General features: G+C 40.7%; 1 protein-coding gene and 1 long non-coding RNA gene across 3 annotated transcripts; one reads left to right on the top strand and one right to left on the bottom strand.

Annotated features, from left to right (window-relative positions):
• Positions 1-13,262: 13,262 nt before the first annotated feature.
• FST (follistatin) lies at positions 13,263-19,994 on the bottom strand. The gene is made up of 6 exons (XM_063180630.1): positions 19,761-19,994; positions 17,564-17,755; positions 16,940-17,158; positions 16,370-16,594; positions 15,100-15,330; positions 13,263-14,379 (listed from the first exon to the last, which is right to left on the bottom strand). The coding sequence occupies exons 1-6, from the start codon at positions 19,840-19,842 to the stop codon at positions 14,297-14,299; spliced, it is 1,032 nt and encodes a 343-aa protein (XP_063036700.1). The 5' UTR covers positions 19,843-19,994; the 3' UTR covers positions 13,263-14,296.
• A 1,122-nt stretch (positions 19,995-21,116) lies between these two features.
• Positions 21,117-42,827, top strand: LOC134432191 (uncharacterized). 2 transcript variants are annotated; one of them, XR_010031252.1, is made up of 4 exons: positions 21,117-21,320; positions 32,671-32,787; positions 41,505-41,727; positions 42,552-42,827. It is a non-coding gene; the product is annotated as an uncharacterized LOC134432191 (long non-coding RNA). The 2 variants fall into 2 exon arrangements; XR_010031251.1 differs by having other exon boundaries at positions 41,505-42,827.
• The last annotated feature ends 29,262 nt before the right edge of the window (positions 42,828-72,089 follow it).

The following is a 72,089-nucleotide window of genomic DNA, read 5'->3' as shown; positions in this document are numbered from 1 at the left end:
CTCTCAAACAGTTCTACCCAAGACAGAATATTCTTCCAAGAGAAAAATTAGAGAGCTTATCTTAGTGCAAGAGAATGGATTTTCAGTAGAACACCAGGCTTTGTGCACACAAAGGGACTACATCTTTCACAAGTGGAGGACTAATACTGCACAGAGTTCCTGGGCTGACCCAGATGCTCAAATCAGGTGCAGATTTCTTCAGCTGGCATTGAAGTGAAGACTCCAAAGCTGTAGCTTCACTAATTTCTGTTTTGTTTGGGTTCTTTCTACCTCAGTGAATCAACTACTTCCTGCTAACTAAGCCTGCAAAATCCTAATGAAGACAATGCAATTATCATACTGCTCTGAAGTAGCAAGGCAGTAGCTTTGACTCTGCTTAGCTACTTGTGTAAAACTAGAGTGCTTTTTTTTCCACAAGGATGCTCCATGCAGGTAGCTTTTAATCAATTCTGTGCTGGAAAACCACCTTTATGGAATTAAGGAAAAAAAAAGGCAGGCACATAAGCATCTGTGATTTAGCTCCTTTTATTTTTTTCCTAGGACTAGTAGTCCATCTATTTTAGCATTATCCAAAGCTATTTTAATTCACTTTGTCATGCATTCTTCCTTTTTTTTTTTCTTTCTTTTTCTATTTTGATATTTGCTTTAACCTTGACAAAATTTCTGTAATCTTTTCTAAAATAGAGCTTCATGATTTATTTTTGCTCAGGAAGTTGGATAACCTGTTTTCATGCAGACAGATCAGTGACACACAAGAAAGGAAATGTGAATTATCTGCCCACATCCCATAGTGTAGATAGCATCTCAGACTGAACTATGCACCTGGAATATTCCTAGTAATATCAAGAACCCATGAGGTGTGTCCAATAGCACTTCATTCCTTCTCATTCCTTGCTTCAGTCTGTCTAGCTATGTTTGTGCAGACAGCAGCTCTTTAATTTAAGATTGAAAGAAATTATTCTAAGCAATTTTTTACTGAAAGTGCTTTGCTCTTGAAGTAACATGTTGATTCCACGTACCATTGAGACTGTTCATTACTCAGAATATCAAGACAGAATTGCCTAATAAGAGGAGCATAAGACATGATGATTTACATAGCTCAGTTGAACTTCAGAGTTTGCATTTCTGAGCAGGAGAAAACGCCAAGATTCCATAAGGCAACTACTTATTCCAAATCTGGCATTTCTCCTATTCAGAAACACAGATTGTGAAGTTCACTGAAGTTACTGAAATCAATCAATTTTGACTATTTTAATAACAAGCACATTTTCTGTTTATTAGTGTTTTGCTTGTATACTGTTTGCATATTAGGATATTAATTGAATATATTCACTTAACTGCTGTCTCTTTCCTGATTCTCCAAGAGAAATCCCTGTGGTACATTTAAAGGAGTAAGGAACATATTCAGGTTGGTACACGCTTGCCTTTGCTGGAAAATTAAGATGAATATCATGCACAGCTCATTTGTGGCTTTGTCTCATGTCATTCCATCAGTTGCAAGTTATACAAGTAATTTCTAGAACCATATAAATGAGGTGTTTCACACAGACAGTGTGTAAACCTGACCTGAACGCTGTATGTCTGTGAATAAATAAAATGGGCTCTTCTTTGAAGCCAAAGTCTGTGTCTATTTGGCTTTTCCTCCTGACTGTATTAACTGTATTCTTATTGGGGATGATCCTTGGCCTGTGCAGATCCTGGAAATGCAATTTTGGATTGTGGAAGAGAGGTGGTTGGCCTGAGCCAAAAGTAAGCCAGGATCCTTGATAAATTCACGGTACACTCTCACATCTATGCTGTGACCCTGCTGAGCTTATCAATACAGTATTAATAGGTTCTGTTGTATCCCTGCCTGCCTTAGGATACTATCCAGGGTGCCTTTCTGGCTCTTAAGCCCCAGTACAGCTCTTTGTACTGAACTCAGTGGCTTAGGGATATGTGCCTTCACATAAGTGGTGGAAGGGCAAAACCCACCTCCTTCCTCTGCCTAGATTTACTTAGCGGCAGCAGTGCTGCTTTGCAACCTGGGGAGGGGAAAAAATAAATGTAATGGTGGATCTGTCAGACCTTCCTCATGAGCAGCAGTTGTTACACGCCCTCTACTTTGTTGAGCCACTTGTTCTCCCGTTGGAGGCTTTAAACAAAGATCTCAGCTGTGATTTGCAGGGTTTGTGAAACCCACAGAACCTTTGAGGATTCAGTGCACAATCTGCCTGAGACAAGACAGCACAGCAAGTGATTGTTTGTGCAAATAATGACATTCATTTGGTTTCAATATCCAGATAGTTTGTGCAAGCATTTTTCTATGAGTTACTGAAAAACTGATTTTAAATAATTTAATTTCATTAGAAAAGATGAAGATTTCACAGTGACAGACATATTCAGCTCTCCTTCTGGGGATCACATATGTCAAAATATTGTGGTGTTTGGGGTTTTTTTTGTTATTAGCATCATCAGAATAAAGAGTGAGAACATAGGTTTTGGGCTTGAAACATGCTGTTGAATATTTTACAAGACTGTAATAAAAATTATTTGGTATGTTCTTATATGATTTGCTACTGCAGTGAAAAACAGCTATTAAAACTGTTTATAAGCAGCTGTGGCTACTTGTCCCTGCAAAAAGCAAATCCTAAATAACAATTTGGTTTCTGTGGTACTTCCAAAAATGGTGTGTTCCAGTCTGGTCTATACAGATAGACAGATTTTACTGACATTACTGTATTTCCTAGGAATGGAACTTAATGGTTTTTTTGGTCATGAGTACAGTCCTTTACATTACCTTTCCAAAGATGCAGGTATGCTGACATTCTTGATGAAGATACGACTCTTGCTTCACTGCCAAAACCAGGATATACCTTTAAAACACGTTTAAGCTAGAATTACCATTTCTAGGTGAGGATGATGATTTGCCCTATGTGGGACTAATTAAAAGAGGTATTCTTAAACGCAGATAAGACTTTGGTTTCGTAGGACATAGTTCTGAATAAATAAAATCCTCTCTGCTTGGCAGCAGCCTTGTTGACTCTTAATGACTTTATCATGTTTTCCAATGTTTGTTTTTGTTTTGTTTCTTAAAATCCCCAAGTTCTTGCATAACATGATTGCTTCATAGAAGCTTATATTTCTAGTGTCTGTAGTTGTGGAGAAAAAGCTTGAAAATATAATATTATTATACAATCTCCACTTCTAGTGAAGGAAATGGAAGGATCTGAAATGTGCAGTTTTTTAAAAATATGGTAAGCTTTAAATGAAGTTCCTTTTTTTTTGAAATCTACCATTTTTAGTTTTAATTAGAATGGCTTCTATAAATTTTATTTGCCTCAGTTAATTTCAGATGTTTGGATCTCAGTTGCCAAAATGTTCAGACAAAACTTAAAAATGTAATTTTTAATAGGGTTGCATACATTAGAAGAGTATGATTTTCAGATTTGGAGACTTTTGCTCAATATTGTAGCTGTTTTCTCTTTGGAAACTGATTTCATAAGTGTACTTGTCTTTCTAAGATGTGCTTTGGGAAACTAAAAAAACTAAAACTTGGGAGTTGAATTTTGTGCAGATACTGATTATTAACATTTCAAGAAGTGTAGATTTGGAATAAATTTCACAAGCACAAGATACCCCACCATTCTATGAAAATAAACAGTGTCCATGAGCCTCCTCAGATGTAGTATTAAGAAGGGTCTTTCTGCCTCTCTGTGACTGTACACATCTGTTAATTCAGAGATTTAAATGTGAAATCCAGCACTCAGGGACCAGCACCAGGTGGATATCTGATAGTCTCTGAGGAGTTTGTGGGAATTTGTGCTTCATAAACAATTCTATGGATTATTCACAGCCATGCCTTTTTCCCTGCTCATGACATAAAAAATATGGATGAAATATTTGTATCAATAATTAATCCTGGTATAAATCAACACAAGTAACTAATGAATAAGAAAGAGAGACATGTTGCTGCCAAAAATAATCTGTTAATGCCTCTTCACTTACTGAAATGGCATGGTGCATATTGCAATTGTTCTGTAGTATTCTGAAGTATTCTACAGAATCCTTCTCTAGGTGAAAGTCAGAAATATTACCCAGCTCCACAGTGAAAGCTGCATTCCTGGCACAGTATAATTTTAGATTGAAATAAATGTGCATAGAGCATGAGAAATAAGAAGATGCGACTCATTATGCCTACTTTCCATGACTCTTCAAAAGTACTTACATGACTTAAAAGCCTAAGGGCTCAATTCCCTTGTCCACACATAGGAATATTCTTCTATTCAAAACTCATTGTTGTATCAAAGCTCCCTTGTGGGGTGTCAGAAATTACACTGGAGCTATTTGGGCTGGATTCAATCTTAGGATGCTCTTGAAGAAGATAACTGTGCCACTTCTTCTAAGGAATGTCAGACTTCAGGCTGGTTATCCCTTTCTATTGAGTATTTTTCTTAATATAGTAACTCTTTTCTTAGCCAACATACTTGTTCCTTGCCCAAAGATTAAATAAGTGGTGAGAGACATGTTCCCTGGTAACAAAGCAAAGTTCAACAAAACCCAAAGACTTTAGTGCATGCCACAATGATGACCTGGTGGTGTAATCATACTTCTGAAAAATGGCAAAAGTGAGAGTGATTTCTTCTGGCCAAGGATTGTGAGAGAAGGGCTCTAGTATGTAGGTTGTAGCTACTAATGGATATTTCAAAGAAAATGGTGGATGTCTTTACTGTGTTATGGGCCTTTTCTTTTCAACATGTAATACTCAAAATTCTGAATGTAATTCTAAAATCTCTCTTCATGTACCTGAGACATTTACTTGAATCTGGCAATAAATCAGTCAGAAATGAGACTCAACTCTGAAAAATATAGGCCCTGGTAAAACCTTGGTCCATCAGCAGTGATTGAACATACCGTCCATGTAGGGGTCTCACCTAGTAGCACAACATCAGTGCTTCCCAAAGTTTTCCCTTAGCAACCCTATTTCCAGGGTCACAACCCCGCTTTCATTTTCACTTCCAGACTTGTGGGCCCCAAGTGGGATCATGACCCTAACTTGGGAACTGCTCTATAACACATTGGAAAAATTAACATACCAGCCAGTAAATACATCAGCAAAACAAGCCCATCCAGTCTGCCCAAGACCCTGCTTGTCTGCCATCCCTAGGGGCCTTACCTATTAAACCTGGAGTTTCAAAACCATGTATCTCCTTGTGAGCTCAGATACTGCTTTGTGTATGTGTTACCATTGTCTTGTAGTCTTCCTTAGTGCTATTTAGTTAAGCATGGTGTTGACAAATATGTGCTAACACTTCTGAAAATATGATCTCCTTTTTCTTGCTCATTCATATGTTGGAGGTGCTGCTTAGATTTATTATTTGCACATAATAGAGTTCACAGTTATTGTGTGTCAGAAACAAGATCTGGAGAGTCTACTGTTCCCACAGCTGGAGCAACACATACACATCTGGTAAAACTGCCTCTTAAATTGTATTGTCCTTAGCAATTAATCACTTATACTGTATTCTATTGATTCCTCCTCCTTAACTCCTACTGGTCTTTACCTTCTTCTCTTTTCTTTTTCCTCATCTGTCTTCTGCTCTCTGTTTCTTAGGAGTCTCACATTTCATTTTTTAGCATCTTCTTCAGAAGCGCTGGGTTTGGATGTGGACATGCAAAATTTTCTCCTTGTCTTGCAGAACATTCAACCACTACATTTCAAAGAGCTTTGCACTGGTTGTGAAAACACACAGGTTAATTAAAATCTCAATATCTGCCTTTTACAGCAGAGAGATTACAACACAAGGTCCATTACCCACAGTCACCAAAAAGTCAGTGGCAGAGAAAAACATGGATCTCCCATTCCATGTGGAATCCCATGGTGGACTCCAAGCAACATGGTTAGGACAAGATATACCAGTAGATGGCACTTCAGCGTTCATAGCGTTGCTCATGCATCTGAGGGTCTACTACAACTGGACTTCACATGCAACTTTTAGCACAATTTTATTTCTTTTTGCTTTTGTGGTCTTTTTCCTTGTAGCTTTGCTCTGCCATCATATATTTTTTTTTCATTTACCTTGCTGTGACACTTACCTGTTACTTCTTCATTTCTCTCAATTTTTTTATATTTGCTATGTCTGATTCAAAAAAGAATAAAAAACCCACCTCCCACCAAAAAAAAAAAAAACCAAAACAAAACAAACAAATTAAAAACCACCACAAAAATTCCCAAAATAACCCACCAAAAAACCACCAAAGAAACACCAAAGAAAGAAAATCAAATCTAAGAAAAGAAATATGACTCACTGGTTTTCAGTTTTTTGGTTTTTTTTCAGAAAGAGATATCTAGTTCCTGACTATTTCATTACTAAGGAGAATTGGGTGGTGGTGAGTGGAAGCAGTAAGGTTAGCTCTCAGATGTTCTGATGACTCAGCATGTATTTTTTTACCATGTGAGGTGAAGACCTCTCTGCTAACTTGCAGTGTTATCTGCGAAGCACACTACATGTACTCAACTCTGCATGTTAGACTACCCTTGCTGCACACCAGCTGCGGCTACACACTTCAGGTTCTGGCTTTTTTTTCCAGATAGAAAATGAGGATTTTGTTTGGGCTCCTGTTGTGGGCTGTGGCTGGGTTTTGCCCCATCAGCTCATGTGGTGCTGCTTGCCACGTTGCTGACAGTGGCAAGTGCCTCTCAATTAAAGCTGAAGTTCCATCAGAGCCTGTAAGTAGGGAGTGCTGGGGAGATTAATAAATGAATTGTCACAGCTTCCAGGCATGCTGGGTTGAGAAGTACACAAACTCTAGAGCTTGTGCGCTGTGTAAATTTGGAGCTCCAGCCCTGTATATTTATGGGGATGGGCTCAATCCCTTTTTCTTTCTCATAAAAAGAATGAAAATTAGTTTCTTTAAGGTTGAAGTCCAAATGTGAAAATACTCATTATTTGTATATCTTGAATGTCATACATTTTAGGCTTTTTGCAGTTTGGGTGGAGTCACCATTTGAAACAAGGATTTGAATTGATCTGACTAAACCACTGTAGGTGGGAAAAGTTTATGGAAAACTTCCCTGAAGAGTTTTATTTACTTGCTCCAGCTGATATTATCTATTATATTTCCAAGTGTCTTGTCTTGGGCTTGGCTTTTCTTTGGCTTTCCTTGCTGTCTTGACCAATCTAGCTCATACTAGTTATTGTTTTTTTGAGAATTATTGTCACTACTAAAAAAAATAAATTGTAAATCTGAACAATAGCATAATTTTAAACTGCATGTTAACTGTTTCTCTTGTTTGACAACTGCTTCCTAGATATGTGGTGATATGGTTGCACCTTCAAGGTTTCTTGAGGGAATTATTTCTTTTCAACTGGATATTCCTTTCTGATTTTGGAGTCTGCATGACTTGGATGTTGGTAGGCATGTCTTTTCATACTATGGTAGGATAATCCAACTTGGAAGGGTTGTCAGGAGATCATCTGCTGGATTGTACTAATGTGGAAAAAAGTTTTTCCTTAAACCCTGCATGAACTTCTCCTATTCAAGGTTATGCACACCTTGTCCTGCTGCATGTGCTGCTACAGCAAGGCTGGCTCTGACCACACCATGACCTGACTGTAGGTGGAAAAGGCTGATCTGAGGTGCTTCCTTTGTGCAGACAGAAGCAGCTCCATTGCTCAGACTGCGCTAGCAGGGCCAGTGCCCCAGTCCCTGGGACACTGCAGAGCTCACTTCTCATCAGTGCAACCTCTGTCTCCATTATCCAATGAGTTGCATAAACACCTATCTCTCTTATCTATGTGGTTTGCCCTGTGACCTTTTTTAGCAATGCTTCTAGCTCAAAAATAAGATGGAAGCACATTTTGGTACCTTTGGTGGCCACCCACCAACATCAGCCTTGTAGTTCCGGGTGCCTCTTAAAATATGAAGGTAATTTGAAATTAATATAAGTGCATTTCATGAAGCTCAGCAGAAGTTTATAGAAACACTGTTACCTGAGTAAGAATACTTCACATTGCTAAGGGATCTTGGAAAATTTATTAAAACTGTTCTTCTTATGTAAAACATTTTGCATATAACCATGATACATTGGGTAATAATGATTTTTTAAAAAATATTGCTCTTGCTGTGGATCTCTAAAATGCAATTAAATATACCACTTAATTGCTAATTCATTTTAAAATAGTCCAACATTTTGAAATATTAAATTTTCTATATTTAATAGTTCAAAAATATTTTAAAACTGAAGGCTAAAATTTGGATCTGGAATATGCATGGGAAGGAAGGAAGTGTCGGAAGGAAGGAAGTGTCGGAAGGAAGTGTCGGAAGGAAGGAAGGAAGTGTCAGAAGGAAGGAAGTGTCGGAAGGAAGGAAGGAAGTGTCGGAAGGAAGTGTCGGAAGGAAGTGTTGGAAGGAAGGAAGTGTCGGAAGGAAGTGTCGGAAGGAAGTGTCGGAAGGAAGTGTCGGAAGGAAGTGTCGGAAGGAAGTGTCGGAAGGAAGGAAGGAAGGAAGGAAGTGTCGGAAGGAAGGAAGGAAGTGTCGGAAGGAAGGAAGTGTCGGAAGGAAGGAAGTGTCGGAAGGAAGGAAGTGTCGGAAGGAAGGAAGGAAGGAAGTGTCGGAAGGAAGGAAGGAAGTGTCGGAAGGAAGTGTCGGAAGGAAGGAAGGAAGGAAGGAAGGAAGGAAGGAAGGAAGGAAGGAAGGAAGGAAGGAAGGAAGGAAGGAAGGAAGGAAGGAAGGAAGGAAGGAAGGAAGGAAGGAAGGAAGGAAGGAAGGAAGGAAGGAAGGAAGGAAGGAAGGAAGGAAGGAAGGAAGGAAGGAAGGAAGGAAGGAAGGAAGGAAGGAAGGAAGGAAGGAAGGAAGGAAGGAAGGAAGTGTCGGAAGGAAGTGTCGGAAGGAAGGAAGGAAGTGTCGGAAGGAAGTGTCGGAAGGAAGTGTCGGAAGGAAGTGTCGGAAGGAAGTGTCGGAAGGAAGTGTCGGAAGGAAGTGTCGGAAGGAAGGAAGGAAGGAAGGAAGGAAGGAAGGAAGGAAGGAAGGAAGGAAGGAAGGAAGGAAGGAAGGAAGGAAGGAAGGAAGGAAGGAAGGAAGGAAGGAAGGAAGGAAGGAAGGAAGGAAGGAAGGAAGGAAGGAAGGAAGGAAGGAAGGAAGGAAGGAAGGAAGGAAGGAAGGAAGGAAGTGTCGGAAGGAAGGAAGGAAGTGTCGGAAGGAAGTGTCGGAAGGAAGGAAGGAAGTGTCGGAAGGAAGTGTCGGAAGGAAGTGTCGGAAGGAAGTGTCGGAAGGAAGGAAGGAAGGAAGGAAGGAAGGAAGGAAGGAAGGAAGGAAGGAAGGAAGGAAGGAAGGAAGGAAGGAAGGAAGGAAGGAAGGAAGGAAGGAAGGAAGGAAGGAAGGAAGGAAGGAAGGAAGGAAGGAAGGAAGGAAGGAAGTGTCGGAAGGAAGTGTCGGAAGGAAGTGTCGGAAGGAAGTGTCGGAAGGAAGGAAGGAAGGAAGGAAGGAAGGAAGGAAGGAAGGAAGGAAGGAAGGAAGGAAGGAAGGAAGGAAGTGTCGGAAGGAAGGAAGGAAGGAAGGAAGGAAGGAAGGAAGGAAGGAAGGAAGGAAGGAAGGAAGGAAGGAAGGAAGGAAGGAAGGAAGTGTCGGAAGGAAGTGTCGGAAGGAAGTGTCGGAAGGAAGTGTCGGAAGGAAGGAAGGAAGGAAGGAAGGAAGGAAGGAAGGAAGGAAGGAAGGAAGGAAATTAAAGAAATAGCAGCTGTTTAAAATTTGTAGAGAGGCTTGGAAGGTAGCCTTATTTGATGTGTATTGCAGGGAGAAGGAAGCAAAGACGTAAAGGTGCAAAAGAGGTCTATAATACTGTCCTTAAGTCCCTCATAAGAATGCAGCTATCAGAAATGCATTTGAGTGTGACCAAAATTGAGTACACTCTTTTGCCTGTGTTGCACAGACCAATACATTTGGGATCCAGGGCTTTAGAGGCAATATTTGTATTGTTCAAATTCCTCAAGCTGAGTATCTTACAATTAAGGTGATTTTACTTTAGTGCCAGAATGTGGGGTTCTGTTTTCAAACACATGCACTCTGCTCCAAATTACTTTGCTTGCATTTGTGAATGGAGTTCACAGACCTGAGATTCAGTACAAAAGTATACTCCATGGTGATCCAGGAGTTTCAGAAGTGTCATTTACAGCAAGGGGAATATGTATGCCAGACAATAAAAGAATACTGAAGAGAAAGATGTTTCTGAAAATTTATTTCTCTTCTGGTTTTAGGAACTTGTCCTCATGGCTTCACAACTTCCTATGCCTTTCTGTACTTAAACATCCATTTTTTTTCTTCATTTAAACAACAGCCAGGGTACGCTGTGCATTAAGAGAAGAAGCAAAATAAAACATACCAAGACAAATACACACACATGCATGCACACACACAACCGCCCCTTCTGAGGAAATAAAAATCACATTTCCATTTCCCAAAAACTTCCCCATGTACAAGCCTTGAAGAGAAGAAGAAAAAAGTAAAGCCTCTCACTCCTACTGTAACTATGACTCAATGTTGAAAAATATTTGAGATTTGTAATCTTGATTTGAGATTTTTAATCTTTAAGCAGAGAGTTAAACATGATTTCATAGCTCAAGGATGGAGACACATACCTGCTGGGGGAAGGAGGAAGGGACGCAACCTGGATTCTGGCTCCTGCTTCAAGCACTATTTATGCATGTTACTCAATTACAAATGCAAAATGTGTAGGCAGCCCCTGGGGCAATAACCCAGGACTTCCTCTTGAAAAGGAGCACTCTTAGGGTTGCAAATTATCCTCTCTCAATGGATCTTGCTTCCTGTCCAATACAGAAGTATGGCTTCGGCAGGCGTGACAGACAGTTCTTCGGCCTGAGCTTCACCTTGAGTTGCTGCTGGATGCACTCTTGGGAGATGTGGGAAAGATTTCAGAAAGAGACTGGCAGTGAACCTGCATCTCCCAATTCAAGAACAAGTGCCTTATCTACAAGTATGATATTATGTAAAATATTGGCTATGGTGCTTCCACAACCTCTGGACGTGTTTCTGGGAGAAAGTCTCTGGGGCTGTTGTGATTCATGACAAGGCTGGTCTATGGTAGGCATGCTCAGAAGATGCTTACTTCAGAAGCCTCTCAGGATATGCCACACCTGTACATGACAATCAGGCTTTGGTGCAAAGTAGGTTTCAAGATTTTTCAGCTGTACAGAAATAGCAGTAGCAATGAGAGATGCAGTTTCAGAACTTTTAAATAATTTGATCAGCAAAAACCTGAGGTAGTATTTTGTGGCCATTTAGCATACATGTACTTGTATAAATATTTCTTGGAATTTTTGTTTCTTTTTTTAATTTGTCCATTGGTGGTGTTCTCCAAGGTATTTTGTGAACCATCAGCAGGACATAAAACTAGAACCCAGAAATCCTGCTCTGCTACAGTCTCTCTATAAGATATGTAAATATATTTACAATTAAAACCAGTATTTTAATGTTGTTGTTTTGTTGGAAATGAAGTAGCTGGCACCTAACTGAATATAGAAAAAATCTTCTCTCATAGTCACTCTGTCTATTAAACAGGTTGTTTCTCTGTCATTGACATGTTCCTTGAGTGGCTTTCCAATAGATTCTTTTCCCATATCTTTGTTCTCCTGGCCCCTGTTCTCTTTTATTTTGGGTTCTATTCCCTCAGGAGACCAAAATCCTGCTCCCTTTACTCTACTCACCATGTTCTTCCTTCCAAAGAGACTATTTGTCTAAATGAGGTAACAGGAGGTAACATGAGGTAACAGAAGGGCAAATATTTTTGCTGTTACTGTGAATACAATATTATAAATTCATGCTTGTAATTTTTATATATTTAGAGATGAATAAATTATGTTTGCTTTGGATAATGATAAACAATTAATTACAAACTAGAATCTTATATACAGTAGAAAATATGCAGAAGACTATAGCAGGAAATTCTTCAAATATTTGTATTTAAGCTAAAAGGGTAAATCAGACCTCAGTTTAGAAAAGTACTTAAAATACTGTTGAATAAGATGCATAAATAATTTTTTATGTTTTATGTAATAGGATAGAGAAATTTTTTAAGTAGGGCCTTACTTGTGATAACAACATGACCAGGTGCCACTAAATAGGATTTTGGTTCCTGCTGTACTTATGCAGGTTACCTTTCCTCAATTCACTGCAGTAGTAGCCAATCTCAAGTGTCCAGTCTTAATATAGGTTGACCAAAAAGAATTTCTGAATTAAATTTCCTCTTGGGAGAAAAATAATTTCCAAGTGATAGAGCGCTCTCAGATTGTTTGTTAGCTTTCTTTTTACTTCCTTTGCTATTTATTACACATCTTGAATTTGAGCAAGTAAATCCTGCTTTGCTTTTTAATATTGGTCGTCTAAATGGATAGATGACCAAATCTATCCATTTAGATGACCAATAGATAAAAATGATAGATGACCAATAGATAAAAATCCAAACACATATTTGAATACTCCTAGAAATATGGAAGTAAAAGATGTCTAAAAAAGTGTGGGACAGCAAAAGGAAGGGATGTCATCCACAGGGGCCTGGACAGGCTTGAGAGGTGGGACTCTGCAAACCTCAGGGAGCTCAGCAAGGCCAAGGGCAAGGTCCTGCACCTGCCTGGGGCAATCCCAGGCACACCCACAGGCTGGGCAGAGAAGTGATCCAGAGCAGCCCTGAGGGGAGGGACTTGGCGGTGGTGGCTGATGAAAAACTCACCATGAGCCAGCAGTGAGTGCTCCCAGCCCAGAAAGCCAAGGGAATCCTGGGCTGCATCCAAAGCAGCATTGGCCAGCAGATGAGAGAGGAGTTCTACCCCTAACTAGGTGTTAGGAACAAATTCTTTGAGGGTGGTGGAATACTGGAACAGCTGCCCAAAGAAGCCGTGGATGCCCTATCCCTGGCAGTGTTCAAGGCCAGATTGGACGGGGCACTGAGCAACCTGGTCTAGTGAAAGATGTCCCTGCACATGGTAGGGGAGTTGAAACCAGACAGTCTTAGGTCTGTTCTAACCCAAAACATTTTGTGATTCTATGAAATTACAGACTTCCTGTTAAGAGGATTGAGAGTGGAAAAAAAAGGACCAATCTCTTCTATCACTGTGCTTAAGCAGTAATGAACTGGGGACATTGTTCACATCTGAAAAGAGGGTTTCTTATATCAATGTGGGCTGAGAGCTTTGGCCTTAAGTGGTGTCGCATGGTGCAAAAGAATCCAGAGGACCAAAACCATTCAGAATGAAAGACTGAGGACTGCCTCTAGGGAAAATTCCACTTTTTATTTTTTTTTCACTCATCATTTATTTACAAATACACATTATAACTTTTATATACATTGCACATTTACATGGTAGAAAAGTACAAAACTATATATTTAAATGAATTTATATTTAACTCGCCATGTTTGAAAATATAAAATTGCATCAGAAAAAAAGTATTATGAAAAGCAAGAAACTTGAACTGATAAAGCTTTGATATAACTTTTAGCAACACATCGATTGGGAAAGAGAATTTTGAAAGTGGTACTGCAAGACCATCTTAAAGGAAACACCTGATAAAAGACTTATGTATGTGACAAAAAATTAAAACAATAAAAATAAAATAAAACCTTTATTCTTATTACAGTTAGGCCTGTAGATGTTATCCAACTTCACAATCCAATTTCTTTGGGTTCAAAATTTGTATAGTACAGTATAAACTCTCAGAACACTGACATCATTTCAGTACACAATGTCATGAGAAGTAGAGAAGATGAAGTGTAAGAAGTTTCCTTAAAGATTGCCTCACTGCACCTTGACAGTATACTTTAGTCAGTTACAATGCCTTTTGGTCAGTCAAGATTCCTTGTAAACAAAAACACAGGGATCTTTTATGTACAGAACCGGCAAAAAGAAAATCCAATAAATAAGTGTAACAGAAACTGACATGCAAGTTTGTTAAAGTGGAAAAGAGTTAACATCACTGAAACCAAGAGATGAGATCATGTGGGTAGGCTCTAAGGAATGGACTTTTATAGTTTGCAAGAAAACAGAAAAGCTTTACAAGCAAGAGACCTCACAATAAATAACACTGCTCTTCCCGTAACGAATAAATTTCTTCAAAAAACAAGGTGTACGGTCAACCAGACATTTTATGTATAAATTATAAAACATGACACAGTATAAATAAATGTCTACGAGACTCAACTATATGTATACTTTTTTTTTTCTCCCCAAAATAAATAAGCATACACTTATTTACAGTACGGACATTGATTTTGTGCCCAATGGCTGTTTCAATAGTGATGGAGGTTTTACCACTCTAGAATGGAAGATATAGGAAAGCTGTAGTCCTGGTCTTCATCTTCCTCTTCATCCTCTGGGTCTTCATTAATTGCTATATGGGGGAATACAGGGGAGCTGTTGTTTAAATAAGGACAACAACAGCGCAGAAGCAGCTCAGTGCATGTTTTGAAAGCCCTCTGAACAGCCACAATACAGCGTTGCATTTTATGCGACTTGTTGTGAGATGCTCTTTGGCATCTGCTGTTATGCAATAAGGTTTTTTTTACACATAATCTATGAAGTCATAACTGCAGAAAGTTCTGAAGAATCAATGGCTCAGGTTTTATTGGCAGATTCCTGAAATCAAATAAAAAGCGCTCTGGTGTTTTAGTTTAATTGCTTTGTGTTCTTCATTCAGAGTTAGTAGAGGCAACTGTGCTAAACCAGGTGCCACGTACTACCTTTAGGCTTGTTCTTTTGGACCGAGTTAAGAGTTTATCCAGGTGTTAATAAAGCAATCAGCAAAGCACACGAGAGCAGACAAAGTACAAAAAAGTCACTAGAATTACACTCCTCGGGCAACCCCTTTCTGATAGAATGGCTTGTCCTTGGAACATCCCCAAAAAACTCCAACTTGAAGGCCAGCTCGTTGTTGGAGATCTATTGCATTTTATCAGCAACCAAAGTGTGTGCGTGAAAGATAGATACTTATATTCTACTGTACCTTGAATCAATAAATCAATCTTTCTTATGTTTAAAGGTGTAAGTCTTCATTACCTAGGTATCGCCTTCAGAAGCCTTAAGTGTCTGCAGAGTTAAAAATCTCACTTACAGTTGCAAGATCCAGAATGCTTAACTTCTAGAAGCACACCCATGGAGCAAGCTGCCTCTTTCATGGCACACTCGCTTGGGTAAGTTGTGTTATCGCTGGCACACACTGCTTCTTCTGACTTGCTTTCAGGGCACAGCTCATCACAGAGGGCGCACCGACCTCTGCCAACCTTAAAATCCCACAAGCATTTCTTCCCAGCACTGCATTGAATGTCTTCACAGGATTTGGCTTCTAAAAATACACACAGAATACTAGAGGTAAGTGAAAAGACAAAGCAAAAAGCAAAGCAAAGACAAGCAACCCCCAAAACCTCCCTTTCCCTTGTGAACTGTGAAGAAAGAAAGCTCAGATATAGTAGATGTGATCTTACTTGCTGATTTTGCTCAAGCAAGTATTCCCTTGGACAACAGTGCCTGTCTATATGTGGGGGAGGAAAGACAGCTGTGCCAGCAAAGCTTGGCCCTGGGAATACAGAATTACATTTGCCTATTGTACATGACTTTCCCGCTCCATTTCATGTCAGGGGAAATTTGGCTCCCCAAATTAAGGGTAAATGCTGGAGTTGTCAACAGGTCCAGCATTTCTAAATCTATTCTTTTTAAGCTAACCCACAGACAGCAGTTGGACAACTACAAGATTTGAAAGGGAATTCACCTCAACCTATGCAAACTTAAAGCAACCTGAGACTCCCCCAAATTCCCCCAGCAGTTTTGGGGAGCAGAGGCTGCCCTGCAGGTGCTTCTTCATAATACACTGTGCTATCAATCCTTTCTGGAATCACTTCTAACACAGATTGTCAGGTTGCACAGAAATTATTTGCCTATCTTCACCCACCCACTGTCTCCAAAGCCCACAATTATTTCTAAAGAGTAAAAAGTGATCAGATGTTTTCAATTAAGTTAACGTAGTCTTTGCCAAGACCACTAGAAGACAATTGTTTCCAGGAATACAGACCCATTGAATACGGTGACCTTATTACATCGTAACCATCTCATCATCTATTTCAGGGAGGCTATTTCTCCATTGGATACTAATGTCAGCACTCACAGCCATAGCAGGATCAGGCCCTCTTCTTCCTCACGCCTACTGCAATCTTTTCCAGGACTAAGTTCACCCCAGGCTCTCCTCTTCTGGGAGGGGAGCACTGGCCCAAGCTGCTGACGTCTCCTTCCCCAGCACTAACTACATCCCTCCAGTTACACACACTGGGTACTCTGAAAGAGGTGATTGAGGAAGCCCTCCATACTCGGTCTCCTCCAAAGATACTTACTGACGCATTTTCCTTCGTAGGCTAATCCAATGGATCTTCCCAGGAGGCAGGTAGCTTTCCTCAGGTGGCAGGCACTGGCGTAAGTTATGCCATCATTCCCGCAGAGATACTGTTCAGGGGAGGTAGGCTCTGGACAGATGCGGTTACATGTCACGCAGTAGGCGTTGTTGGTTTGGTCAACCACACATGTGGAGCTGCCTGGGCATAAGACATCCCTGCAGGTCTCTGAAATACAGACAGAAACACACAGGTTAGTAGAAGATACCAGGATCCCAGTGAGGAGCATATAGGTGACAACAAGAACAAATGACCACATAAAAGCCTTCAGCAGCTCTCCTCGTTTAAGGGCTGCTGGAGGATGCCTTCATATCTCAGGGGAGCTGTGTGAGCACAAGTGCTGCCAGACTATGGGGAACTCTCAGTTCAGCTACATCCTTGTCTACTGAGCATGGTCTAGTTACTCTCCCCCAGCCTGGTTCGTGTGAGGAAGTACATCCAACAACTCCTCCCTACTCTTAGACAGACACCCTTTGGCATTTGAGGGAGATTGGATTAGATTTGCAAACCTACTTTTGCATTTGCCCTGATACTGGACTTCAAGTTCGGGCTGTTCTTTACATCTGGCTTTGAGAAGGGCGCACTCGTTCCTGTAGGTTTTCCCATCTAAGCCACACACGGGGCCCTTCCAAGTGATATTAGAGCAATCCGGAGCACAAACACACCGAGGTTTGTTCTTCTTGTTCATTTTACATTTCTTCCCGGGTCCACAGTCCACATTCTCGCATGTTTCTGATGGAAGGAAAGAGGCACCACTTTAGTACCAAGCGTGCAGAAGAGACCTGGTGTCAAAACTGCTTAAAGAAAAAAAGATACCGTGAACCCAGAGCACAGAGCAACAGCACCGTTCCCTCCCGTTCCAGGACACGCCGCTCGGGGTAAATTCCCTCCGCCAGTGAAGGCAGTGGGCAGAGAGGGTGTCTCCCCGCCTCCTCCTGATGTGCAAGGCGGCGGGCAGAAATGGGGGTCCCCCCCGCAATCCCGGGGCTGGGACGAGACGCCCCTCAAAACCCCGACGAGGAAGGAGCGGGAGGACAGCGCTGCCCCCCTGCAACTCCCGCCCCGCTCCTCCTCCCGCCGCCCAGGCCCTGCCGGAGCCGCTCCTCGGCGGGGAGCAGCTCGCCAGCACCCCCTCACCTTTGCACGGGATGCAGTTTGGGGCTCCCCCATTAAAAATCATCCACTTGAAAAGCGTGTTGTCGTTGACGTCCTCCGCCGTCCAGGACGTGGTCAGGCGGCCGCTCTTGCAGCACTCCTCCTTGCTGAGGTCGGTTTTGTAGAGGACCTGGCAGCGCCCGTTCCGCGCCTGCCGGAGCCAGCAGTTCCCAGCTGTGGGGCGGGGGGCGGGGGGGACACCCAGACGGATCAGTGGCGGCCACCAGTGACCCAGACACAGCACGTGCGCCTTGCCGTGACTTTTACTAGACTGTTTCCTTTTATTTGTCCCGTTTCATAACCCGCAGCTACTACGGCCCATTTGGAAGCGCAGTTTAAAAAACAAACAAACCCTCCCCCCCCCCCCCCCCCCCCACCAAACAAAAAAATCCTCCCCAAAACCACAAAAGAACTAAAAAACCGAAACCAAGAAAACAAAACAAAATCCAAAACAACACAAAACAAAACAAAATGAACGAAAGAGAAGACCCAACCAAAACAGAGCGAGAGTTTTTTGGGAGGTATTTATTCCATATGTAGAGCAGAAGGAGCACTGCCGGCACGTGACAGAGGCTTGAAAAGGATGTGCATTTAAAAGGGAATAAAAAGAAAATCGCGCTTGCAAATTCCTTCCTCCTCCCCCTGCCCTCTCCTCCTCACCGCGGCTGCACAGCAGCATTGTTTTAGTGCCGCACAGTTTCACTCCCAGCCCATTTTGCAATCTGCACGAATTGGGAACATTTGCTGTTAGCGAAGTCTTTCGAAATCGCCACATTTTGCTGTTTCTATTAACAAATGTCTCCTTCAGTAAAATAGTTCAGCAGAGTTCCAAAAAAAAGTGAGTAAAATACATAAAATACAGGGGCACTTATAGTAGGGGGTCCCTATAGAGTTTTAAAAATCGATCAAGCTGGAAAAGTTATAGGTGCCATCTCTCCTGCAAACATTTCAGAGGAAAGTACACTATCCTTACACCGGATAGAGTGGGTTTTCTTGGGGTTATTTTTTGCCTTTTTTTCTCCCTCTAGTATCCCTGTTATTTGTGGAGTCAAGCCAAGAACATTAGTCCAAGCAACTCCCCCTTTTTTAGCTGAAGCATTTTAGTTGAGATGAGTCTCTCGTGAATAACCAATGTGACTTCTCCAGCAACTCAATACCAATTGATTCTACTGCTAATCCAGCCGGGGCTCGATCCTGCCTCCTTACTCCGATGGCAATGTACCGCAGCGAGGGGCCGGGATCGGCCAGCGGAGATGTTGCTGGGCGCGGGGCAAGACCCCCCTCGCCCCCTCCCAAAAAAAAAAAAAATCATTGAACACACAATTCCTTTATTTAAAAAAAAAAAAAAAGTTTTGTGTCTTACAGTTGCCTACGTTAGATTGACTTATATCTATATCGGTACTGGGGAAGGGAAAAAGAAAAGAAAAAATTATAAAAGAAGCAATGGCAAGACGTCCAGGTTGTGGCTGGAACATGGTCAAGAAAAGGGGAAAAACCCCCCAAACTAAAGATCAATATTCCCTTGTGTCGAAAGAGGGCTCTTAAGAGTTGTCAATATCAGGTTCGGGTTTGTTTTGTTCGCAGGAAAAAGAAAAAAACCCAACCACCAACTTATTTAAGCATACTCTTCAGTGCAGGAGAATTTACAACTCTAATATTTACTCAGACACACTCCCCCCCCCCCAAAAAAAAAAAAAAAAAAAAGCGCAGGGAGGAGGAGGAGGATATCCCAATATTAAAGTCAGTAAAATAACCACTTATTGGTTTCTAAAAATGTCAGTTGTAATCGTGGGGTTCTCCATCACCACCTTTCCTTCAGTCAGTCAGGGGAGATAAAAATCGGAACTAAATTACCAACAAACTTTGTGCATTCATTCGGCAGCCGAGACTGGGAAAGTTCCCTCACGATGCTGCTCTTCATTCATGCTGCATAATAACAATAAAAAACAAGAAACATCCTATCTGTTTTCTCTGCTTTGCAGAGCAGTGCGAAGATCCGATCAAAAAGGGATCTAAATGACACCTCTGCACCTCGCTACAAAGCCCACAGTTAACTTCTGTTCTCCTGGACCTTGGAGAGAGGCGTTTAACACCGCAAGCAAACTAAACCGTGCCCGAAAGACAGAAAACATTAGAAATAATATAGAAACGTATCTGCGAATAAACAGTCTGGTCTTACCCTGCACAGTGTGATCTTCCATGAAGTGGCACAGAAACATCAGGATTAAGAGCATGCCCGGGTGGATTCTCTGATTTAACATCCTCAGTATAGCAGGGAGTGAGAGAGACGCAGAGACAGCGTGAGGGGGAGTAGGGAGAGGGAGCGAGCACTAGCCAGCCTGCTTATGATCGCTCTATTGAATGAACGTCAGGCTCTGAATGCAGTCTCTCTTTAAATCTATACGGGGGTCCTAGCTGTCTGCGGTGGGCGGTCTCCTAATGTGTGTGTGTGTCTGCTCGGGGGTGGGGAGATTTAAAAAGTTCAGTGTGAATCAGGTGACATTTTCCACCTTCTGGAAACCCTCTCCAATTATCCGCTCTAGGTGCACGCACACACAGGCGCGCACCCGCGCACCCCTGAGCGGCGGCGCCGCCGGCGGGGGCAGCGGCGGAGCGGCCCCGGCAGCACCCCCGGCCCCGGCCCCGGCCCCGGCCCCGGCCCCGGCCCCGGCCCCGGCCCCGGCCCCGCCGCGGAGCCGCCGCGGCCGCGCAAGCGCCACGGGGGGCTGGAGACCCGCGGGGGTCGCGCCGCCCCAGGGGCGCTCCGGCGGGCCGGGGGTGCTGCCGGGGGAGCGGAGCGGAGCCCGCCCGCCCGGAGCCGGCTCCGCGGGCGCGGTCCCCGCGCGAGGTGGCTGCGGAGGATGCGTCGCACCGCCCGCACCTCCGGCGAAACACATCGCTCGGCCCAAAGAAACGCCGAACCCCGATCGACCGGCCCCAAACCCGAAAAAACCCCAAACCCTCAAGACTGAACCGGCTAAAAGTTTAATACCTAGGGCCGTTCCCGGGTGATAGGGTTTTTACTGGGAGAGCCCGGGAGGACGAGACGGGAACGGGGGCGACGTAGGCGGTCTCCTTTCAGAAACAGAAAGATTGCAACATCGATAATGAACTTCTAGGGCACTAGTTTATTAAGCACAGTCTGGCATTATTCTCCCCTTAGAAAAGTTGGCGGTCTCTCATTTATAACATTTTTTGGCACCGCTGAATGAAACTGAGTAGGCGATATTTCCTTTTATACAAAACGATTACTTAACGGAAAATGGTATTGTTTATTCAAAAGCTGCCTTTTAAATTTCGATTCTTTCGCTTTTCTGAGCCACCAAAGCACAACAGACTGCGAAGTATGCAGACAGGAATGCCCGGACAGTGCCGGGTCAGGGGCCGGTGCGCCGCGGCCGCCCGCGCCCTCCGCCCGGCCCTCCCCACACCCCTCCTCCCGCTCCCGCCCCCCGCCGGCCCCTCCCGACTGCCCCCTCCCCACAACTGCAAATAACTCAGTGATAACAGATTTTTTTCCACCAACTGCAGGAGATAGTGCTAATCTTTTAATAAAAGATCCCATTACAATGGGATCTGTCTGGACAGACTATAATAGATCCAGAAATACAGCCGTGCTAATATTAGAAGACAGTTGTTTGGGTGCCTCAGGCCGGGCCCTACTCCCGCTTTGAAAGTGGGCATGAATCACAATGTCCCTCGGTACCACCTGCGGTCACACGCATTAAGGAGCAGACTGGTAAATGATTGACCTCGCTGCATTTTTTTTTTTAATGTTGTTGTTGTTGGGGTCTTTTTCTTTTTCTTTTTCTTTTTCTTTTTCTTTTTCGTTTTCGTTTTGTTACTAGTATTATGATCCTCGTCCTGAGCATCGCCCGGGCATTTTGAGCACTTCAGAAGCTCCGGGACTCCACATCCCTTTTAATCTTTTCCCAGATTGGTGCCACTCTCCCCCTGCCCCCCGCCCCTGCCGCCGGCTGCCGGGGCCGCGCTCATGCGGGGGTGCGTACTGCCCTCTACCGGCGGCGCCGCGCAGCGGCAGCGCCCCGGCGGCCCCGGCCCCAAGCCCGCCCTGCCCGCGCCGGGAACGGGCCCCGGGCGGCGCCGCAGCCCGGCCGCAAGGTGCTCCGGGGGCCGCTGTCCCCGCGGGGCTCCGGACACAGCCGCCGCGCAGCTCGGGAGGCAGCACGGCCCCCGCCGGGGCAGCATCGGTGCCGGGGCTGGGCCGGAGGAGTCCCGGGAGAGGCGCGGGGGATCCCGGCGGCAGCGCGGGGCGCGCAGGCGGCTGCTCCCGAGCTCGGCGGCCAGGCTCGGCCCGGCTCGGCCCGGCTCGGCCCGGCCCAGCGCGGTCCAGCACTGCGCCGCCCGGCACGGCACTGTCCGGCTGGCTGGAGGGCTGCGGGGTCAGGCTCACCTTCCCGTGTTCCGTTTGTGTATGTTTTTTAGTAATTGGCCAATACGGTGTTTATCCTGAAAATGTTTTCAGTTTTAGAGGGGCGTTTTCAGGCCGCGTTCCTGGAAATGAAACACAGAATGGGTCGATAAGGTTTACACGTGCTTCATGCATGCATCATCGGGAGATCAATATGATTGCGCTGGTATGGAGATTTGTATCACACCTGTTCTCTGACATCACTTAGAAACAGCTGCTGTTTCTTTCATTGTTTTCCTTTTTTTTTTTTTTTTTTAATTTTCCTTTTTTAAAATGCTAGATAGTGGGTTTTTGAGTAAGAACATGTCAGGGACATATTATGTAATTAGAAATGCTTTCTTCTTTCTCACTGTGTGTGCCACTCTTTATGACTCCCCCGCCTCTTTCTGCTTTGCCAACAATCATATTTAAATTACCAGAAAAACAATAGCGTCGATCTGTAACTGAACTGTCAGGCAGCACAAGAAAAGAGTGTTGTTTTCAGTCTGACAGGTTTCACAACTTCTTTCTACCAAGAAATATATGCATTTTAATATAGGCTTTTGGATGTGAATCCAATCTTTGCAGCTGGCCCTGATCTTGGAATAATAGAGTCTTTAAAAAAAAACCCCTTATATATTTACATCTCAGACTTTCAGAAAGTTCAGATCTGGCTCTCAATTTACATATTTCTGTGTTCTACTTCTAATAGAGCTATAGCCACAGCTACAGCTCTAGCGAACTCCATAATACAAAATATTAAGTGTCTGGCCTCTGAATAAAATAGCAGCAAAATATGGAGAAGGAAGAAAATTAATGAGCAAGTTAACTTGTCAACATGTGGTATTAACATACACACACACAGTACAGACACACACATACATACATACGCATACATGGAATATTGACTTTGTGATGTCAGTATTCACTATACTAGTATAACATTACCTTTATCGCCCTTCCCCTCACTCTGTTGCCCTTTAGAAGAGTGGTTGCTTTTATCAGGAGTGGACCAGCTTGGAACCCCCTCTCTGATAAGGAACATGTCTGCAATAAAATTTTTTGGGTTGTGGATGGGACTCTAGGACAAAACTGATTATTTGGAATGGATCTGGATTTTGATCAAATGGGAAGGCCTATCCTGGCAATCTAGCATTCAAGGAGTGGAAGAAGACTCAGACACCCTCCTGTGGTCCTGGATGTATGTGTGCATCATCCCATGCAGTTTCTCACACAACTCTCAGTGGCCTCTCCCACTGAGAAAGTACTCAATAAAGGTAGAACGTCCTCTTCTGGTAGGAGAGAAAACTTGTTACCTTGCTTTGTTTCCATCTAATTTCACTGATTATCACAGAAAGAAGGACCTGTTTCTGGAAAAGTGCAATTTAATGTAGGGTCCCGTCATTTGCATCTCAGATATTAAATTTAAGGACTTTTCTGAGTACCATTGCATTGTACCATTGGAAAAGCTTTCCCTCTGTTTTTTTTTTTTTTTTTTTTTTTTTTTTTTTTAAGTATAGGAGAAGAAGAATTACAGTCCTTCAAGAACTTTTCTGTAGAAATTTCGTGTGCTGTTTCTCAGCAAAAAGTAGCATAAAAAATTGTATTACAAGATTTGATTTCTTGATTTAACCCAGACCTTTTGTGAAAAACAAGTAAACTAGTTCCTGATAAAACTAAGCCCTAAAATATGTGAACTGAATTCTAATATCAGGTACTGGCTCTGTGTTCTATTCCACTGAGGTTATTCCTGCACATCAGTGAGACTGTTAAACATAGAACTTGCAGGGCATGCTCTTGGGGAGTGTTGTGATTATCTGATGTTGAACAGTCGTTTCTTCTAGTTTTTGACCTAAGAGGTTATATGTCTGTTGTCAGGTGGTGGGCAATGGACTAGTAAAGAGGTAGTAGGGATCTTTCCTTCTGGTTCATACTGCAGAAAAGTCATGTAGGCAGGTGTCATTCATGTTTTAGGACAGGTAAAATTGAAGTATATGTAATATGAGCCAAACTGACCCCTTCTTTACCTCCTTTTGGTGGTTCAGGAGGTAATAACAGAATTGTGCATCCCCTTACAGTTTGAAGGATGCCTACCTATTACTGGAAGTCCAAACAGGACAAGCCATTTTAGACACTCCAAAGGTGCTCTCTTGTCTTGTGCTGGCAGTACCACAGAGCACCACTGAGGAACTGCAGCAAGTCTTAGTATTCAGTACCCGTTGCAAACGGGATGTGGTGTGGCAAGACGAGCTTTAATGTGCGAGTGGAATGAAAACAGCTTATTAAATAAGTTGCAAAATCTTTCTGGATTACTGAAAGCTTGGACAAAAGTGAAAAATTCTGGTAGAAAATGGTACTGGAGAGAACTGTAAGGAAGCTATTAAAAACATTAACTATCTGAGGAAGCGAAATAAAAAATTATAAACGAGTCTATTGATCTATTGCTTTCTTGATTTGTTGAAGAGGTGCTTCTCTGTATATTTTCAGACAATATTAAACAACTAGAAATGTGCAACAGACCATGGAATTTCTAGGGCAAGTCTCTCAGCTTGTTGGGATTGCAGTGTTTTCAACAGCAACAAGAATTCTGGTGTAGATTCTAAATTAATCTTTTAAAACTTAAAAAAAAAAAAATAAAAGGAAAGAAAATATAGTTATTGTGAGAAACTTGCTCTTCACAGTTCTTAGGATGCTACTACTGTAAAGAAATGCTAGATGAACAGCGCTGCTAGCTCTAGACAACCCATTTCCACATAAAGGCTTAAGAAATGGCATGGTAAGAGGGAGCATGGAGATAGCAGTACTGTCAGGCAGCTCAGCCCCTGGAAGGCCATTTCAGCCTCTGGCTCTCTGAAGTCATGTGTTAAGTGCCAAACGGCTCTTGCCCAGCTTCCTGACAGGCAAATTGCCTTTTCTGCTTCCACAACTATTCCAAATGAAGCTGTGTCATTCTTGGTGACAAAGCTTCAAATTTTTAAGTTGTAATTATAGGTGAGGAGCATGGTGCTTTAGGAATGGCTAAATGGGGTTATGTGTGGGTATTGTGCTTTTCAGGTCTGGAACATTTTGCAAGGTAGGCTTCAAGAGATATGTCAGTTGGCTATCAGTTGCAGCTGAACCTGGACTGGAGACTAAACCAAAGATAAAGAGGACATACATAGTTTGTAAGCAGCTATTGTGAAAATTAAGTCAGTTTTTGCCATTACTTTATGTTTCTTTTTGTTGCTTTGTTGTCTTCTTATTAGAGTTAATGTGAAGGGCATATCTGATTATTTGTAAGTGTGGAGTCACATAACTCTCTAATACAAAAAAGGCAGCGTTTGGCTGTAGGTCCTGGATTGGAGCTTAATGGAAAAAAAATCACTATTAAGCATGGTAGTCAACTTTGACAAGCTGAATGTAGCAAGGCAAAAAGGGTAATAAATGGAGAATTTCCAGCTCAATGCATATATCTGGTGATGTACTGGATCTTGTTTCTAGACTGAGTAAGTACCTGACTGTGTCAAAGTTGCAGCCTTGTTAGGGACAGATCATTAACGTCTTGTTGTGAGGTTTGTATTTACTTTATTTCCTATCTAGGAAGAGGATCAATTTTAATGGTTTACTTTCAGATATTAATGGTACCAAATGGATTTTAGACTGGTATTTAGTCAGTGCCAGCGTACTGGGACGTTATCAAAATTTTCCTGCATGCTACCTGTTGGTAAATTCCAAATGCTCCTGATGTCACTTTCTAGTACTGCCCTAAGTGTGCTGGTCAGAAGAGAAATGAACTAGATATCAGCAAAAATGAAGATCTAAATGTGACTAACTGTGAGAAAGAATTTTAGAGAAGATAAGGTCATGGCTATGATAAAAGCAAAGAAAGGCTTTTATCCCAGTTGTGGTGGGCTGCTTTATTTTTACGAGTAGAAAAAGAGCATATTTCAGGATCTGGAGCATCATCACAAATGTATCATATCCCTTTACAGGTAATCCAAATTTTTGGTCCATTAAAAAGTACATTTTTGCTATCACAAAAACAACAGTGAGTTTCCAAAATTATTTTTTAAATACAAATTGAAACTATTGTACTATATTAAGTACATGGCTCTGCATGTGCTTCTGTAGATTTGTCCGATGGCAGAGACCATCTAAAGTCTTATTTTGAAGTAAGACTTTTATGAAATAAATACAAATATTAGTTCACAGTATGGGAAAGATGAAGACCCCAGGGTTATTTATGCCCTGTTTTGGGTCTTATTGCATACATTTCTTTGCAATGGATGCTCTGCATGGATCACTTAAGAGTTTGTTGGCTTCACAGTACGTACTGTGGGAATTGTCTCCCTTCAGTAGCACTAAAATTGTGTTATGTCCTCCAAAAACTCCCCTCAGAAGGGCATCTAGTGATCCCTGTGGCTCCTGTTCTGTCCACTAAAGTGGTTAGTTTGCATACACTTTCATATACACTTGATCATGAGGTGACTTGAGTAGCCACAAGTTATGGATAGAAAAATATATTTCCAGACTGCCAGTCCTTGCAGCACCCTTTCTCCCTGGCTGTGTGGGAGAAGAGGTGCATTTCCTGTACACCAGATAACAAGTTTAGTTACAGGTTGGCAAGGCAGTCCAGAATGCATGGGTTTGAACTTCTGCTTTCTTGCCTCTGCACTGACCCTTCCCTGTTCTCATGATCAACCTAAACAACTCTGTTTTCCACTGGGAGGGATATCTGTGGGGCTTCAGACTCTGAGAATGTGCTCATCCTTAACAGGTATTCTTATTGTACAAGACTGTTTTGGGAGCAGAAAGAGTTAAACATGAAGATCATCTACATTGCAGATGAGAAGGTTTGAGAGGTAAAGGCAGGAAAAAGGCTTTTGCCCTTTTCCCATACTATATAGCTATTCTATGTAATTCTAGCTGCAGCTACAGAAGTGTATGGTAACATATCTGGTAGCTTTGTACAAGTAACCTGGGTACAGTTGGCCCTGACAAATGACATTAAATATCTTTGCTCAGGTACAAAACAACATCCCAAAGGCCTAGGGATAGCCTGTGGAACAGCAGGGATAAGCCCCAAATCTTAAGTAAATCTGTCTCCACTGGCCATTCTTTCTTGTTGCTGTGTTACCTTAACTCATTTATGCATGCAGAAATCCTTGGTTTGGCCCCACATGTTAAAATGTGAAATTATAAAGAAAAGCTGATTATTAAAAGTTGTTTCATTGATCCCTCATAAAATTCAGACATTGAGGATTTGGTCTATATTAGGTGTCTTCTTTTTATTTAAGTCTGTTACATTTACCATTGATTCATGTTTTTCTTTTTTTTTTTTGAAGATAAAAGGATGATGAGGTTTGGTCACAAAGTTTGTCCTACTTTCTTGCATTGCAGGCATTAGAAGGTGGCAGTAGTGAGGCCCAGAGTCCAAGTATTCCTTGTTCCTAGCATCTTAGTTCCCCCCTAACTGTACAATCTTGAAGTCCCATTTCCAAGACAACACTCAGTCTGCTTCTAGTCCTTCACTCACTGACCATGTGCTGTAGAGCTCATGGAGCTTTCTGAGCATTGTTTGGTATCCAAAAGAAAGATGAAATTCTGTGATGCTGAGAAGGCAGTGTGGAATCCTTTCCAGCTTTGTGTATGATGGCCATGTCTGCAAATGGAAAAAGTCACAAAATTGTTCTGTCAGAGCTCCCAAATGCCTTCTAACCTGAATGCCAAAATATTACTATTTGCTATGTAGGGTCATAACCAGCAAATCTGGGAGGCTTGGCAGGTCCCTGCTTCTCTCTAATGAAGACAGTAATGGTTAAATAGGTCCCACAGCTCAGACCAGAGGCTCTCACAAGTCTTTGTTTTTCATGGTTGCTCACCTCAGTGAGTTGCAGGATTGCTAAGGTCAAATATTCTGAATGTACATGTCACAAGGCTTGATTCAAACAAATCAGCTTAAGTAAGTAGTTTTAAATCCAGTTATCTTTCTTTCTGGTTTCTATCTATTTTTCTGGTTTCTGAGATGGCAATAACTTTTTTAAGACTTCCTGCAAAACAATGACATTTTCAAGTAACTTTTTAAAAATTAAAGCGGAGACTGTAATATATTTTCAGGATTCCACTATCTAGCATTTTAAGAACATCTTTGACATAAACACGAGGTTTTCCAACCAGGAAATTTAGACCTGCAAGGTGTGGGGCCACACTGACCCTAAAAAGTGTGAAAACACAATAGCAAAAGCAGCCTATTTTGTGGAAATATGATTGTCAGAAAGACACTTTTCTTCATTTTCATTTACAAAACTTAAGAGCTTTTGGTGGAGGAGCAGGGGAGAGAGAAGGGAATGGATAGCATGGGATAAATAACAAAATAATTAGAGTCTCTAGAGAGGATTGCAAAGTTAAAGAATCAAATCAAATTCATGCTATTAGGTTTCATTTCATGTTCATGAAGTTTTAGCAGGAAAAAAAATTAAAAGGGTTCTTAGCAGCAAACACAAGGGAGGTTTTGAACAACAATTGACAACCTGAAAGTGTAGTATTTTTAAACAATGTTCACTACTCCAAACTGACTTATAGCTACAAAGAATTCACAAAATAAGAGAGACCTCTTGAGGACTTAGAATGAATTCCAATAGCTTGGTGGTTCTTAGATGTCTTTGATGCATGTGTAGTTCACCTATTGATAAAATAAAAGGGAAAGAGAATAAAGAAAAGCATTCCTGAGAAGGCCTAAGTCAAAACTGATTTTGCATCCATTAGGTGGAAAGAAAGTCTATACCCCAGTTAGGGCTTTACCCACAAAATTTTGAAGTATGCTTTAGTAGCCTGCTACTAGTAAAACACAAATGCTTAAAAGAATTCATTCTGAAGTATCTCAAAGATGAAGACATAACAAATCTAGACAGTGAGAGAGTAATTTAAGCATCAAACTCTGTATGCTATTTGGCTCAAACCGCAATATCCCAAAATTCAATAGTGCAAGTGAAGTAACTGACTCTAAGGAAAATAACACCATACCAACAGTGTAACTTGCTGTGTCTGGAACCACTTAAAATGAAATAAATGTACTAGTTTTATCCTGTCTTGTTTAAAGATGCACATAATTTTTAAGATCTTTTTTAAGCCTCTTAAAAACTTTGTTTTATCCTGCAGCAGGACACTAGCAAGTAATTCTTGTCTTATTCTAGGTTATTATAAGAGTACAGTTTGAGAGTGCTGATTCCATTGAACTTGTTTAAAAAAAAAAAAAAAAAAAAAAAAGAAAGCAGAAAATCTCCAAAAATTGTAGCTTCTCAGAATTAATATCATAATCTTTTCACAGAAAAGTGAGATTAAATTCTGGACAAGTTTCAGCCCCAAATTAAAGAAAAGTAACAACTTGACACATAGATGGATGATAACAGATAAATTATGCCTGAATGTGGGGAGAGAAGATAGAAAGGGATTTATTTGCAATTACTTTTCTGTCTTTATAGTTTTAATATTTTATTTAAAATGATAAAACACTTGTGATTCAATTACAGCAATGTTCTTTCAGATGCAGAAACGAGATTATTTTCAAATCTGATCTCTCTTTTTAGAACATTCCTGCCCAGACAAGATGCACATGTAGAAGTGATGTGGGTTACTAGATCAGGACCCATCTCTTTCTCAGTTACGTGGTTATTATACCCAGCCTTATAGTCAAGTAATATTTTCTACAATAGTTCCTTTTGTAGGATGTAAATACATTTTCTCTTATATGGCTCTTTTTTTTTTTTTTTTTTTTTTTTTTTTTTTTTTTTTTGTCAGAGGAGAAGAGACATTATTCAGCACTTTCTTTTAATATATTAGAATCAGTCAAATATTCATGTTCCATAGGCAGCAAATTCAGGCTGAGAAAGATTTGTAGGGGGAGATTTGGAAGCTCAGAGACACAGACAGAGAAAAGGATAACATTTAGGGGATTTATGCTTCTTAAATTGCTCCTGCAAGAAAAAATAGTGGTGTAAACGGAAGGCCGTACCCCCGCACTTGGAGAAGGACAATTAGCACTGCAATGAAACAAAGCACACTGCCTGTTTCTGCCGCCGCTCAGGCTTGTCCTTTCGGCATTACCCTCTAGTGGAACTGGCAGGGATTTCAGTCACTTGTGGAAATGCCTCCAGTGTTCCCTGGGCGGCGTGCCACCAGGGATGCTGTCCCCTGAGATCACGCTGGTAGCGTTTGAGCTCTGGCACGCTGAAGGATTTACAGGAAGAAGATGCTCAGGTGAGGCAGCAGTCCAGATCTGGTGTGTCCCTTGAGGAGTTTTTCTGGGAAGTTCATGGGAGCTGCAGGTCTACCACGTGTGCTGCCCTCTGCCATGTCCTGCCTCAGCCTGGCCTGCTCATATCACACTACAGGTGGTTGGGCTCCATTCCCTAATGAAGCCTTGCATGCTTTGCTGTTGGTTTCTGAGATTTGGTGGCCCTTTTTCTTTTGTGGAGACCGCAGAAAATAGCAAATGTTCATTCTGCTGAATTCCTTGTATAAAGTCACCTGCAGAGATCCCAAGAAAAGTGGAAATTCTAGAGGATTTCTTTAGGGAGATGTGCAGCAGGACGTTTTCCTGACAATTCAGATTGTCAGTAGGTACTCATTTTGATTCCGTTTTCCATGAATTTTACTGAATCACATTTTCACACTATGAGGACATCTTGTATTGTTCATGCAGTGCCTTCCTTTCCCCAGGTATCTGCTCCAAGGAAAGCTGGAATTTGATGTACACAGATCAGTTGCTTTTCAGGAAATAATTTTTACTTCTGGCTGGACATGTTAGCTACTATCTGAGTTTATTCATGTCATTAGAAATAGCTGGGAAACAAGGAAAGGGGTTTTATTTCTCCTGGGCCTCAGGCAGTTAAGTATTTTGCAAGAAAACCTTCAGGAATCCACTGCTAAGCAATAATGTGTTGGATATAAATGGACTAACATTGTGTACATAATGTCAATTTGCAGAGAAGACAGATGGATTTGGGGTTAAAATAGAATATAACAGTTGGAAAATCCCTACTGGTCTTTCTTGTGTCATTCTAAGAAAGTACTTTCATTTGTTTTGTTCTAGGTCACTGAAAATTTAAGCTAATGATAATATACCTTCATGTCATAATTGGAGTGTATGTGTGAATTAAATATTTGGTCCTGGTCTATTTTGCAGTGCTCTTGTCTAATACAGAGTGTGCATCAGGTAGCTGCAGGGAAAATGCGATCTGACCCTGGGATTATCTGTGTGCTAACGCAGGTGAGGGAGGATGTGTCTGAGTGCAGTGCTGGTGGTGCAAAGGGAGCCTGCTGCTGTGGGGAGGAGGAACGCGCTGTCACATCCCAGTGCCATCCAGTCCTGGCAGCACATGCTCAAAGACTGCACAAACAACTTTCGCCTTGTGACTGTTTTCCTAAGCTACTCGCCAACGGTGGGGCAGAAGGGAATTGGAGAAGTATGAGTTTCTGTGTAGGTGAGGCTCCAAGCCAAGCAGGTGGGGGTATGGAGTGGCTTTTCTTTTTGGCCCTGAAGTCAAGAGAGACTGTGGCCGTAGAAGCAGCTGCAACAACTCTGCTGTTGATGCTTTTACTCCTGGGCATGTCAGTGCTAGGTTGTTCTAAAAACACTGGTTGTTTTCTGTGCCAGGCCACTGATACCCACAGCTCTTTTCCCTCTCCCAGTGAGACACTCATTCCAAGGTTGTTCAGGATTTTGCTTCTCAGTCTAACTTAAGTAAGGATTTTTAGATTTCAAGGATCCTTGTAAGGCAGCTATGCAATTTCTTCTTATCATTCAGTGATGTAGAATGACAGGCTTAGAGTACCTGTGCTGTCATCTGTAGAGGTGTAACAGTGAAGGTCTGGCATATGTCACCCATTTTGCAGGTGGGTCAGCAATTAGGAAAATGCAAGAAAATTGGTCAATGTACTTTACAGATGCAATGCACAGCCAGGCATGACAGTTATAATTAACATTTCAGCATGACCTAGCCACCTATATATTTCTTTATGTGAACTTGTAAAGGGCCTTGTGGAAGCACCATCTGCTGATTCCCAGTAAAACTACAAATGCTGTGGAAACTTTCTGATGCTGGTTCTGTGTTGAAATGGATGGAGTGCTACATACTAAGCTTCCAACTTGGATCCAGATTTGAATTGAAATGAGTTGTTTATGTTCCTCTGTATTTCATGAGTATTTTTCTTTCCTATACAAACTAGTAGAGAAAAATGACTACAATCTGAATGTCTCTGTGCTTTTCAGACCATCGCATATAATCTATCTGATACTTTTAATAATATCTCCTTGTGATATTTATAAACATCCTAGGATGCTCCACTTCCTGATTAATTTCATGATAATTACCCAAAACCAAACCACCTAGGTCTAGTACAGGGCCGAGATGCAATATGCCAGCTGACTACACTAGAGTCAAAAAGCGGTGACTCCTTTACAGACCTGTTGTCCATAGTCATTAATAAAACAAAAGAAAAAAAATTGTCAAGGAAATAGTGGTTGAATGGATTTTCATAATCCTTCCTATATAGAGTGACATGGAATACATTAAACCCTGAAATAGTGGAGGGGATGTGATGTTTTCCTGTACTGAATCATATTTGAGAAGAACCAGGGCATTTTGACTGCATTATCAGATTCCTTTTTATGTATGAACAACTCTGCTTTGTCTTACAGGATTTCATCTGAAGAGCTCAAGAGAGGAACATGCATTGTGCTTCAAAGTTAATGAGAACACCCTTAAGTAGTGCTGAGAGCCACTTCAAAACACTGCAGAACAATTTTACAGGATAGGTAAAACATGACTGTCTTCCTCAGACTAGTTGTATAAATAAAGTTCGTGGGGCTATTCATGGGAGTAGAGTGAGAAATATTTGACCCATGATCTTACATATCAAATATCTTTATGTATTATTAACAATCTATAAAGCTGGACATAAAAATGTGACTTGTTAATGCCAAACTTATGTCAAGTGGAACAGGAAGAGAAAGAACAGAGTCCTTCCAATATGGTTTAACAAGACCTTTTTCAATAAACTTGTAAGCGTCCCGTGGCCATAGGTGCAGATTATAAATTAACTTGGAGGCAGGTGTTTCCGTGGCTGGAGGGAAACTTGTGCCAACATGTACTCACAGACTGCGTCCACAATATCCCCAGTAAAAGTATGTGCCAGTGCTTGCAATAGACTGCAAATGGAAGCAAACTTGTGATGCTGGAATAAATTTTCTATCCACTAAAACTAAAACTGGAACCATAAATACTATAGCTAGAAGATTATATTTGATCTTTGCCACCATTAAGATTCCTATCTCAGATGTTCTGCTTCTAATAGTCCTGTTTCAATATGTAAAAGCATAAAAGGTAGCATATTTTCTCCCCTGTCTTTTTGTTCCTCTCTCTGTCTTTCATGCAGATGAAGAAAAAGGTTAAAAGAAGGTAAAAAAAATTCCAGTTCTTTGACTGGTACACAGAAATTATGACTCTGACTGGTCTGATGCCTGCAGTAGAATACCTCTGACAGAGATCAACTCTACCAGAAGTTTCTAAAGGGATCAAGAGGCCCCAGAGCAGACAAATATGGAATAATGTGACCACAAAGAAGATTGTCCATGGGGGTAGTCAGTCAGTGATGAGTCTTGTGTCTGATTCTTGTGTCTGAGCTATGCATCGGTGTTCTGGCTCTTACAGAGGGGTCTGTCTGCCACATGTAACTGTGGTGGCTTTGACTTGTCACAGAGTCTAAGCCTTTTGAATCCTCCTAAATTCTTTACCTAATTTTTTACCTTGTAGTAGTGAATTTAACACTTAAATAAGCAGGTCTTTTCAATACTCCTAAAAATAACTCTTATTTTTGATGGAAATGTGAATTAGAAACATGTAATCTGGGACCATAGCCATTTAGATTCTTATCTCTGATCATTTCCAGCATTGAATTCTCCAGAAAGGAGTGTGGAGAAAGCTATGATGTATGGCACAAAATGTTTGGGGTATTAGTTGGAAACATTTGGAGCTCTGTGCTTCAGTGATGCTTGTTTGTCACTGTGAGCTGCTCAGCATGGTTGTGTGCCAAGGCAGGGTGGTGGTGATGGAGGGGGAAAACAGAGGGATCTTCAGCCCTACTTTCTGCACCAGGGACTGCAGTGCTCCAGTGACGAGGGAAGAAGTCCTTTCCAAAGACCAGCATTGCTGTCCTCCTTGCCCACCCATGTTCGTGTCAGAGTGGTGTGTGGAGCTGGCAGGAGGCCGGGCTGCAGCAGGGGTGGGTGAGCCACCTGCGAGGCCAACTGGCTCACAGATCTCTTGCCTTCCTGAGCAAGCAGGGGTTGCTTCCCAGAGATGCCTGAGCCCCTGAAAAGCCACACTTAGGGCTATGTCATAGGAGTGTTTCCTGTAGAAATGAGTTGCCTTTTAAATGTAATGGTCTCCTTGTTGTTTTATGAGGACAAAGGGTAAATAAGATTATTTTTGTTAGTTATGGAATTGCCTAGTGACCATCTGTGAGCCTCATTATGGCAGCCATGGTTCAAATTTAGAGTAATAGATATCTCCTAGTGCTCATATAGCAGCATTTAAATAGACCAGACAGATGAAGGGTAAGAAAAGTGGCAGAAAATGCAAGCAAATAGGAGTATTCAATTTACACCCTTAATAACATTTAATTTATGGTGTGTGCTGGCACTGTGACTGCTGGTTGTATTTATTTCTAGGCTAAATAATCCTAACATATTAAGGCTATAGAATCCTTCTTGTGGCTGTAACATTCTTATCAGTTGTCTCCAGTAACTTTCTATTTTTGTTAAATGTTTCACTAGGTGGGGTAATCAAAACAAAACATAATATGCAACATGAAGACACACCACTTATTTGCATAAAAACATTAGATATTTTCAGTAATATTCCTTATTACTTGCTGACCAAGGCAGTTGGAACAGATGTTTCCCCTGAGCTATACACAACAACATCTAGCTGTTTTTCTTGAGTGTATGAGCAATGCAGAAGTGGTTCAAATTATGCTTGCCATTGTGTATTGCTTCCTGAATTAGTGTAGTAATTTTATTTATTGTCTGCTCATGCTCTGTGAAAAAGCCTCATGTTTTCCACAACGCGCCCTGTTAATGGTGGAAGGCTTCCCCTCTCTAAGACTGCAAAAATGGTCCCTTTTTAATGAATATGTTATTATTCTAATAGATATTTTTATTATTACAAGCAGTACTTATTATTAAATTATTATTAAAATTGTCTTTGCTGCATTTTTTTGGACATGGAGAAGTTTCCAATAGCAAGGAATAGCTATAGAGAGCCAAGACTTGGGAGGTTGTGTAATTATTACATACCCCTCATCTTTCAAAAGACAAACTCATCTACAGACTGCCATTCTGCATAAAAAGAACACTTGGGCTTGGTAATTGACTTCTACTTCCCTTTCCCTCTTCTGGATCTTTGCCTGGGGGATCATCAGCCACACTTTCCATGGCGATTGCTAAGGGTGACTTTCTGCCCGCCCTTTTTAAACAGACATTTTGAGCAGTATAAATGTAAATAATTTAATAGACTCCAGCCAGCAGTTCCTAAAGCTAAAACAACCAAAGGACAGTGTTTGTAAAATAACAACAATGCCAAATGCATTCAGGTTTTGTCACTATGTACAGATGTGATTCAAACCTACCTCACCAAACCCCAAAATAATGCATCAAATCAATAGCTCACATGTACTTGTGGGATAGTTGATCTGCAGAGATCAAGAATACAGTAGAGCACAATAGTATTATATACAGAATAGCACTATATATCATTTGTTGGCACAGTACCAGCACTTCTAATTTCTTGAAAAGAATTTTGCTTGTGGAAATTATTTATCAAGAAAATCAGTATTGTTGTGGTGTGTCAAGTAACTTTGTGGTGTGTCAACTTTTTGTCAAGTAACAGAATCACAAGTGGACTTCTGCACCTGCATGTACCCTTTATTTTACATTTTGAGGCACAATGAAAAGAAACAAAGCTGCAGTGTCCTATATTGAGATGCATGGAGCTGGCTTCAAGGCAGTACAGACCTGTATGAAATGAGAAAGTCTGAGGGCTTTGTGAACTTTTATAGAGGATCAGAAGAAAGCTGTTTAGCACAGGTGTTTCAGTAATTGTGATACATTGGAAAATTTCAGCATGTTCAAGGGCACTTATGTTGTGGCTACAGCTGTTCTAACTCACACTGCAAGGACGATGTGGTGTTTTAGTGCTAGCACACTTGATTGTGTAATATAAAACAAGTAGAAAAGGAAATATTAGTTAAACCAAGGTGGTGCTCCTTTATTCCCTTTTTTTCCTTTTCTATTTTTCCCTCTCCTTTTTGTTTTATGAATTTTTATCCCTCCACATAGAAAAGCCACAGTCAGAAACAGTGTCATGGCAAAGAGAATGGGGTGGAGAATAGCCAGACATCTTTCTAAAAGCTCTGCTTCCTCCTGCTGCTCATATTCCTGTGCACTCAGTTTTCCTGAGCTGGGAAGGATAAAGCACATATGCAGATAGACCAAGGTGGGAATGTTTTGAATCTCTTCCACAACATTGGAATATGGCAGTATAAGTTAATCTTCTGCTCCCTGATTTGCAGTTTATTCCTGTGCTTTTGAAGGATGTCTTAAATTGCAAGGTGATTAGGTTGCAGAGAACTAGTTTGAAATCCATTGAGGTTGTACTGTGTTCATCTGGTGATCTGAATTAATTTAAAAACAGGCTATGACATTAACTTTGCTATTATCCAACTTTTCTATATATAGAGCAACAGATTTATTTTATATGGAAATGAAGATATGGTCCTTGCCTACATGACAGTCCAGTCTGTGCTGGAAAAGATATTTATGCAGACTGTACTCTGAGCTTTCAGTCTGCTGGTGTGGGTGCTGGCTTAAGGAGCCCTCTCCGAGTGGCCAGTCTGATCCATTGATCCACTTCTGACTTCTCAGAAGATAGTAGGTTATTCTGCAGTGTGTTTATTCTAAATGAGCTTGTGCATCTGTAGTCACTTAGGCATTTCCACAGCAGTTCAAGAGAAACATAACAGCAGGTAATAGACTTTATTCCTAGTAGAGCAATGAACAGTGAAGCTACTGTGAAATACACTTTCTTACTGAACAGTGTTTTGTGGTTAGATTCCCAAGTGTCTTATAATTTAGAGACTCATGCCACAGCCTTTCCAGGGACCCTGACAGGAGCTATTTTCTCATTCTGGCTGTTTCTGTGAAGCTCATAAACACTTAACATCTCTGAAAGTAACTCTGCTCTGCCATGTGACTTATTTGAGTGGGATAATGGCTTCAAAAGCTCTGAGGGATGGCCAGAGTTGGTGAGTGACAAATACACAAATGCATAAGCACTTGTGCAGACACACATACGCAGAGCGCTGTGTATGTAATACACACCACAGACAGGCTAGTATGCCTAAACTGAAGGAGGCCAAAATATCAAAAAGGGAATGAGGAACAAAGCTGGTGAAACTACTGGAGTAAGTTCTATAACATAAACAAAAACTTTACTCTGATCTCATTTTACTGATACTTAATGTTCTATGTTTCTTTGTTTGTTTAATTAATATTGACGTGTCTACAATAATTTCAATGTCATTCATTGTCTTATTCACAGTGGTATAAGTGAACAGTCAGTCAAACCCAGCAGGATGAACAGAATGGGAATCTTGGTAAGGGATTCTGCTGTAACCATCAGTGGTGTTACAAGACTACATTTATGGACAGTTTTATTATAGAATACACAATAATTTTGGAGGCCAAGCGTTTTGCAGGAACTTCAGTGGAATGATGATAGTTTGTGCCAGACACCAAGCAGGAGAAGAACATTAGCTTTCTGATTTTAACATTCATACTGCTTGCTTATACTTTTCATTCTTCCTAGACTGATCCTTGACAGACTTCATAAAATGTTTATTACGGAATTATTTAAAACGGAATTAGTATCACCTGGCTTTTATTTCAAGAAGTCAAGTTTTTAGTATGCATTTGCTAGCTAGCCTCCTGAGGGAAAGAAAAATGAACTGAGTAGTCATTTTAGAGGAGATTTCAGCATATAAAAAATTGCACTTTGGAGGTACCTTTGTAGTTAGCCTAGACTAGTAGCTAAAGCAAGATATGCTGAATTTGAATTGCTGATACGAGGAAAGGTCCATATCACCTACAGCCTGGCCAGCTGCATCAAAAAGGTCTTTCCCAGAAATTGTTATGTCTCATTGGGCTTGAAAATTCTTACTGCTTACAAAGTACCTACCAGTTATCCTGAACTTGGGGATTTTATTCCTTTTTAGAGATTTGCAAAGTGCTGCTAATGGAAGAATTCCTGTTGTTGGTTGGTTTCACTAGGAAAAGGTTAATGCTGCTAGCATGTTCTGCTTGTTGTGTAGCTAATGATGTGTAGCTTAGTGGTCACACATCACGAGATATTCACGATACCCTAGTGTTACTAGAATTCTATTATATGTTATTATAGATACGAAGGCTGGGTAGTACTTTCCCCAAAGAAGAGTTCTGAAGTGAGAAAACTCTGAGAGGCTGGTTTTTGTCACAGTATTGTCTGTCCTTTAAACAGTGTTTCACATTAGATGGTTCCATAAATCTTCTTACAGGATGGTGATAATATCTTTACACAACACACAGAAGGTAACATCCATCTTACATTTCTGTCTTATGATTCATACCATTTGTATGTGAAGTTTCAGTGTGGTTAGAGGCTGACAAACATAAAACTGAACTTTGTCTAAAAAGTTAGTGAGATCTATTAGTTATTAAAATCAGACAGAATAATAGTGTCTTTATTTTATAGGCATTTATTTTATCAAATCTTCTGTATTTTCTTTTAAAGAATCATCGCAAGTAAAATTGAAACATCATTTAACACATAACTTACAAAAAACTTAACTAAAGTTAATAACAATAGCATATCACTTATTAAGCTTGTAAAAACCACAGCAGACTGGTAATCTTACACTGATGATAAATTGAATTTTTCCATTTCTACTACTACAATAATAAAGAAGAAGAGTTAAAGACCAGCCGTTCCATATGGGTTGAATATTCTACCCTTACCTGGATGGGAAAGATGTTATTTTCTATTCTTATTTCTTTAGCAGACATGTATGTAAAAAGGCTACATCTTATTTTATGAAGGTTGGTGCACACATCTGTTCATTTAACTGTACCGTACTGTTGTCCTACAGTTGTCTTCAGGGCATTACATTAAAGCAAAATCAGTCCTGCAAAACTAGCTTACTCTACTTGCTAATTTCTTCTCCCTGAGTTTTCTTCACTCCTCTATCTGTCTTCTAGACTTATTAATTTATTTAAATTCACTCAAAGTTGGAATTTATTGTCAGATAGTTTTGGGCACTCCATGATAAAAGTTCCCTGCTGTATTCTACATCCAGGTGGATATAGAAAATGAGCATGTTATTTAGTCCTGTGAAGTTATGTAGCATCTTGACTATAATAACCATTTCCTAAAAAGAAAATGAAGGAAAAGTCAGAAATGGAACTCAGTACCTTATCAGACAGTAAAATCAATGCTAACTGCTCTGTAAGTGGGTTCGTGACTATTCAGAGATCTATGTTGCAAGATTCCAATCTAGTAAACAGTTACAATAGTACTAAGATATTTGCCCATGGGCCTTTAAAAGAGATGCAAATGAGTTGACCTTCTTGTCTCCTCTTGTATGACCTGACACACAAGGAATATTCTGGAAGAATCAATGAACATTAGTAAAATCAGAGAGCAGAAATCTGACCTCAGAGATGATAAGCATGTTTTGAATGTTTTGGTGGAAAACAGGGAGGCAGATAGAGTTAACATATAGAGTTTCATGGGAGAAGGGACGCAGGAAAAATTGAAAAGAGAAAAGATATTTAGGAAGACATGTCAGCATTCACACTGAAGCAGGAGAGAAGGGAGAAGGGACTATATGTATGAGGAATGGAAGGCACACTAAATCCTGATGTTATGTGTGCAGTGTTCAAATGAGACTGAACCATGATTTGAGCGTAAAATAGAGCTTGGATTTTCTGGAGTCCTGGCAATACAGCCGAGTTAGGAGATGCTGGCTGGTGTTTTAACAATGGTGTGTAAACAAACAGGATGAAATGAAGGAAAACAGGAATGTGGGAATTCTGGTATTGGTGTGATTTTATAATGAAGAAAGGGTGATTTTTTTTGCTTCAGGTGAGCTATTGCTAAAACATAAGGCAAAACCCCCACCAATGACTGTTTGGAGACTGCTGGCAAAAGAGGAGATGAAGATGTTGTAGTTCAAAAAGCCAGATGATGGGAGGGCAAGTGATGCAATATTACAAACCTCTTACTCATCCATGAAAGAGCAAAGGTGAAGGGGGATCCGGAAGGAACAAGGCATGGCTGAAATCAATGTTTCCAAAAGAACAGCAAAGAGACAAATGACTCTGATACTTTGCCCTTATAAGAGAACATACTGCGATAAATGGTGTGAACTGAAGTCTGAAGAGGAACACTGTCTGAGAGGCTGCAAATTTCCTTTCATACATGAATTTATCTCAAGCTGCTGGATCTCAAATTGTACTGAGACATCCAGGTTCATTTAACTAAATATGGGTAGGAAGTATCTGTAACAATGCCAAACATCAGCTCTAAGTCAAGATGTTGCATTCCCTTTTCAGTCAAACTAATTGAGAGATTACAGTTAATGTCAATGGTTTAGGTACAGAGTCTCAAGTCTACATGCAAGGGGCATGGACAAAGCTTCAGATTGTTCATCTGCCTGTCATGCTTTAAGGCAGGTTCTTGAAGTTTAGGTGTAACTTGTACTATAATTTTGCAGTAATAATTAAGTTACATGCTTTGCTATCACAATTTTTGAATCTGTAATTGATTAGAAGTTACTAAATACTAGTGTGTCACTTCTCAAGTTGCAGAAGGCTTTTCCTCTTTCCAATGGGAAAATATTTTAAGTTGAAAACAGCAAAAAGGTGAGAGGAGAAGCAGGGAGAAAATATGCAGAAGTAAGTCACAAAGGGGTACCAGCCATACAGACACAAAAAGAAATTTGTCCATAGCAGATTACTGAAGTCCTGCCTTATTTTTGAAGGCAAAGAAGAATAATATTACACAACATATTTGTTTTCACATTTTTAATAAAATTTTGTAGAAATGGAAAAATAATTTGTTTTTATGGAACTACTATCAGTCTGTAACCCAAACTTCTTTCAGTATTTAAAGGTATTAATATAAACCATTCATTCTCAACTAAGTAAAAAAATATGTCCAAAATGGAAATAATCCAGATAATATGGTCTGCTTTCTTTTACAAGCCTCAAATAGCTTCCATTTTGTTAACAGTTTTATATCTGTACAAATGTAGGTAGGAAATGTTTGTAACATAAAGATGTATGGCCACTTTTTACATTTCTGAATGAATTGTATGCCAGAAGTGTGTAAAACGTATTATACCTCAGTTTGACTGACTTTGGTGTTTATTTCTTTGTAGAGTCATCAGAGCATTACGAAAAACCATCTTCTGAAAGCCATTGTGGACTACTTTGTCATCAGGCCAGTTGGATCTCATTTGGACTGCTTGTCATCAGCTCTCTACAATAGTTTATTTTGTTGTCACAAGCCCAGGCAACCTTTTCTGAGGTTTGGCCTTTAGCTGATTGTGTAGGATTCTCTGTTAATCCAGTAGAGGATTGTGAGAGTGCTGATCTGAATAGGTAAGCAAATAAAGATTTGTATTGAGGGGAACATCAAAAGGACATGCTAGACACAATTTTGCAAAACTTTTAAATGCCATTCTTTGGAACATCTCAAATCACAAGTCAGCATTAAAAAAAAAATAAATCAGCCCACACAAAATTTTCTTATTCTGAATTTAGTTCCACGGAAACATATGATACTGTTTGTACTGCAAATTGAAAGTGCTGTAGATCTGGCTGATGGGAACTGTGCAATCATCTATACATAATCTTGTAAGGTCTTTATATTGTCTCTCACAGCTCTTGTGGGTGGCACAATTGTAACTAAATCCATGTGTATTCCCACTGAAAAAAATGCCTGGCATCCTGAATATATTGTTTCCTGTTTCAGAAAGAGGACTTCCTTCTCTGAGCTCAAACAGTATTTCTGCATTTTAAATCACGTACCTGACTTTCTGGTCAGACATGGTGAACTTAGCAAATGAAGAGTTGAAATAGTCACTTTTATTTAAGAGAGCAGCTATTGTCTATTTGTCATCCATTTCCTGGGCACATGCAAGGTCTGACAGTGCTCAGCATTGTCCCAAAATATTATTTTCTTGTCTGTCTGGATTGTCTTGATTGTCAGTGCATCCCTACACTGAATACTAAGATCATCTTCAAAAAAATTAGTTGTTCAGAGATTGTAGGAACCAGTGATTGTCCATAGTGCAAATTATCACACTACATAAGGAACTCTACCCACACATTGTTAGGTAGGAGAAGCCAAAGGAAGTGTTTGAGTGCATGAGAAGAAAAAGGTGTTTAAAAAACTATCCACCAACAGAGCATTCTGATTGCAGCCTCGACTGACTCTGGAGTCTCTGTGATCACCGCCAGACAGGATCTCCACCAAGTGTGGCTTGGCCCAAGAGGACTACTTGGTCCATACAAGCTGCACCAGCAGGAATAGGAGGGCCGTCTAAACCAGATCAAGGGATGCGACAAGTGCTTTTTAGTGTTGTTAAATAGCTCTGAGACCTGGATGAGTTCAGCTATTAGTACTGCCTTCCATCTTTTTGCCTTGCTCTTCAAGCACTTTATTTTCCACAAAACCCAAATTAATCCAATCACAAATGTTAAACCACCTCTTTGTGGTCTATTTCCAACCTACTTTAAAGGTGAGGAAAGGGTAACTTCCTCATTTATCTGATTGGAATGGAATGTGTGGGAGCAACAGGCAAGCTGGGTGGATACAGATTATGTTCTATTCAACACCTTTGTTAAAATGAGTTTAGAGACACAACTCCTCAACAGGAAACAATTTTCTAGTGTTTAACTTACAGTTGCAAAATCTCCTGAAAACTCCAGCAAAAATCTCTATTATAAATAATTTAACATGTAAATCATAATATTATGAAATTCCTGTGTTTGAAATACACCAGTTGTTTAGGGACATGTGTTTAGAAACACCTTTTGTCTTTGAATTTCAATGATTTTGTCAAACGTGTGTCTTCAACTGCTGTATTATCTTCAGAAGTTTTTGTTTTTCCTTGTCTATGTTTTTAGTGAGGGAGGGCAGGATGTCAGAAATTATTCATACCATTTTGGGATGTGCTGCTTTCCCTGACAACATTGATTACAAAGCTGAGCCCACTTGTTAGCAAGAGCAACATAGAGGATGTTTTCAGATCCATCCTCTTACTAATCACTTCTTAGTTCTTGTAAATAATCTGCGCAAGTACATCCTTAATACGTCATTTGCACTGTAATGAATAGAGTGCTGCAGAGGCAGCTCAGCTTTGAGAAATGTAAACCAGAATTTTTTATGTGCGTTTTCTCACCATTGTGGCCCTTTTTATTTCCATTCTATTTAATTTGTCTGAGGCAACCGTTTTGAATTTTTGAGCCTTGATTCCAAACACTTCTTTTTTGCAGCTATATTAAAATATATTTCCACTCCCCCAAGAAAGGATTATTCAGAGAAGCAAGCTTTTAAAAATCAGGAAACATGTATAAAAAGAAAACTATTAAACAATGTGTGTCTGGGTTTCCACTGATATTTTTACTGCAATTATAGAAAACATTGGTATTTTAATGAGGTTTTTTTCCATTCAGTTGCTGCTTCAGCTTGATTTTTTCAGTGAAGATATAAATTCTGTGTTTATGACATCAGATTTTTTTGCCATGGAATGTAATGCACTATCACAAACACACTGTTATGATTACATGAAAATTTCAAATCAGACGTTAAAATAAATTCCAAGTGAGAAAGCAGGTCTTTAAATCAAGAATACTTGAATAGGAGAAATAAATTATTCTTCTCAGGAGCTGAGCACCAGCGTGATGTTACACAGGCATAGCATGAGGCATTTTCTGACTTTACAGAGCTCACAACCCAATGCAGACAGAGGCACTTGTAATATGCCTGTCAGGGATAAAGACTGGAGCTGGTGGTAAGACTGACAGTTGTCGTGGGTGTCTTGGAAGAAGGGGTGGTGAAAAATAGGCAAAAGAGATTTTTCAGAGCCACTGACTTAGAGGTACTCTTATGCACTTAAGAAGCAAGATGAGCTAAGTTGAAATAGGATGAGTTCATATTTACAAATCTTCTCCAACATGTGCAGGCGACTGGACTATGGAATGTACTTCAAGGGAGTTAGGGAGTGCAGCAAAGCAATTGAAGGAGTCTGGGCAGGGCAGAAAGTACAGAGGGAGAATCAGTGGATATTAGTGTAGGGGTGTAACCACAGCTGTATTGTGCAAATTTTGAAGGGCTGACTGTGCCCTGGAACAAAAGGGATAGTGAGGAATTCAAAGGGATGAGCATTGTTTTCTTGAATAGTGAGAATAGCAAATGAGAACAAAGAGAAAGAGGCTGAGGTAAAATATTATGGAAGCAGGTATAAGGAGTGACTAAGGCACAAGTAAGGCTTTTTGTGGCAGAAATGAGAAACAAAGGATAAGTGCTGGGAGAGCACAAAAGAAAAACCACAGGATTTCCCAGGAGTTTGATTACAAAGAGGTTTCAGGTAGAGACACATAGAACATGAAAACTCTCATTCAGATACAAACAGAGCTACAAATGTATAAGCTTATTGAAGGCTTGGAATCCTGTCTGGGAATGCAAAAGAGAGGAAAAATACTGAGATGTGTGAAAACAGTGGATGGAAAACAAAGACAGGCTGCATTTAGATGGTAAACCAGGAAATAATCAGGGAAGTATCAGTGTGGTAATGGAGAAAAATGGAAATGCTGGAAAACCAGTATAGGAGATGCCTGAACTTCAGGAAGAGGAGCTGTGGATCCAGCCACCCTCCCACACATAGATCCTGATGTCTGTACTGTTTTCAATGCTGTGCGTTTTCTATTGTAGTGAGTCCAGCAACTCCCTTGGGGAGCAGAGTTCTGAACTAATGACTTAAAAATTTGCCGAGGACTGACATAACTGAAAATAGAAAGTGTCAGGACAGTGCTGTACATATACACTGCACACACGTTACACACACATACACATGCCAGGGAATGGTTCTTTCTTCCATTCTTTTCCTAACTAGGTTTTCTCTGTGGCAGACATTTTCCACCTTGGTGCCAGGCAACTTTCATTAGTGCATAATGATGAAAATATTAGCCAGTAGTTTTTAAGCAGACAGCCCAGAAATGTGTAGCCATTTAGCAGGAATAAACTAGGCTATTCCTGATTAAGACCTCTGATTTCTTCAAAGCATACAGCTCACTTTATAGTGTCAGCCTTTCCCTAGATTGACACAGCAGTGGCACTGCCATGGACATATAGTGACAGCCTCTTGCTGCCACGAGGCATTGATTCCCCAACTTTAGCTGAAGCTGTGCTAAGTCAAAACAGCAAAGAATCAGGTCTGTCCTAAATATCCATTTATGGATTTCTCTGGTGGGACACTGTATATGCTGCCTCCAGCTTGGAGTTCTTGCTGTGGGTTCAGCACAGACAGTGTTCAGTTCTTGTAATGCAGCCTCAAAGAGTTAGCCTGACAACTTACTGGAAAAGATGCACAAAATTAACCTGCTTGTCCTTTTCACTCAGGATCGTAATACATGAAAAAGAGTTATTTGCTTTATCAATAAAAAAATGCAGGCATAAAATTTTGTGGGTCTATTGAGCCACCTCTGTATTAACTTTATTTTTTTTAAAGCTTTCACTGTACTTGATCTCATGTTAACAACACACTCAAATACTGGCAGAAATTATTATTAATTCCTATGGTGTTTTTGTAACAATGTAAACCATGATGAATTAATTTGGTACCAATATGGATGTCATAAGTACTTTATCAGATTTCCAACTCAGCTCATGACTAATTAACTTACCATTATTTTAAGGAGTTACCCAGATGTGCTTATGATAGAATTAAGGTAAACAATGACTGATGCTCAGTCGTTATGATTAGAGGAGCTCTATACAATTTGACAAAACCTCATGTGCCTTTCAATATAAAGCACCTGCCAAGCCACATGTGCATCAGATTTCTCAAATTCCTTGTCACTCATTAATACAGATGTAGACCATATTTTAAAAGTCAGTGGGTAGAATAGGGACTTTTTTCAAAAGGCAGGCAGGTTTTCTCTCAAAACCCAGAAACTCTGTAACTGAAATTTTTAGTGACTAACTTGTCTGCTAGTTAAAATACTGTTGTCATGTTGTCTACAGTTTTTTATGCACCCAGTTCAGTACATTATGTCAACATAGCAATACCATGCCTAAAAATATATTTTCATAAAATGGTACAATTTAGGTTTGAGAAAGACTTTTTTACCTCAAACTTTTCAACTTCTTAGCTTTGTCAGGTTGTTTCCTACTTCAAGTTAAGTAGGTTTTAGTAGTGTTATTTCACTATTTCTGAAAAACTTCAAGGAACCTAACTACTTCTCCAGGGGAACTATTCCAAAATCTAATATGTCAAGATGTCAGTACATAATTCAACATAATTACTGCATATTTGGTGTTTACATCTTTGGATATTTGTTCCGCTTCTTATTTCTGCAGACAAGCAGGTTGGAATTGTAATAAATTATTTAATAAATACTGGACAACTTGGTTTGCAAATTGTCTGGGGACAAATGACTTTTGCTAACTACGTGTTTGGGTTCTGTGATCGAAGAATGTCAGGGCAGTAAGGGAAGACTGCAAGGGGCTGGAATGGCTGGTTTGCTACATTTAAAAGAGTGTATCCAGTTAATTTAAGGTTGAAAAGGACAAAAAGCTTCTTTGTTTACTTTGACCTTTGGTCTTGGATTTCAAAGGTGCAGAAGTGTACATGTTGCAGACTGTCTGACTTGAAAGGACTGAACACAGCCATACAGAAACCTGGCCATCATTTTTATTTTGAGCTGTACTGCAGCTTCTACTGTGAGTTAGAGATGAGGAATTAAGCAATGAATTTAAGAAATAAAAGTGAGATAAGAAAAAGTTCATGTTGCTAATAGAGGCAGTGGTACTGATCAATAGTCTGTGGGGGCTCGTGGTGGTCCAGACAACATTCATATTTGCACATGTACTGTTTTTGCTTACAAAGTTAGAGTTATATAATTTCTTGTTCCTGAAGTCTTTAGGTGCCTGTTTTGTCTGTGCTCATAATTCCTGTAAGTCACTTTTCCTCCTTGACTACATTTTCAACAGAACCACAGAACTACATAATTGGCATAATGTTGACCAAGTGTGTAGGGTTGAGTATTGGGTGAGTGTACTACAAATGAAGTTGATATTAACTTCAGTACTCTATTTTGTTTTTTTTAGTAATATCTAAGACTTATGTGGCACTCATACCAGAATTTCAGTTGGGCTTTTGTGCTTTGATGCTTTGAAAACCCTTTGCACTTTTAAAGGCCTAAAAAATCTATAAAAACAAGTCACAACTTAATTAAAGTTAATAGTATTTTTTTACATATTAATCTGTTTTTATTTCTTTCACAGACTTTTTTTCTTTTTTCTCTTTCTCAGTCTTTGCACAGGCAAAGATAAACTGAAGTAAGCATATCTAACAGGATTCAAGATTTTTTTGGCATTCTTGCTTCATATGTCCTTTTCTCTTAAAGTGCTGCTGCAGCATCTAAGTTTATTGAATGAAGTAGGTTAATATGTGTGTAGAACTAAGTGATCCATAAGTTAATTCTCCATATTTTAGCTTTTTAATGGAACAATTTAGCTTATTAGATGTAAAAATGCTATTAATACTTTGAAAATGCAGCAATTTTCAAATTATTGTGTAACTATACCTTGGGAAGGCAATTGTAATTCAATGTTGCTACACCATTTTCATGAACTGTGAGTCTGTTACCAAAACTATTTCTAAACAATGACCCTTTCAGCAAATTGTCCCTCAAACCAGACTTCTATAGGCAGATTGGAAAGAGGAATATAAAACCAACAATGTTGTACCATTACATGAAACTGTACTCTATTTTGTAAGAAGTTTGTGACCTAGAAAGAACTTTACTGTAAAAAAGTACAACCAAATATCCTGCAAAACAAAATCCTTCTTTACTGTGGGTGCTGGCAGTAAGGAATTGACAGTTTATTTTTCATTTACTATGTCTTTTATTCAACCACTTAATGTCAAAAGATAAGGAAATTCTGTAATGGAAGTTATGTCAATGCTCTTCCTTCTGGACTTAATGCTCCTCTTACAGCCTTGCATATTTTACTTCACTTCTGTGTAGCCAGTGTTGGGACTTTTACCTGAGTAAGCATGAAGAGAATTGGGCTGTTTCCTTTCAGGAAACATAGAACACTGAATTTTGCCTCTTCTATTTGTCTCTGGTGTTTGACTGTGGTCCTGGGGAATTGTTTTCTCCTTGCTCCCTTCTCAGACCTTTCTATGGATAATTTTAGAGTCTATCACTGAACTGAATTGTTAAAATGTGATTTGAGGTCTAGAATGATGCCTGCTTTTGGTTGTTCACCTGCACTCCCCCATTTCCTCCTGATCCTGATGGCCACTTGGCCTATGGACTTCTGAACAATTGTAGTGCCTGGATATGCAAGGCTTGAAGGACCCCTGGGATCTGGGTAGATGCTTGCTACTGCTCTTCTGAGCAGGATTCCACAAACCCAATTCCCTGGGTTTTTAAACTGCCTCAGTTGCCTCAAGGGAATAAGCCAAGATTTCTAGTTCTTTTACATGATATTGTATCACTCTTCTCAGTCATTTTCTTAGTCTGTCCCTACTTTGCAATAATCAAATGCTATAAACTTTTTAAAATTGGAGATTGTACATTTCTGAATAATACAAATGATCCTAATGCCATTTTTCCATTCCAGCAGTTCCCACTGCAGCTGTTCTTTAGCTTGTAATCAAAGTCTGGAAGGGTTAGAGTATATTTTGTGCCCTGATGGAACATGGTGCTAATAAACCACCAAGGAATGGGATATGCTGGTACTTGCACCACTTCTGATGCTTCAAATGCTATCCAACTTTTGAGGCCATTCACTGTCCCTTGAAAATTCTGATTAGTTGGAATCAAGAAAAAAGAGTCCTGTCTGAATTTCTGGGTAATACTTCAAAAAACATAGATCTGGTCACTTGTTAGGAATTCTGGTACTATTATATCATACTGCTTTCTCATCAGGCACCTTTCAAACCAGTCCAGGAGGAAGACCATCATGATGTCTTCAAAGGTCAGCACTAGAGTTTTTGATGAGGTGTGGAAAGTTAAGGCAAATAGAAGAATCTGACAGTCCAAATTCTCCCCTCTGAGGGTTACAGATGTACTAGAAAGATAAGGACTTCTCTGTCTTACTGCAGTCCTCTGCCTGGATCAGCGCCATTTGAGGTGGCTCTCTGCCAATGAGATCTGTGATCTTTTGATTTTCTTCTTGGTGTGAACCATCTGCTCTTTGAGTCCTTTCTGTAACTCAACATTTTTAGCAAGTTTGAAGTTGGCTACACTTTTCTCAGCCTCCCCTATTTTCCAGGAAATTCTCTAATACACAAAACCCAGATTGCTGATTACCTCTTGATTTCTCTTTACTACTGAATGATGGGACCATTTGTTATTGATTTTCCTAATGAACACAGACAATTTGTCACTGATGAACCAAAGAATTTTTCCTCTCTCTTTTAAGTTTTTCTCCAAGGTCTTCCTGAGAAATTTCCAGATGCTGTTATAATTACTTATGTGAAGTTTCAGCCTCTGACTTGAAAGCATCTTTGGCTGTCTTGGACTTTACTATGCCCAACAGGAATCTCAATTCACAGTTTCTTCCCCAGGGAAAATCCTTGACTTCCTCTTCAAAAAAGAATTTTACTGCTAACACAATTTTTACTGTTTTTGCAGAATAGGTAGCCATCATTTCTAGTTGCTCAGATAGATTCAGATAGAGCAGATACATAATATAGCCATGTATTTTTTGATGTGATGCTCTCTATTTACAAGGCATACAGAAAACCCTTTCAGATTCCAGGAAAGGTCATGCAAGACAAAGCATTTTCAATGTTCACAGATCCAAGTGTTTTTTTCAGCCAGTGCTCTGTCCCCCAGATTCCATGAGCTGTCTTTCTTTCAAAGCCTCAAGTACTTGATGTCTCTTTTGCTTCTTTGCTTGCATCTGGCTATTCCTGTCCATAAACATACAAACTTTAACTAAACAGTAAGTATATTAATTGAATTTATAGGCATTTTCCAGCAAAAGCTTTTCATCATCTAACTCAGTTTCTCATTCAACTTGAATATGGCTAGAGGTCTGAGCAGTGACTCACAAGTTTCAGCTGTTTTATTGGCATTACACTATGACTACAATGGCTTCTTCTGTATTCTATATATGAAGGAAACATCACCAGTGTTGTCTCACTCAGTCTTCATCATAACAGTAAGTTTATTTCTAAGGAGGGCTGCAACAGATCACAGCTGTATAGTCTGCCATAGAACTGCAACACAATTTGCCTTAATGCATTTTCACTCTAGTGGTTTTGTCAACAGCAGTCCTCTGAAAAGAAGTGGCACTAGAAGTGGCATCTAGTGAGTTAAAGTTCACCTTTTACTTGTTCTGCAAGGCATGGGTTAATGGAGACAATTCTTTGATCAGTCAATGACACACAAGATTACCAATAAGTGCAGCTTCAAACTGTGTTTTCTTCACTTCCTGTGCCAATAAGGCATTGTGTGGGCTGTGGTTGGCAGCCTTGAGAGAAACAGACTTCAGGGTGCCCTCTGTAGCAGGAAACCCAGGGGCTGCCCGGTGCCCAGCTGGTTCCAGTGGACCCATGGCAGGACAGGGCTGAGCCCGCCAGTCAAGCTGGTGGCACCTCTGGGAAACAGAACCAGTGTGTGTGCAGAGGAGGAGCAAACAAAAGAGTGAGAAACAGTAGGTGCAGGAAACATTTTCTCCTATACGTGAAGACAAATAATTTCTGTAGGAGGGTCCTGGCCAGGACACAGGATCTAAGTACTGTCAATCAGTGGAAATATAGACATATGGACATCTTAATCCCCTTTTAACTTATCTTGTAGTTACAATTAGTAAAAATGAGTTCAGAATGTTACATGCCAAAGGTTTAGATATGACACAGAATAGCCTGAATTTAACACACACTTAATTTTAAAATGAGCTCCAGAATAAAAATGCTATTTATTGATCAATAGTCATGTTAAGTGACCCCTTCCAAATAAGATTACATTTTTTCTTGATTTTTAAACAAACATTGTATTATTAAGTGTTAGTTACTGTATGAAAACATTCATATTCTTTTTCAAACAAGTTTTATGGGTCATCTTTGAAGCTTTATTGAAACTGCCTTCCTGCTTTCTTTTCCTGAAAACACACACATACACAGAGACACACACCCTTATTAGTGATGTTTACCTCCAATCCCAATATGACTTGGCTCTCACTATGAAGAATTAAATTGCACAAGTTCAGTGGAAACCTAAATGAACTCTCCCTGCAGATGGAATAGCTCTGAGAATGTCTTTATCTTTGAGCTAGGACACCATGTAAGGTTTTTTTATTAACATCTGTTTACTCTTGCCTTAATTCTGGAACTTTTGTTCTGGCCAAAAGCAAATCAACACCCTTCAGTCCTTTTTATTTTTTATTTCATTTTCTAATGGACTTGTGATAATACAGAAAAAGCTTTTCAAAAATCTGTTTGTTATTATAACTTCACTCTAATTCCTCCCATTCAGGAGGAATCTTAGCATCTCAAAACACAAAAAGTTCCTAAAGATCTCAGGGATTTAAAGGAATTAACACTGCTTTTGAAAATACCTTGCCAGCCTTTCTATACAAAGAAAAAAATAAACAAAGTGCTTTGGGAAGCCTATAATAATAAAAAACTTGTCATTTGTTTGTTCTTCCTTTATACAGACTTTACCATATTTCTTCTTTCTAAAAATGCTGAAAGAATAACATGGAAAATATTTTTTGTTACCTTAGCAGACTTCAAACTTCTACAGAGCATAGCACAATGTAAGGCATGGGAGAGCAGTTCTGTTCTGCTGCCCCTTTGGTTGCTACCAGGCTGCATCCTGACTCTATTTTCCCCAACTCACCTTTCATGTCCTGGATACTAAAAGAGTGTTTTATGTAAATTCAATAGACATACCAAATAAATGTTCAGAAATTCTAATATCACTGGGCATCTGTGGTACCACAATTGCTAGATTTTCCACATAGCACACCTATCCAGATCAAGTATGGTCCAGTCTTCACAGTGTGTAAGACACTGCAAACACAACCAAATGATGACAGAAATGTAGACAATCTCTGCAGTGATAAGACAGAAATAAGCTCCTATAGCTTTCATCATCAAGGCTTGTGGTTAGAACAATGATAAATCTGCTGGTTTTTCAGTTTCATGATGGATTGAGGTAAATATTTTCATTAGTATTATACAAGTTTTGAGTTAAAGAAGAATCCTAGAGTGAATTAAATTTTTAGTTGAATTTTGCTAATATATCTTAGTTAAAATCCTCATGACCAATTCATGTAATGATAGTTTCTAGGTAAAAGTTAAGAACGCTTATCAGAGATTTAAAAGACTTTATGATTTTTGTGTTAGAGGTCCTTTGAATTCTGTGCATGTAATGCAGAAAAGTATATCCTTTTAGCCTATGGTTTTGTGAGCATTTTAAAAATTTTGCAGGTTTTAACAAGGAAGTTACAACTTCACCACTTGATTTGGTGGGATAATTTTAAATATAGTTTCAATATAAGGTGGTGTTAATGTTTTTTAATATTAATGATCTGATCTATTAATGCTTAATATTGTTGTATGGTCCTCGGGCAATTTCACAGCAATTGCATGATTTTTTTTTTTTTTACTTTAAAAAATTTTAGGGCAGAATTTTTATATTTCTCATATTTAGCAGCGCATTATTTCTAAAGCTTCACTAATGGTCATGGAGTAAGGTGATTTTCAGCACTGAGAACAGTTATACAACACAGACCTAATTAATACAATGCTAGAGGTATATGAACACCAATATTAAATACCATTTTATTCAAGAGAAAGTAAGTAGATAATGCTGTAAAATTCCAATGTATCCCAGTTAAGCAGCTTATGCTGAAGATGTTATTTGTAAAATAAAATCCAAAAAAACAATGAAATGTTCAACATTTGAAAAGAGTTTGAGCATAATTCACCCTAAAATTAAATTAAAAGCTTTCCCAAATAAGCACTGCTATTTGTTCAGAGTTTACCAGGACAGTGTATTCATCTCTGATGTGGTTGGAAATGCAACTAATTAATAACAATATATAAATTAGCTAAATGAGTTTTAATTTACATATACATTAAAAACCCCAAGAAGGGGATGGTGGAGAATGGACATTGACCCTCCTTGGGTTGCTGAAAGATATTCTTGCCAAGGATGAGTCAGCTGGTGGCTGTTGTCTTACTGTGAAATTATAGCAATAATTTTTCTCCTCTTGCTGTTACCTGGGCACATCAGACCTACTGAAAGGTTTCCTGTAATAACCTGGACCTGTTGAAAGGTTCACCCCAGCAAAGAGTCAAGCTGGCCCTCAGAAGGTTAACAGGGAAAAAGACTTAGCCCTATGTGGGTAATGACTGATTCAAAAGGAATGATTACCCAGGGTGAGTCAAATGGGCATTTTCCCATTTAAATATCTGTCCTTGGTTCAGAATTACTTGTACATGCTGTTTTGTAGGTTGCCTTTAAATCAGTGTGGAAAGAGAGACTGGGTGTTCAGAAATACACATATGATATGATTGATCTGATATGATATGATATGATTGATATGAACTTTATGAGAGTCAGAGAAAGCATTGCAGGAACAATTAGTGAAGGAATGTTTACAGTTAGTTGTGGAGCATGAAGGAATTTGTGTGGAAAAGAAGATTAATCTATTCCTTCATTGGGCTTTCCAGGAGGCAGAAAAGCTAGAAACAAAAAACTGTGGACTACAGGATATCAATTTAAGGTTTGACTAGTGGGCGTTAATAAATCCTTTTACTCTGCAGGCATATTGGAAGAGTTTAGGCAAAGACATCAGGAGGACAAAGTAGTATATATGTATCCCTTCATTAAAACTGAAACTTGTAATGGTGGCTGGGGAAAGCTCAGCAAACTACTACATGGGCTACCTTGCACAAGAGAGAAGCTCTGGCTAAACTTCAGAAAACGTACAGCTGAAGGGCTGATTAATCAGACTCAATTTGTGTGAAGGGTCTCCCTAACTGAAGATCAGACTCTCTTGAGTGAGGCTGAACTGAGAGGTTACTGGGGACCAAGGGCCTTTCTGGCTATGAATTGTAACCAAGCACAGACTCTACAGAAAGGGAAGATCTTCACACAATTAAAACCCTCATGAATGACACTTTGCAGAAAATGTTCAAAAGACAATTGATGCAATTGTCCAATTCAGGCACACACAGTTACTGGCCCTACAATGACTTTTGTCTATGGAATTTGAGGCAGATCCACAGAGGTTTCCTGTCTTGATCTGAGGCTTACCTGATGCACTAAGAGTCCATGCTAGACACTTACAAGAGTGCATTATGGCAGTCCCTAGGCCTGGAAGAAGGGGTGCACCACTAGGAATAACCTGGTTACAGGTAGTCCAAGAATTAGTAACTGAGTTCAACAACTATGGGTCTCTGGTACTAGTGGTCCTAAGGCAAAGATGAACGTGAGGAGGCTGGAGCAGGTCCAAAACCCTCCCTTGACAGGTAATTACAGACAAAATGTGTCAACTAATGGGCAGAGATGCAGTTTGTGATGGAGGTTGTTGTAAAAAGAATTCCTCAAGAAGTAATGGATAAAGAACCCATCACTATTCTTTAAACCTTTATAAACAATTGAGATAAGATCCAAGAACCTCCCAGGGGTGACTCCCCTCAGTCAACACTGAGGTCCAACCCTGTGGTCCTCTCAGCCCCCCTAGAAACTGAACTAACCAATTTAACCAGCACCAAGAGAGTGAACTGGACTCTTTGGTCTCAGTGCATGTGCTGAGTAATGTTTGGTGGAATTACATGAGAAGGCTCAGAGAAAGCAGCCAGGGACATATGGTAATCATGTTTTCCCTAAGCCCTTTTAAATCCTTGGCTACTTTGGTAGTAGATACTGGAGCACAAATGTCAGCACTTCAAATTGAAGATGGCAGTGATTGTGGCATTAAGCCAGACTAGAAAAAGATATAGGTAATTAATGCTTCTGGTAAACCCTAACTCCAGTGAACAGCTCAGGTGCAATGTTGGTTATCAGGGCATGACTCAGCCACAGAAGCTGTCATGATTGTGGAGCCACTACTGGCTAACATCCTGGAGTTGGATCTATTAAAGGGACATGGCTGGACAGATGTCAGAGGGAGAAAATGGGTGTTTGGCCTCCCATCTCCCTCTGCTCCTCTTTTGGAGAATGCTGTGGGTTTGCCTCCTTCCATAATAACAAATGTGAAACCCTGCCTCCCTCCTTTTAGGAGCGTGTGAAGAAATTGTTCCAGTAATTGCAGTATTGCAGGAGGAAGGGATAGTTGTCCCCATCCACTCACCATGTAACTTCCTCCCCAGTATGGCCTGTCCATAAATTAATGGGAAGTTGTGGCTGAAAGTGGATTACTGACAACTGAGCCCTAACACTGAGCTTTAACAGCTGCTGTGCCTAACATAGCTAAATTGATTGCCACAATTCAGAAATGGACCTGTTCAATCCTTGAGACTATTGATGTCAAAGACATGTTTTTTATGGTTCCTTTGCTGGAGGCAGACAGGGACTGTTTTGCTTTTACCTGCAAGGGGAATCAGTATCCCTTTACTCAGCTCCCTCAAGGATACTGACATTCCCCTACTTTGGCCCATCACACACAGCATAGGAGTTGGCACAGATTGTCCATGAAGGAGGAACTAAAGTATACCAATACATTGATGATATGCTGGTGGGTGGGTCTGATGTCACCATAGAGGGCCAGGCTCAGACAAATATTATCACCCACATGGAGAGTCTGCAATTTCAGATTTGCAGAGAAAAGGTACAGCTTCATTCCTCTGGGGTTAAATTCATATTTATATGATGAAAAGAAGGAGCAGTGTGTATTCTCCCTGAAACCTTGACCACCCTAGAGCAAGTAAAGATTACTGTGAATAAAAAAAAATTCTAGCATGTTTTGGGTTTATTCACTTTAGGGAGAAGACATTTTCCAGACCTCTCCATTATTGCTTGCCCCCTGTATGATCTAACATGGAAAAGAGCAGTTTGGGTCTGGACCCCCCATGCATGAGGAAGCTCCAAAACTACTAATTTGAAGGCAGTGTTCATAAAACTTTGGGGCCAATACATCACACAGACCCACTGCAAATTGAATGGGTAGTTGCAATCCTTTGTCTACCCATACATATGTGGCAGTGAGGACCTGTGGCAGAAAGTCCCACCCATTGGGTTTTATTCTTTAACTTTAAAAATGCTGAGAAGCCATATTCTGCATGGGAAAAGGGCCTGTCTGTGGTTTGCTTAGCCCTGCAGGAAGCAAAAAAAAAAAAGAATTTAACAACAGTTGATTATTTTGTGAGGATCTTTTAAAGTTTTCAAAGTAGTGCTGTCTGCAACTCTTTCTCTCCCTCCCCCTCCTGAGGGATGACTCAGAGGGATGCAATCTGGAAATGGTATGCACAAATTGATTATTGTCACTCTCACAGAATAACTGAGGGAGCCCCAAAAACATTCCACATACAAGAAAAGTTTGCTAAACAACCTGACTTGGCCCCTCATCCTTCCTGATAGGTGCTGTACAAAACCTGCTCTCCCTTTTTAATCTCACCTTAAGGATGTTTGATTTACAGATGCATTCGTCAGACAAGAGGGAAAAGCATGGAAATACTGAGCAGTGGCTCTACAACTTGATTTGGGGAACAGGATGGTGACAGAAGGGAGTGTCCAGGTGGGGGAATTATAGCAGTATAGAGTGTATTTACCAGGGAATCAGACACCAAGGAAGACATGTACATTTACACAGATTCTTATGCAGTATACAAAGGATGTATGGAGTGGGTCACCTTTTGGGAGCAGAATCATTGTGAAGTAAATAGAGTATCATTGTGGCAATGAGAAAAATTGGAAGAAATCCTAAATCTTGCCAAGAAATAAAAACCTTTTGTGGGGTAGGTTCCTGCACACCAGACAAGGAATAATCCTGCTTACCTCTTGAATTATAAGACAGACTTACTGGCATGATTAACTAGGGTAGCAACAGGGGGAGAAAAGGAAAAGTGTGAGCATCTGTTGGAATGGTTGCATGTAAAAAAAGGCCATTCAAGAAACCAAGATCTATTTAAAGAAGCAATCACTAGAGGGTGGCCAGTGACTAGGGAACTATGCAACACAGTGATCTCTGCTTGTAGCCTGTGCCACACTCAGCTAAGAGATCATGATCCTCTGAAAAATCCCCCCCTGCACCTGACACAAGAGCTTGGTAGGTAGACTATACTGGTTGCTTCCAAATTGCTAATGGAAAACAATACATACTTTTTGGGGTCAAGTTAACATCAGGACTAATTCTGGCTGAAGCTGTGCAACAAGCCATGGTAAAAAAATACTGCAAAACCTCTAAAGTTAAGGTTCAGTTGATTGCCCAAACCAAAGTCTATCCAGTCAGACAACAGAAATCATTTGTCTGCTGGGACTGTACAGGAGTTGGCCTGAGAGGAAGGAATTTAGTGGCCCTTCCACACTGCATTTTATTCCACAAGCAAAAGGTATTGTGGAAGGCACCAATGTGCCCCTAATGCAAAATAAAAAGCCTCATAATTCTGTATGGGCCTTCAGTATTTCCAGTGCAGTAAACAAAATTACTTGTCAATGAATGGTTGCCCCTGATCTACAGCATTCTGTCCTGAATCTCCCACTAACTATTATACTGGGCTAAAAGGAGGATGAATATCCTGTAAACTCATTCCATTATCCAGGCCAACCTGTATTAGTGAACCTACACTCTGAGTAACAGCTGCCACACACTCTAAACCTCCAAAATTCCTGGCCAACCATTATGCATGACTAGCTGCTGATGCACATGGAAAAGACAATCATATCAACACTTGACAGAGTTTTTCTTCTTTTTAATATTTAATTAAGGCCCAAACTTCTCTTAACTGATTTTATGGGAATATGAGCAGTTTTTCTAGAAGGACAGGATCACCCTTCCTGGAACTGAGTGATGAAGATATAGGCAATTCCTAAGCCAGGCACACATCACTGAATCCCACCCAGTTCTAAGAACATTAATAGAACAGGAAGCAAACACTGCTTTTGCGGTATTTCAGTATGACACATTGCATCATTATGACTGAGTCACAAACAGCAAATGTTTAATTGTGCCTAGCAAAAATCTGCTTTCCAGTTTAGTATTGGTTTAGGTGATTTTCAAAATTATTTATTTCATTATTTACTGCTTAATTTTCTGAATGAGGAAAGCAGAGGTGGAAATCCCTCAGCTGATTTCAGCAGTGACATTTAATGAGCTCTGAAACTTAAAATGCATAGTCCATGTGCTTCAAATGGCATGTTTTTCCAACCCCTCTCTTGAAGGTAAGGTGGTGACTGGATGATGGGCACAACACCACAAGATGTCTGATGACATCCCTTCCCTGCGCTGTACAGCACACAATGTATTGTGTTGTCATACTGTCTGCTGCCTTTGATCTGCCCTGGAACATGAAATTCTTTATGGAGAACAACCAGATGCATCATCCAGCCTCCAGATCTGAATCTGTAAAATTCTTAATTAGGGCAAAATATTCCTTTGTATTCACCCTGTGTGATGCATCACTCGCTGATGTAGATAGGTACTGCATATTTTAAATGCCTGTATCCAGTGAGTGAGGACTGAAGCAGAACCCCTTTACCTTGACTTTCTTTAGCAGATACATGGGCTGCTGTATGGCACAAATTGACTGATTCAGAAATTGTTTGACTTTGCATTAACCCTTTAGTTCTCAGTCTGAAGAAAATAGTTAATAACTAAAACATATATGAAGAGTGTTTATTAATTAGTGTTTGCTAATTATTATTTTGCCTAATCTTACAGCACTTAGAAGCCATTAACCATTTTTTTTAAAGAGAGGGATACAATTATACTATTAAAACAAGTAGTGAAAGGTCCTTCTTTCACAATCTGTATAAGCTTTTTCCCTGCTCTTGAGGGAAATTGAAATGAGAATAACAGTCATTGCTTTGCTGCAGCTTTTCTTTAGGTTTCTTATATGAATTTTTGTAGTTTCTTCCTGTTGAAATTTAGCATGTTGGATGGAGAGACTGAGAGCATCAAATACTAGCTCTTCTGCCTACATGGGAATTGAGGTGGCAGGTAAGAGCATCCCACACTGTCAGGAAGCTCATGAATGGGAATGGATGAACTGGTTTTGTCAGACAACTAGACAAAAGGGTAATTATCACATGAAGGGAGTCATATCTCTTAGCATCAATGAGTGGCACATAACGGGATCCACCTGTCTCAAAGGGGAAGAAAGATCTTAGCTCAGGAGTTATTAGGCCTATTGAGAGAGCTTTAAGCTAGGTTTTAAGGGGGATGGAGACATAACCAGGCTTGACAGAGATAATGTGTGGGAAGGGGAGGACTATTGTGACCACTCTAGTATCAAAAGGAGACTTATGATGGAATACCTTGAGCAAGTGCAAGCAGACAAAGGTGTAACAACAAGACAGAACTATAGAGCATCTCTTTAGACCCCTACTGAGACACTTGATTAAGTATCTCTGTATATTTCTTTGTACAACATATGGAGTATAAGGAACAGACAAGATGAACTAGAGATCTATGCGCAGTCACAGGATTTTGATCTCATTGCAGAGTTGCAGAGTTACAGAGACATGATGGGATAGCTCACATGACTGGAATGTTGTCAGGAAGGGCTACACCCTGTTTAGGAAAGTGTCCAGGTTTGGAGCAAATTTGGGGAAGAATCCCCCAAAGGAGCTCCGGTGGGAAAAGCAGATCCAATTGGCCCCTCCCCCCAACTGGTCCAGGAGGGAAAAAATACCTCCTTGGAGAAAGGTGGGAAAAAAACCTGTTTATTAAACAATAAAACTAAAACAGTATCAAACAATGAGACCCCTTGCCACTCTAAAAGAGATGACAAACTGAGAAAACCCCGGGTTGAAGCTCAGCTCACTCAGTCTCTGATCAGTCCCTCCGGTGCTGGAATTGTCGCAGGCCAGGCCTGGCCTGGTGGGCCAGAGATGTGAGCTACCGGTGCTCCCCTGGGTGTTCAGTCCAGAGCAGTTTCAAGAGGTCCAAAGAAAAGGGAAAAAAAAAACAGTCCAGGGAACTTCTTTGCCTCAGCTAGCTAACACTAACTAAAAAGCAAAAGAAGAGCTCTCTGTCCCGCTGTCTGTCCACAGACAACAACAATCCAGGAGGAGGAATGTGGGGGAGTGGAGTGCAGTGTCTGAAAACAAATTGCGCGCTTCTTCTCTCCCCCCCCTTCACTCTCTGGAACACTCTTAAAGGTGCAAAACTTATTATTCAACATAAACAGAAGGAGACGATTGGGGATAAAATCATCACATAGTCAACCCAGGACAGAAAGACAGAGCAGGAAGGTGTGGTGGTGGAATTGCCTTTAATGTGAAGCAAGACTTGGAATGTCTTGGAGTGGATGATGAGTGCATCAAGAACTTATGGGTTAAGATAAAAGAGCAGACTAATGAACACCCACTGTTGTGGGTGTTTGCTGCAGGCTACCAGATCTGGAGGAAGAACTGGATGAGACCTTCTACAGCCAACTAGAAGGAGCCTCCAAATCACACGCTGTGGTTTTTGTGAGGGACTTTAGCTGTCCTGACATCATCCTGATGATGCTTGCTTGTCCCTTCCAACTCAGAATATTCTGTGGTTCTGTGACATCTGCTGGAGAAGCAACACAGAGAAACACAAAGAGTCCAGGAGGTTCCTGGAAAGCACTGACGACAGCTTCCTGTCACAAGCAGTGGAGGGTCTCACAAGGAATGGTGTGCAGTTTGACTTTATGCTAACAAACAGGAAAGGCCTTGTCGGAGATGGGAAGCCTTGGCTGTAGAGACTATGAGATTGTGGGGTTCAGTACTGGGTGAGGAGGGAGCAGGGCAGTATGTAAGATCATAACTGTGGACTTCAGGAGAGCTACATTTAACCTCTTCAGGGATCTTCTTGGAACAATGGAAACAGGCCCTGCAGGGGAGAAGAGTACAAGAGTGGCAAATTGCCACTGAGATTAGCTCAGCTGATTAGAGTGCGGTGTTAATAATGCCAGGGTTGTCAGTTCAATCCCATATGGGTCATTCACTTAAGAGCTGGACTCAATGATCCTCATGGGTACTTTCCAACTCAGAAGATTCTGTGATTCTATGATATTCAAGGATTACTTCCTCCAGGCTCAAGAACAATGCATTCCAATGAGAAAGAAATTGGGCCAAAGGGGCAGGAAACCTCCATGGATGAATAGAGAACTCCAGTCATTACTCAAGTATAAGCAAGAAATACAAAGGAGATGGAAGCAGGATCAGGCAACTTGAATATAGGAGCTCGTGTCAGAGTAAGTAGAAATGAGACAAGGAAGGCCAAAGCCATTTGCAATAAAAACGTCCAAGAATGTCAAGGACAACAGGAAGGACTGCTTCAAATACATCAATAAATAATGAAAAGCAAAAGATAATATGGGCTCATTACTAAATGGAGGGAATACTGTGGTAACAGAGGATGAAGAGAAGGCAGAGTTACGGAATACCTTCTTTGTATCAGTCACCACTGACATGACCAGCTGTGGTCACGGATCAAGGAGGGATCACTGACCCCTGAGTCCAAGGTAAAGGAATATTGGAGTGAAGACTGTCCCTGGGTTCAGGAGGATGGGGTTAAAGAATACCTAGACAAACCTGACATAAGTCCATGGGTACTAACCAGATGCATCCATGAGTGCTGACAGAGCTGGTGGACACCACAGCAAGGCCGCCCATGATCATAATTCAAAGGCTTTGGCAAACAGGAGAGGTTCTTGTGGGCTGGAAGGAAGCAAATATCACCCAGTTCTTCAAAAAGGTTAAGAGGGAGGACCAGGGAACTACCAGCCACTCAGCCTCACCTCAACCCCTGGAGAGGGGATGAGCGCCTAATTCTGGAGGCCATCTCTATCCACGTGGAAGAAAAGAAGCTGATCAGGAGTACTCAACATGTATTTACGAAATGTATGTCATGTTTGACCAGCCACATCGCCTTCTACAATGAAATCACTGCTTGGATGGATGACAGGAGAGCAGTGAATGTTGTCTATCTTGATTTCAGTAAGGCTTCTGGCACTGTCTCTCACATCCTCATATGAAAACTCAGGAGGTGTGGACTAGGTGAGAGGGCAGTGCAGTGGACTGAGAACTGCTTCAGTGACAGATCCCAGAGGGCTGTAATCAGAGACACAGACTCTAGTTTGAGGCCTGTCACTAGTGGTGCCCCATAAAGTTTAATGCTGGACCCAGAATTGTTTAACCTGTCCATCAGTGGCTTGGAGGAAGGGGCAGGTGCTTCCCCAGCAGGTTTGCTAATGATACAATGCTGAGAGGACTGGGCAATACCATGCAGAGCTGTGCAGTCCTTTGGAAGGAGCTTGATAGATTGAAATCTTGGGCTGAGAAGAATGACCTGAAATTTTACAAGGGCAAACATAGGGTCTTGCACCTGAGGAGGAATAATCGCCCATACCAGTACAGGCCAGGGGATGACCTGATGGGAAGCAGCTCTACAGAGAAGGACCTGGGGGCTCTGGTGGACAGGAAGCTGTCCATGAACCAGCAGTGTGCCTTGTGGCCAAGAATGCCAACAGAATCCTGGAGTACATTAGGTGAGCTGATCCTGCCCACCTGCTCAGCCCTAGTGAAGCTGCAATCTGGAAGGCTCTGTCCAGTTCTGGGCTCCTCAGCACAACAGAGACATGGAGCTGCTGGAGTGAGCACAAACAAGAGCAACAGACATGATCAGGTGACTCTAGCATTGCTCTCATGAGGAAAGGCTGAGAGAGTTACACCTTTTCAGCCTCAAGAACAGGTGGCTGAACAGGGACCTCATCGAGGTCTGTCAGTTCCTGAAGGGAAGGTGTCAGGATAATGGAGCCAGGCTTTTTTGGTGGTGTCAACCAATAAGACAAGAGGCAATGTGCAGAAACACATGCACAGGACTTTCCTGAATATGAGGAGGAGCTGGTTTACAGTGCAGATGACTAAGCACTGGAACAGACTGCCCAGAAAAATTGTGGTCTGCCTCACTAGAGATACTCAAGAACCATCCAGATGCAGTCCTGTGCCATGTGCTGTGGGATGGCCCTACTTGAGCAGGAAGGTGGGACCTGGTAACTCACTGTGGTCCTTTTAAACCTTATTAATTCTGTGGTTCTGTTATAACTTCTCCTGAAGCAAGACTTGCCCACTTGTGTAGGATTATGTATTTTCCTTTAGCAAAGACAAAATACACATTGAAGCTGTCTTTCCCTCAGTAACCTCACCCAAACCAATATCAATATTTGCATCTTTGAAACCTTTTGCTGACTGACTTTTAAAGGTCTTATGGCTGCTCTGGACTCTTGATAAAAAATATATTTTCTGTGTATTGACACACTCACAAACTGTAGGATGCAAATCGCTCCATACTTTCTTCACCAGAAGCTTGACTTGAAGGAGCCAGACTTAGGGGTTACTTCATTCAGCCTATGCCCTCATGAGCCTGTGGTGTGACCTCTTCACTGAAACTGTGAACAACAGCACAACTATCTGTGTGAATCATAGCAGTGTGACTGAAAAAGGTGTGTTCTCATTGTATCAGCAAATGCTCTGGAAGACTTTGTACTATGGTCATATGTAGGCCTAGATTGCCAATTTATTTCATAAAAAACAACAATGATTTATCTTCATCATCCAAAATTTGCAGAAGCTTATGTGAATGTGTAAATAGAAATGCAGGTGCCAAGCACTCCTAAGTCCCCATGGCTGCCTTGAGTGCGGTACAGGCCACTGCAAACGACTCAATATCAGCTGGAACTCCTCCGCATGTATGAGACAGCCTCAGCAGGAAAGGTACAAGGGATCCCATCTCAGGGATAGAAAAGGTAAATTTTTAACCTATATGGGCTTCTACACTCTTGCCTGAGTACTTGTTCCTCATTGATTTCTGGAGAAATTAGGTGCTTAGGCATCTGTATGTGTTTTAGCAGCTAAAATACTGAAGAAGAAGGCAAAACTTTCTCATCCTGATGTGATGAGCAGGTGTCCTGGCTTCCTGGAAAGGATCCTCAGATAACGGTAGAACTTCATGTAAATGAGAGGACCTTCTTGCTAAATATATCTAGAGAATCAGGGCCTCTGAGGGGGAAGAGCTTCAGGAAAGCACTGGAGGCAGTACAGACAGGGAATCCTACTCTCAGCTGCCAAAATTGCAAATCTGGAAGCATTATTCATGACTTAGAATTGCTCATTATCCAGATATTCTTCACATGTGCTGCATATACTCCTAGGGTGGAGGTTTTATAGTGGGGAGAGGGAGAACTGTACATTTCTTGGGGTTCATTGGAAATAAAAGGTTATTACAGTTTTTATTTGTTACTTTTGAATAAAACATATTTAGCAAAAAGTTAGCCCTGAAAACATGCTAAATGCAAGCAAGATATAAAAAAAATAAAGGAGAAGGAACAGCTGAAAGCAGTGTAGGTCATTGCAGCTGTGTTGGAATCTGTCATGGACTAATGAAAGATATGTGAATAATTCATTTCATATTTATCTACTTTAAGGTCATGTACAACATTTATTATCATAACATTTGAGTGTCTCACAGTCTCTGTTGTTATCTTCACATTTCCCTTGTCGGATCCTATTATTTCCATTGTACAGCTGAGCAATCAAATCAGCCAGCAACCCAGGGAGGATTTACCCTGCTTTTATGCCATTTACAGCACCTAAGTCAGACACTCAGCCTGTGTGAGGAATGCCTGTACTCAGGAGGGAATGTCAGGTCTTGCCAGAAGGTGCCTGAGACATACCTGACTTTTATCAACATACAGGAGGTCTCTAAGTGCTATGAGTTGGATGAGATGAAAGTGAATCTGAGATTTGCCCAGAGTCTGACAAGAGGCTTGAAGCAGGCCATGAAAACATGCAGCCTCGTAGTTCCATATCACTGACCTAGCTGCTTCTGCTAGCTGTTTTCTGAGAAAAGTTTATGTTGTCTTATGAAACTCAGGACAATCTATGCATATTACCAACTTACCCAGATGCCTTTGAGTTGGCACTGATACATAGTTAGAAGATAATAAACTACTCTCCAGCCAGCAGACTGTATGCTGTAATATGTTATGCAGTACAGTCCAGCATCTCACTACAGCTGGAAGTCTATTACTGGCTTGCTTACAGTGTGTCTTTTTAAAGGCAGATAAACTGTAGGCTGCTCAGATTTTATAAACATGTTTTCTTCTTCCCAGCTGAAATAAAAGCTGGCCAAAATTCAGGCTTACAGAGACACCAATTTAAGTCCAAAATGAGTCTTTAAATTATGTTATTTAAGATTTGCGTGCATGTAGTCAGGAGCAGAATTTAGATTGTTATGTTTAATCTAGCTTGACTTCTTTTCTTTCCTGGTGGGAGGATATTAAAGCTTTCAAGAGTCAGTCTTTTTTCCAGTTTGTTGGTGTACCCATGGCAGGTTTATAATTTTTATGTTTCATCAAATTGGAACGACAACGACATGCTGTAGGATTTTCCCCCTCATTACACAAACCTTCACTATATACTCTGCTGAGCAAATGTCCAGATGATCTTGTGTCAGGTGAGTAAACCTTCATGAGTTTAAGTGTAAGACCCAGCTTGCTTAGATTGATTCAAACCCAACTTTTCCAGTTCATTCATTCTGGCTTCAATATTGCTTGAGACTCTAAAATTCTTATGAGTCTTGAAAGGCTGGACTTCTTCCCCTTACTCCTTGTATTGATGATTTTTGACATATTAAAAATTTTATTTTGAAAATAAAAATACTTTGCATTAATATAGCTCTTAAATTTTTACTATTCTTCGTTTAAGTTTTAAGTCACTTGCCCAAGGCAACAGAAGGAACTAGAGACAAGACTGGATTAGACACAAAGTCTTTCTGGCTCATTGACTTAAGCTCACACCTTTAGACAAGGGTTTTCTTTCCAGGATAGTAAAATTCCTCTCTCAGGAATTTCTATTACTCTTTCAGTTTTAGAAAATAAGTCCAGTAGGTAGTCTTCTAAAAACTGTGAGTTGTGCCCATTGAGATTTGATTTAGAATTTCCCAGGTGGAGGTAGAGATCAGCATAATTTTTTCCTTGCACTTGGTTCTAATTTAATTTGTGTCTTTTTATATTGTCATCTTTTTTTTCTGTGATGCAGAAAGATGTGATATTAGTATTTGATTAATTCTGCAAAACTTTTGCCATTTTAATTATCGTAACTTTTAAGACTGTGTTACTTATTTCTGCTCTGAGTTTCTTTTGTCTGCTAATGCAGCCTTTTAGACTAGTATCTGTTTAACTGAGAGTCTAATGGTTGGTGGTACATTATGGAAATGATTGGATTGATTCTTAATTTTCTTCTGGTTAAGCTGAACAGTTAAACAGGACGTCTACACTCCCTCAAGGTAAAGTAAATTTCCAAATTACCTATTAATTCTCAAGGTTCTTTCTGCAATCTTATGCAAAGTATCCACCTATTTTCATGATTATGTACCCTGGAAAATACAGAGTGGGTGGGAGGAAACTGACCAAAGGTGAACTACTCACTCAAGAGCCCTATATGTCACTGATGAGAGACAGCCACTTTGAGGACAGAATTTATTTGCAGATTTCAAAAGTCTGCCCTAAATGAATCACACGTAAAAAATGCCCATTTCTCACTCATTACTATAAGGAAACCCATGATGAACAATTCTATGTAGATGATCTGATTTAGGTGGTATTAATCCTACTTAATATTCCATAAACCAGGCAGGGTCTTTTAAGAAGAAATAAAACATTTTCCTGGTAGAGATTGCTTTAGTAGGAAATATAAGGGTTAATTTACTATTCCTAGGTGTGGTGGGGAAGTTCAGCCCATGGTTTGTGAGGTATTTGCAGCCTTGGGGGGTGAGTTCAGTTTGTGGCCCTTCAGTACATTCTCTGGGGAAACTTCAGAATGAATTGCAGGCTGGGCAAGTTTTGCTGGCAGGAGGGCAGCTTGCCCCTCAGTGCCACCTCTTTGGGCAGCCCAGAAGCCATGCAGCCCTTTGGCACAAGTCATCCATCCAGACTTAACCAGGGAGACACAGAAGCAGAATGCTGCTGTGTGTGAGTGCCTCCCAGCTCTGCTGCATGCACAGCTGCCCAGCACTCCAAACTCTCGTGTGTACTTGTCTCAGCCTACTTGCTGTGCACATGCATGCTTGTCCCAGACATTTGGCAGGTAATGCAGCTATAGTAGTGTTTCTTTTCTGTCATCCTCAAAAGGTATGCAAGCCTGTCCAGGCAGATAACTTGGATGCTGTTGTCTATCCCAGCAGCTGATTTTCTTCCAAGACCACAGAGTATCTTTTCTAAGTTGTTGCTTACCAAACTGAGCCTTCATGATCTTTAAATGTGGCCTTTGTTCTTCTCATACATGCTTGATTTTGTATTTGTATACATGCAGTTTTCTAACCCATGAAGTACCAAAGAGCTCAGAATTTACTTACATCAGTGATTTCTCTTTTCTGTCTTCTGTCACAGCTCAAATATTTGCATGAACTGTAAATTTTAATGGTAGGAATTTTATGTTTCACTTCAAGTTGTGGATAGAAGAAGTTAAAATAGAGAGGAACAAAGAACAGGCTGTAGAGCAACTTTAGAAGGAACAGTGATTCTCTGATTACAGCTGTAGGTTAAGGCTTATCAGTCAGGCTATTTTAACCTGTACAGACCACACTTGGAATCATAGAATCATTAAGGCTGGAAAAGACCTGTAACAATATCGACTTAGCACTGCCTAGTTCACCAGTAAACCACAGCTCTTAGCACCAAGACCACAAATTTTTGAACATTGGCTGGGATGGTGATTTTACTACTCCCCTGGGAAACCCAGTTCAGGGTCTTTCTGTGGAGAAATTTTTCCTAAAATCCAATCTACATCTCCCCTGGTGCAAGTGAGGCCATTTCCTCTTGTCCTATCTCTCCTTACTTGGGAGAAGAGGCTGACCCCCACCTGGCCACAGCCTCCTTTCAGGCAGCTGTAGAGAGTGATAAGGTCCCCCCTGAGCCTCCTTTTCTCCAGGACAAACACCCCCAGCTCCCTCAGCTGCTCCTCACAGCACTTGTGCCCCAGAGCCTGCCCCAGCTCCATTGCCCTTCTCTGGGCTCTCTCCAGCCCCTCAGGGCCTTTCCTGCAGTGAGGGCCCAGCCCTGGACACAGCACTGGAGGTGTGGCCTCAGCAGGGCCCAGCACAGGGGGACAATCCCTGCCCTGGCCCTGCTGGCCACAGCATTGCTGATCCAGGCCAGGATGCCATTGGCCTTCTTGGCCCCCTGGGCACAGCCTGGCTCATGTCCAGCTGCTGCCACCAGCACCCCCAGCTCCTTTCCAGCCACTCTGCCCCAGCCTGTGGAGCTGCCTGGGGCTGTTGTGACCCAAGGGCAAGAGCTGGCACTGGGCCTTGTTGAACCTCACTCCACTGGCCTCAGCCATGATCCAGCCTTCCCAGATCCCCCTGCAGGGACTTCCTGCCCTCCAGCAGATCAACACTCTCATACAGTTTAGTTTCAGCTGTGAACTGAGGATGCATTCAAACCGCTCATCCAGATCATTAATAAAGATATAAGACATTAATAAAGATATTAGAACTATCCTAAATACTGACTCCCAAAGAACACCACTGGTGAGTGACCACACCAGGATATAACTTCACTCCCCACCACTCTCTGGGCCTGGCCATCCAGGCAGTTTTTACCCCTTATACAGTGCACCTGTCCAGTCGATGAGAAGCTAATTTCTCCAAGAAAATGCTGTGGGAAATTATGTCAAAGGTTTTACTGAAGTGTGGATAGTCAACAGCCTTTCCCTCATCCACTTTTCCATATTCCATCCCATTCCATATGTGATTCAGGTTGTCACAGAAGGAGATCAGGTTGGTTAGGCAGGACCTGCCTTTCCTAAACTCATAATGGCTAGGCCTGATCCCCTGGTTGTCCTGACATGCCATGTGATGGCACTCATGATGATCTTCTCCACAACTTTTCCCTGCACTGAGGCCAGATTGACTGGTTTGAAGTTCCCCAGACCATCCGTCCAAACTGTCTTCCAGACGTACTTGTTTTCTCAATCACAAGTTTTTATGTGGCAGCCTATCAAACCTCTTTCAGAATGATCACATAGAGCTCCTAATTTTAAAGCAATTGCTTATGAAGGTAGGCAGACATACAGAATATTCACATTTTCTTAAAATTACATTGATTTGGAAGAAGAAACTGTCCAGCAACTTTTAGAAGACAAATTACCTTTTCTCTTAACAAAGCCCTTTATAGCATCCAATTATAGAAAATACAAAATAGTGTAGACTATAGCACAGACAAAATCCAGGTAATGGAACTGCTGGTTAGATTTCCACAGTCTGGCTGGCACAGTCACCAAAAAGCAAGGAGTAAAATTGTAATGGTAAACACAACTTTACTTCATCTGTGATAACTTGAGTCCTCTGGTTCATTGAGATTATGTATTTGAACCCTTCCTTCTGTACTATTTTACCTTCTGGTTGCATTAATAGAGCTGCTGAATACAATTAACATCTGAAACTACTTGGCGAGCCAGACATTACGCAAATACTTTTAGTGAGAATCTTAAGTCTTCAGACAAATTTCAGTTCAGACTTGTTCTTCCTAAAATGCCACAAACTGTATTCCATTACTCTAATTTCCATTAGCTGTAGTGTGACTAAATCAAAATCCTCACAGCCTTTCAAGTAGGGCTAAAACTTTCCTGAATCAGGAAAGTTGTGTAGTGTTCTGTAGGTCTGCCTTACATCTGACTTGAAAACTGAGCAGGTGACTTGGGGACTCACAGACATCTTTATTATTTTAGGGGTTAAAATCTTTATAAACATTCTTTCTCATTCTCTTGCCTTCCCTGGTGATGTTGTAGTTGTTCTTTTCATAAGGTCTGTGCATCTGGAAAAGTTGTATCATCTACGTGTAGAAGCATAGCCCTATCATTCCTAATGATATTGGAACTAATCACAGCTATTTCCCGAAAATCTCTGAGCATGATTAAACAGAGCACACTAAGGAATTTTTCATGCAGAATGGGAGACTGTTCAAAGCACTGTCAAAGTAAAGATACTACTTCAAAGAGAACAGATGGGAAATGTATATTTGATTTCCACATGGAATGGAATGAGGAACTGAATGGTTCCTAGACCAGCCCTAAGCTTGGAGACAGGATCAATAGCGCTGCACTTCCAGGTATGTCTGTCTGACCCAGTTATGGTTCCCCTATCTTTTCTCCATCTGTAGTGAGCGTGCTAAGGAGTCTGGTATTATTTACAATATGTTTGCTACACCTGTCATAGATTCAATGAAGATGTAATTCTAATACAAGCCAGCACAGGTAGAATGTAAACAGGAGAGAAACATTACAACTGGTTCTTGTTGACAGACAGCCTCCAAGTAAATTTGGATAGCTGTCCTAACTAAAGCCTAATCCACTCAGAGGAAAAGTTCATTAGCGACATATTACCAACACATTGTCTAGGAAAGAATGAAAAAGAATGTAGAAAATTCTGTCTCTTTTTTGGCACTGTGCTCATTACACCAATGAAAATTACTGGGTATAGCGTCATAGAATGATTTGAGTTGGAAGGGACCTTAAAGATTATTTAGTTCCAAGCCCCCTTTCCTTAGCTCAAGTTCCTTAAAGCCCCATCCAGCCAGGCATTGAACACTTCCAGAATTTCTCTGGGCAACCTGTTCCAGTGCCTCATCACTCACACAGTAGAGAATTTTTTCCCCCATATCTATTCTAAACCCACCTTCCTTCTGTTTAAAGCTATTCCCACTTGAATCAAAAGCTCCCATTGCAGGAGAGATGGATATAAAGATGATTTAGACTTTTGGTCATTTATATAGTGACAACTCCCTCTCTCCTCTTATTCCTCATTCTCTAATTGTGCTTCCCTGGAGGTTCCACAAGTATATCCATCACAGTGCTAATTTTGCATCTTTTGGCAGGATCTTGCATGATGCAGTCTACATTCCAGAAAAAGAAAAACACTGGTATTCATAATTGCAATTTTGATGAGCTGTGTGGCAGCTAAAATCATTATGGATGAAATCTGATCTTTGCTTCCAGACCACAAAAATAACATGTCTACATTTAAGAAGGGAGGGGAACACTGATTCACATAAAATGCAGCTTGAATCATACAAGAATGAATGCTTCTTGAAGGCTTACAAAGTTAGGTTAATTATTCGCTTTTAGTGTGCATTTTGATTTCCCACAAGGCTAAGAAAATGTAGAAATACTGTCCTAACCACAATAATACTTGTCTTCACCATGTTTCTAGCCCACAGAAAGGCAAGAGGTCTCCATGAGAATCCTTATCCCACCAGACTTCCAGCCTTGTTTCCAGAGAGTTGAGGGCAGGTAGGTCTGCTTAACTTTCAAAGTTTGCATACACATGTCAAAACCAGCTGCAAAATCTATAGGTGATGTAAATCAGCATAATTCCACCGATTTAAACAGAGATGCATCAACATTCACTAGCTGAGCATCTGGCTCCTCATCCCAGCTATTGTTCCAGACATGTGTGCACTAAATATTTCACCATATCTTTCTGACATTAATAAAGTTTTTCCTCTTGCCCTGTCCCTCACTATACTTTCTAAAACAACTCCCTTACATGTGTTTGTACTTTACAGCTATCA

This window comes from Melospiza melodia, chromosome Z (genome assembly GCF_035770615.1).
Source record: "Melospiza melodia melodia isolate bMelMel2 chromosome Z, bMelMel2.pri, whole genome shotgun sequence".
Lineage (NCBI taxonomy): Eukaryota > Metazoa > Chordata > Aves > Passeriformes > Passerellidae > Melospiza > Melospiza melodia.
This window is presented reverse-complemented; position numbering and strand designations above follow the sequence as displayed.

What these genes read in the sequence shown, in the direction of transcription:
- FST (XM_063180630.1), bottom strand. Translation starts at nt 19,842, where the DNA reads ATGTTAAATCAGAGAATCCACCCGGGCATGCTCTTAATCCTGATGTTT. An exon ending in GGAAGATCACACTGTGCAGG is followed by an intron (nt 17,756 to 19,760) that starts GTAAGACCAGAC and finishes CCCGCCCCACAG; the next exon opens with CTGGGAACTGCTGGCTCCGG. An exon ending in AAACTGCATCCCGTGCAAAG is followed by an intron (nt 17,159 to 17,563) that starts GTGAGGGGGTGC and finishes TCCTTCCATCAG; the next exon opens with AAACATGCGAGAATGTGGAC.